Below are 60,948 nucleotides of genomic sequence, written 5' to 3'. Positions count from 1 at the left end.
GTCCTGTAAACCATAACAATCGATGTAAATGATTTGGATTAATCTGAAACGATAAGAGAATCACTCACCTATGTCTCCCAAATGAGTGGTCCCACTACAGAAACCCCACACTCACCTTCCAGTGTCTCACAGCATTTCAAAGTGCAATTTGATGGCAAGTTCAATTGCTTCCTTCAGTTCAGATCTGTCTTGTCACAGACACAGTAGCATCATCCCATTTGTTCCTTGGTGAAATCATGAAACACGGATATTTGTGCTTTAATATTTTCTGAAAAACTGACATTTTACCAGTCATAAATTGGAAAGACAGTTACGCTTTGCAAACTCAGAATTACTACACCCAGCAAAACTGGATGTATTCTGTAATTACTTACTGTAATCCCAAACACGCAGATCAAGATTAACTATTGAAATGCCAGGCATAAGTTATTCATTAACTAAAACCATTCTGTAATTTTATTGATATATTTTGTGGAGTTCACATATTTTTGTACCGCAACATAACACTGTAGGCCACAAGAAGCTGCAGCACTATTGTTTATAGCAGCAAGGTATATTTATAATCAGGGTATGTGGACAATAAATAGTCTGTTTCTTTGGATGTGAATGTTTAAAATGAAGTTCTGCTGCAGCTTCATAATGTGATTGCTATTTTACAGAGCTTATACACAAAAATATATGCAATCTTTTTGTCTATATTTATACAAATACAACAGTAGTTTGTGAATACATTTTAAAGTACATATACATGATAAGCAACTCAATTTCCCATATCACAGGATAGCAAATTTTAAATGCAAGAAACATATACAAATTCAGTCTGGAATGCAGGGTTTCTGTGTTCTTTTTTTTTTTTCTCTCTATTTTTTGACTCAAATTTTTATCATTAAAAACATTTTAGCAAACAAGTCCAAACAATTTTTTCCACTAGCTAAAAATATAATTTCAGCAATCCGACTCAGGTTAGGGTGTGTCATCATTCCCCAATATACTTTTCCCAGTTTTTGTCTAAATCCAAAGGCTTTTAATAATATATAGTATGTTCTTCACTCCACACCATATAAAAAGCCTGCATTTAACATTAACTAGCAGTCACCTATTTTTGTGAACAAGAGCTAGGCTTGTCAGCGTTTAAATTTGCATGTCCAAAATTTTACTTTTGCAAGTGCATATGAATACATTGTGGTGTTGCACAAAGTTCATTAATGACAAATTAAGTCACAGTATAAAAATATATCATACAACTATAGGTCTAGTATAGTCCTCTTTTTCTATGGGTAAAAATACATCTGAATGAGACAGGGAGGTTTGTAGCACCATGAGAGGAGTTGTATCCCAAGTTACATTAGCAGCATGATCCAATATAACAATATTGCAGGAGTGTTTCTGAGGAGATAAACATTCACTCTGGTTCAACTGTACCACTGAAGCTTATACTGAAAAGTGTTTACATATGATTAGCAATAGTTCTGTGTCACTTCCAGGGCTAGATAACTGTTATCAAAAGACACTGCCTTCCAACAAAAGTAAGACACCCTTATTGCATAAAAGCTTTGGGACTACCCAACACATTTTGAACTACTGTGGCATTACTTGTAAGTTGAGCATGATGCTAAGTAAGCTGTGGTTTTAACTGTACACTGGGAGGATGCAGGATGGGCAGCTAAGCCTATACAGTTTACTACATACCAGAGAAGTACATATATTTCAGAGGCTTATCTATAGACTGAGAAGAATACAGGAGAAGCTGCTAAACCAGTGTATGAGACAGACATAACTAAGGATGCAATCCTGCTGCCCTTGACGTTTACGGATGCAGGATCAGGCCCTAAGTTAACTTCAGACAGCAGCATAGCAATGATAGGATATGATAAAAAAAATCTGTATCAAATACTGCATGTTAAACATTTTTGACATAGTTTACCATCCAGAACTCCAGAGGACACAGTTTGCAAACGGAGAGGACAAACTCCTATTTGTTTTTGACTGGTATTCAAAATGGCAGTAGAAGACAGTGTAGTTTGAAACATGTAAACCTAGTAAAAAACCATTGTAAAACCCTTAAGAAAGACACACTGGTTCTGTGCAATATAGCAAATTGATAAGAAAACACTGTAAAAATGTACCTGTTTAAAATTACAATGTCTACCATTTTGTACACAAAGCATTATACCAAAGGCCTACATATATGTAATCTAATGGCACTTGAAACAAATTATAATAAAAGGTTTTATAATAAAAAGCATAACCTGTAAGAAATTTTCTTAAAAGGTTTAGGTTTTCTTTTGAAAGTGCTATATCTTGTAATATGTGTAACATAGAGGTTGACCAAGCTTTATTTAAAAAATATTGGCCTATAATACAAGTTTAGCTCACTAGGCAAATGATCCTGAAAATATGTACTCTTAACATTCATTATTAGCTTAATAAAGCAATCAGCTCTGGCTCATGTTTCAGTCAGTATATGGTTTTTAAAAACCGCTACTGCCAAATTAACAATAAATCACTCTATTCCACAATTTACTACTAAATAAAGCACAAGCAACAAGTACACAAAAATATATATATTAAAAAAAAAACCAAAAAAACAAAAACAAAAACCAAAACCAAAACAACCTTACTAGAAGTTTAGAAGTTGCACAAAGAGTGGTGCATGATCAGCCAGCCCTCCCCCCTCCCACCAAGAATCCATCTGAAATAAAAAAAACGGAGTTTAAAAACTGATGGTTTAGTAGTGGCCAATATTGACTCTGCCTAAGTGATGCTCAAAAGCACTCGGTGGCAGTGGTATTGCTTACAGGGTCAGTCTGCTTCCACATTACCCTACATCCTAGTTCAGCTGCAAACGTGCCAGGTGCATCCACCCACTGAAACCCTGACTGAATGAGGTTCAATATCTTGTCTGAGGTCCCTATTTCTCAAGTGAAATGTACATCTAACTCCAAAGGGAAATGTCAATCCCCTTTCAGGAAGCTAAGGCACAAATGAAGTAGTAGTAGGGTTCTGGCTACACAGTAAGAAACAGGTGTTGGCAAAGTGTCTGTTGGGTTTTGTTTTCTAATGAAGTCTTTTGGCAACTGAGACTGATAAACAGTGGCTACAGACTGGAAATTTGTGAGCCAGAGGCTACCCAGGATGGGCAGTGCTGCCTGGTCGCACTGCTGGGCCAGCTGCAGGATGACAAGCACTTGCAGCTTTCCTCTGCTGCAGGGAGAGTTGCAGATGCTTGGCTCCACATGGGACATAACCCACTGGAGGAATTAAGTCCATTTATCTTCATCTCAGATTGATTAAAAAGATTGAGAATAAACCCGAGTTTTTTCTAGATGCATTATAGTTGCTCATTTAGACTAAAGTTACATTCGGTTGCATTCACTTTGTGCTCTGTTCATGTTTTTTTCTTTCCTTTAGAAAAGTGAAGGGAAAAAAAGCATATTGAACAAATCATTCAATTAAAGATGTAAGTAAGTGAGCAATCTGTTTCACAGAAACCAGAGGAAGCAGTTGTGAAGCAGAGCTAAAAGCCCACTTTGAGATAACATGCTCCTAACCCCAAAATCTAGGAGTAGTTTGCAGAATTTCAAAAGGTATTTTCCTTATTAATACATCCTTATTTTAATGCCTTTGGAACACAAAACACATTTATAAAATGTTATCTTTCAGTAATAAAATTTAAATACACATATGTATAAAATAGTAAAACTACACCTGCATATTGCTCCTAGAATTAAAAAAAAACAGTAGGAGCTACTGATAAACATCCGGAGCATGAGCTCCTTAAAGGGGAGCAACTTTTGTTTCTGTGAAGTATATTTAGTTTAACCACTTAAAACCTTGTACGAATCCTCATTATTGTTTGAGAGATACTAATGTACTTGATTTCTATTTTTTAATTCCTTGTACAAAAATGACAAGGAAAATAATGTTATTGTTGAATTACAGCAAATCTAGTTTGCTCTTATGCATCACAGGGTTGGTTGTTTTTTTAGGTTTTTTTTTTCCTCTTTGGTTATTAGGGGTTGGGGAATAGAATATATTGCATTAGGTAAAGTGGTGTAAGCAATATGCTTTTACTTCACTCCTAAGAGTCCTGTCTTTAAATCTTGGCAACGGGCAAAAGTCCCTAACCAAGTACCCAGGTGTAGAAAGTGTGATTAACATCTAACTTGTTGCTTAGGAGGACATAACACACCATGTAACACAACTGAAAAGATCATTCCGATAAAAAAAAAAAATCCAAAACAAAAACCTGGTAGTTGCAAATTTACATTCACTCTCTGACTGCACACTAGTTTTGAACTGAAAATAGATACACACTTTCTGGCTGGACTTGATCCACCCTTTGGTGGTGGCAGCTGGGAGAAGACTGATGCCTACAAATGTGAATACACTACTGGAAGATTCCTATGCAGTACTCTTTCTATGCTACTAAAGAGAAAAATCAGCAAGTTAAGAATTAAAACAAAAACTGCGACAAAATTTCTGCATTACTACATTACAACACTTTTATATTTCAAGATCAGCCATTAATTTTGCCTGTTTCCCTATACCAGAGTCATAAAAGCACAACAACACAGTTCCAAATTCAACTTGAAACATTGTCAACTAGGCAAGCAGAGATTCTCTGTTGAAATTCTATTCAGCCATAATTTTAGAGAAGTAATTTTTTTTTTCTGTTATCCATAACAGGCCACAAAAATTTAAGCCAGAAAATGGCAAAATTCCTAACAACTTTTATAATGACTTCAATACAAGTCAAAATGCTGTATAAATGTACATGTGTATATATGGACTTCTATATATACACACACAAGTTTTCAGAAAAATCTGAATTCTATATTTATTTAAAAAATTTAGATTTGTCATTATAGAACAGGTCAGATGTGTCACCATTTGGGAGGAGGATTTGTTTGGAAAATGGACTGGAGATTTTTTTTTCCCAAATCTGCAGGAATATTGTGATACATATTTTAACTGGATTATTTGCAAATAGTAAAATATATTAAAAGTTAAACGTGGCAGTTCTACCACTGACATCAACAAAATGGAATAACTGGTATGGTTAAAAAACTTCTAAAAAAAGGGATGAGTGTTGAGAGGTTTGCTTGGATGACTTTCTACTGAACATTTTAAATGTGTAAATTGGCAGTGAATATGAAAACAATACAATGAGACTGTTTAAAAAAAAAAAAACCAAAAACAAAAACCAAAGTAAACACAGCTGAGAATAAACACTTTCAAAACATTTTAAAAAAGTTAATTTAAATTTCTTACTGGCTTCATGAGATTGGTACTGTACAAAAGCAGAGAATTTATAATGTCTTATAGTAGGCACTAAGTTAAAAATGGTCACCTAAGGCATTTCTACAAATAGACAGTAACAAGCCAGCTTTGTACATCCTATTGGAAAGCTTGATGAAATCGTGGTAGGGTGGTGGTTGTGCTTAGACTGCTTGTGAAAGCTGCTGATAATGAGTGCAGAGACCCAAGACCTATACTATTGCTAGGATCTTGTGGATCCTGGGTTTGTGGTGGAAGTTGAGTCATAGAAGAATGTGCCTCTTCTTGCGTATAACTCATTCCGAGGTTTCCCACTGAAACAGAGGGAGTATAGGGAGGGCCATTTACAGGTATGAAGTTGAACAGCTGAGAAAAGTCCAATGATGGGGCGTTTAGAGGTTCACTAATAGGAACAGAGCCCTTGGAAAGGGAAACTTCCCCAGACCCATCATCTAGTGGCCCTACTTGTGGATCCAGCCCTAGTTTTGATGAAGATGCTTGAGAATCCTGGGATGAAGAAGGCATACCACTTTGCAACTCCATTAAGTAACTTTCAATTTCCCCTTTCAATGGCTGTTCTTTTTCAGGCATAGAAATTGCGTATGAGGTAGTACCGAGCGGATATTTCAATGATAGCTGGTGAGAAGGGTGGACAGACTCCATATCTATTGGACAAGGCATTCCCAATGGTAACGATGTGGCAACCATTTGGTGTGCAGATGCAGAACTCTGCATGGACTGAATCTGAGTGTTGTAGAGATTTAATTGCAAAGTGTTTGTAAATGGCTTTGATGTCAGTTCACTGGAAGGTAAAGACATCACTGGAAGCAGCTCATCCTTAATAGGCACAGAAACATTGCAGGTAAAGGGATCTAGAAGGTCCATTGGCTCTGTTTGACCTTCAAAAAGTTCTTGGTTGTGACTTTTCTTCATGTGGCGTGTGAGGTGATCCTTCCGCCCAAATCTCTGTGCACAGTATTGACAGAGGAAGCTCCTTTCTTCCAGTGTGCACTACCATGTGTCTGCGGACATCCTTTCGGGTGTAGAACCGACGATCACAGTGTTCACACTGGTGTTTTTTCTCCTTCACTCCACCCGATGACTTGCCTGCATGAGTTTTTAGGTGCTCCAGCAGCACTCCTGTGCTTTCAAAGTCTGCAAACACTACCTTACAGGTGAGGTCACCACTTGTTGCAGCATGCAAAGCCAGGTGACGTTTGAACCCAAGCTTGGTATTGTAGTTCTTTCCACATTCTTCCACACTTAAAGGCCTCTTTGTTGGGATGTGGTGTATGTAGGTGATTCTTTAGGTGATCTTTTCGGTGAAACATTTTCTCACAATAATTACACTTGTGGGTTTTCTCAGGAGAATGAGTAGCCAATAGGCCTTTAAACACAGATATATTCTGTAAGTAATTATTTTGATCAAAAAAACACGTGCTCATTTTTAATGGCAGCTAAATACTACACTAAGGACTGCTTTGCAACAGAACCTTTTAACTGAAAGCATGACACTACAAAGACATTTCGACAAATTTAAATATAGCAAAACGCGAGCCATTTCTCTTAAATTGACACTTTAGTTTTGGTGGGTTTTAGCTACTGTAACAGGGGTATATGGGCAAGTATGAAAGTACTCGTGTAAAGTCCATAGCCAAAGAACTTTCAGTCCATACTCTTTTTCTTGTGACAATTCCTTATACAAGGAAATTCTACGCTCATTAAAAACAAAACAAAAAACAAAACAAAAACAAACAGAAAACAAAAGCAGAAAACAAATTAAGAAACAAATCAAAGACATTAGCTTGCAAACTTAGGTAATTTAGAATTCTAGAAACATCCAATGGCTACTTTAATTAACACATCCTCTCTGCAATCAGCTGAAGGGCGTACAGAAATATATACTTTTACACGGCTTAACCGGCCAACATAAAATAGATAATATAATCTGAAAGATAAATAGAGTTTAATACCTTAGTAATTTGTACTTAGAAACAAAGGCCTTGGTGCAGTCTTGTTGTGTGCACTTGTAGGGCCTCTCTCCTGTGTGAGAGTATGAGTGAACCTTAATTTCGCAACACTGTTAAAGGCCTTGTCACACAGTTGGCAAGGAAAGTTTTTTCTTGGTTTGGTTTCACCCACGCTTACGTTTCCCTGAAGGGACTTTCTGGGTATCTCTTACTTCTGACAAATCACCAGGAATGACAGTGGCCATCGCAGCCTAAACCAGGCCTTCTTGTTGGACACTTGGAATTGCCCAACTCCACTAAATGATTTAGCTTTAGATGGCTTCTCAAGTTTCATGTGGTCGTAAAAGAAAGCAAAAGGGGACTGGAAAAAAAAAATAAGAAACAACTAGTTTGTAACTAAACTTAGATTTTGAAGTTTACTTGCTATGTGATGCTTCTGAATAAAACTTAAAAATAAAATTAGGTTCAGCTGGTCTAATGTAATACCTGCAGGTTTCTTTATACTATTTGCTGCAACTCTTAAAACGCATTGCTCAGGATGAACAGATCCACATATGCCCTGAAATCACACCTCACCTCTCCCTCAAACACTGATGGAGAACAGCAAAGTTTCTGTCAGATTAAGGGAGGCATGAGGCAAAGAACCTACCTACCCAGGCACCTTTTGGCAGCTTCGGATTTCAAAGGAATAACAGCCGCGCCTGTGGTGTTTGTACAGACATCCGCACGCAGGCACACACCCATGCACGCAGCTATCAAAGTGAAAATCTGTAAGCCTCAAAATATTTGAAAACCTGCACAAAACACAGCAGTACCCATGCTGACAGTATGGGGGACAAAGCTTGTGTTCTTCCTCGGGCATACCTCCCCCCTATGATCACTGACATCTATGCACCCACTCTAGCAAAATGCACGCATTGCCAATGATGGCTAATGCCAGGTGAAATTCTCCTGTTAACTTGCCCTCTGCAAACAGACTTGATGTATTGTCAACAGAAATCCCATGGGTTAGAGATAGATTATCAGCCAGCACTGGAGACCCCCACCCTCCTCATGCTATCCTGCGAGACATGAGGGCTCTAAGTGTTCTGACTCAGGCCAGCTCGGGATGGAAGCTCCTAGTCCTGCCCCCGTGGCATGGCAAACTGTGAACTAAATCAGAGGTTTTCAGTGTCAGGAGGTGCATGACGTGACCTTCGTGTCTGACTTGTGGGTAAACAGCTTTAAATTCATCATCTGGTATCATATAGTGGCAACTGGGCACCTGCCATCACAGGGCACTCAACAGCCCTCCTTTGTCAGCGGTGGCTGACAGCTTTTCCTCATCATCGGAGCACAACTGCTACTACAGATACCAAACCCCAGTGCTACCAGTTGTGGTAAGGGTGGAGCGCGAGGTCTGCAGCAGCAGGGGCAAGGAGGACAGCAGGAGGACAGCACTCAACGCAAGCGTTTGGCAGGGTTGGAAAGCCCCAAAATTTGGCCTCTCTCCCTCAAAAGTGCCACCACCCACCCCCTGGCCCCGGTGTCAGGGCTGGCAGCTGCTGTCCACTCTGGTCTCTGCCGGGGCAGCTGCGCGAGAAGCGGCCGGGCTGGGCGGCACCAGGGCCAGGCCGCAGCCGGGCCAGGGCTCGGCAGCCAGGCACCGCCACAGCTCCCAGCAGCAGGGCTGGGGAAGCCGCAGCTGCTGGGACAGGTGGAGCTGGGCAGCTGGGAGCTGGGCAGGCACCATCAGGCTGCAGCTGCTCCAGCCCAGCGCCACGTCCCTGAAAAAAACCGGGCTCTTCCCTGCTGGCAGCAAGGGAGGATGGATAGCTGGGAGGGAGCCTGGGCCTGGCTTAGCTGTCCTCTCTCCATTGCTGAGGCTCAGCAGAGATGGAGGGAGTCAACTGCTCAAGAGGGGAGTGGAGAGCAGCGCCCAGTTGCACAGGGGCAAAACTACAGAGTCGTTGCAAGAGCCCCAGCGTGGTCCTGGAAGAAAGCGAGAAGGAAGGAGAGCCTGTGTTTTCCTCAATGCATGCCAGGACAGGAAGGCTGAAGGAGCAGGGAGAGGGAGAAGGGGATGTGCCTCTTTAATGTCTGCATTTTATGAAAGCTTCAGACTGAGATCTCCACTGGAAATGTGTGCACAGACTATGTCTTTATCTATGCCTTTTCCTCCCACCTCACTGTAACTTTTCCCTTGTCTTTAGAAGAGGAGAGAAGTACTGGCACACCAAAATGAAAATCTGCTTCCTTTCAACCCTGAAGTCCTTGAATGACAGGTTAAACTATGCTACCTTGTTTAAGCAAGTAGTTTTGTAAAATCACCTTTAATCCCTCAAATTTTATAAGGAAACACTAACCTCTTTAAAGATACCCAGTGACAGAAAAGGTGTTTCTTTAGGGACTCTTATGATTTCAGATTTGTCTTGGACTCATTCCCACTCGTGGGATGAAGTCTGGAGACATCAGTTCCATGAGTGGGAACATGCATAGGTCTTCAAAGTATCAGCTTAATTTTATTTTCTGTCTCATAATCAACCATCTAGTTCATAACTGAAAAAGTGAAACAGTTGTTTGGAGACTTGGCAGCAATAATTTTCTTCAATAAAAGTAAATGAAGATCAGTTGCAAAATACTTCAATAAAGCCACCAATGTAATCAAAAGGAGGCTCTGATTCACATCAAAGTTGTGATATATTTGTGGACTGAAAGATACTTTTTTTTTCAATATAAGCTTTAATTAGAATCTGGTAATAAAATTAATTTTGCTTTTCTGTTAACAAAGACACTGGTTTTTAACATACATTGGCCTGAATGTAGAATGAAATTTTGTTTTAGCCTAATCTCTCCTGACCTATGAAATTCAGGAGGGAGAAAAAAATTCAACTCGATCTCCACGCACACAGGCTTTTTTTATACCACGCAGGCACCTGTATGAGACCCAGCACACAGAGCCAGCACAGCAGCCATGCCCTCACTGCATAGCTAGGGCACTTATAGCCTCAAGAGGGTTAAGAAGGCACTCTGGCTCCATTTGCCTCCCTGCAAAATCCACACCGAGCCTGAGACAGGGCAGTCAGCATTTGCATCAAAGGGCAAGGCAACTGCCTCCACAGGCTGCTGCAGGGGAGCGTGGCTACTTTGACCATGCCAGGTCCAGAACTCAGCAGCAAGTGGACTCTGTGCCCAGCCAGTGACAAGGGAAGCAGGCACAGCAGGCAAGATACAGGCGGGGAGGATGAGCTGCTGCAGGAAGGGACAGTGGTCAGAACCAGGATGGGGCTGTGGGGCTAGGGAGGCACAGGGAATCCTGCACAGGGGTTGGAAATATCTAAGGACATGTGGATAGGGGTGAGCTGGTAATGCTGAGGGCTGGTAAGGAGGAACTTAACGTGCATCAAGCTGGGGAGATGCAGGATATTAGGCCACGCAGAAGGGTGATCTGCAGGGTCTGTTGTGAGGTCAAAAGCAGTGTTTGTTGTGGAACAGCATATTAAGCTTAACTGTTAAAATTAGCAACTGACAACTTCTCACTTCTTTTCTCAATGCAAAGATCACACCTCAGGCTGGAGGCCATCCTATATTCAGGCCAATATAACATTTTGTTTTCTTCTCCAAAACTTCAGGTAACCTAGCTGCTGTACCAGAAGTAAGTCAGAACATTCACAGGGATGAAGAATTTGGTTTTTGTTCCTCTATGATCAAAACTAATTAAGCTGACTTTGAACTGTGTATAAGTGTCCTTAAAAATGCATCATTAGAACAAATATAGTGTGGATCCAATCTTTGACAATGACAGCGTTTTATTAAAAACCACGTACGCACTATTATCTCAGTACCATTTCTCAACAGTTGAAGCAATTAAAAACTTTAGTATTGATCTCTGAATAGCAAATAATCATTTTTTTTTTTGGTGTGGATATACAGACTGAGCAATGGAGATAAAATTTTAAAAAGACTGATCCTCAAATATTAAATTTTTCAAAGACCAGCTGAAAGAATTTTATGAGTAATATTGCCTGTTTGTGCCTCAACATATTATCACTTAAAATCCCCATTCTTACTGGTGCTTTCACAACTGCAGGATGAATGATTATATGCAGTATCAAATAACAAACACATTACACAAAAGCTCATATGTAATACTATTTTTAAATAAGCATATACTTAAAGCAGGATTAAAGCAGCCTCTGTTCAATGCACACCTGATGTTTGCCCACTAAAGTCCTCAGATTTTGCTCTTAACCAGTTCCGCTGACTCTTCTTGGAGGAAACCAGAATCCAGTACTTCCCATTTTTACTGGTCTGAAAAACAAAAGGAAGAATGGACTAGACTCCAGCGAAACCAGTATGTTCATAAAGGCTGGGATGTGGCAAGACCAGGAATTGGAAAGAATCGGAAAGGAAAAGTTAAAAGGGATAGATCCAACCCATGCACAGAACATTATATACTGTTAATTATGAACTGTAGGAATCATTCTCGCATTATCAGTAGCAATTATACACTTCAATTTGCAGTATACTTACATCATTTCAACTAATGCTATGCTGGACAGTGACACATAAAGAGATAAAATTAGACAAAAGCAAAGGAGTTGTTGTCATGAAGTTAAAACAAAACAAAAAATAATCCACAGACCACAAATAATTTAGAAGTAACAGCAAAAACCATAAAATGCTGGGCCCAGACTTGAGTTTCTTACTCAGAAAGGACTGAGTAAGAGAAGATTCTGGATTAGGCCCAACTTTACTAGAACCTAATGCCTTCATTCTGCTTAATTATACAGGAAATAGCAGCTTAAAATGTGACCTGCAAAGGAAAATAAAATTAATTTAAAAAATAATAATAAAACCTCTTAATGATGTACATGCTACAGGTAAATCCCAAGAGAGGGCAAGTCTAGGTATGCCTGAGCAAACCAAGAGGGCTTTTCTGGAATTTCCCTTACATTTCCCTTTTCCCTGCCACCATAATTTTGTAAATTTGCAGCTGGTCTTCCTTTTCTTCCTAGAAGGCCTCCTGAATGACACGGGTATACATGTTCAGTGCTTCATTGTAATGGGGAGGTTTATCCTGTCCAGCTCTTCCAGATATATAAGGGCGAAGCCCTATACAGTGCACGTACCCCACGTGGCATAGCAGGCTGAAGTTATTTGGCAGGAGCCCCAGAGTAATGTAACATTTCCCCACAGACAAGCCATTTTCCCTTCTTGCTTCCCATTCATCCCAGAAAGCATTCTTCCTTTTGATACCAAGTTCAGCTTCGCACAGCCCCAGCCTCCTCTGTTGGTAAGAATGAACATGAGCAAACAGGTGTCCTTGAACACCTATTAATGTCAAAAGGGCTTCAGAGCGGCCAACTGAAGCTCTCTGAGAGCCAAGGAGCATTTATCCAGGGCTTTGCACACACAGGCAAGAGGCAGAAACAGCTCCAGTACCCAAAGAAAAAGTGGAAGTTCTGTTTTCAACTAATAAGCACAACCCTCACCTCCTCTTTTGGGAGTCCCCAAATCACCTTGTTTAAGGGAGAAAATGCTGACCCCTCTCTCTCAGCAAGACCCTTATAAATCAGTTACCCTGCAGTGCCTATCTCAACATCTTCCACTATCACAGCAGAAAGGAAGAGCTTAATTCCCCAGATGTTTCTGCTAATGTAGTTCACAATAAAGAGACAATATTTAAGACAGCCACATAAATGTAATGCACTAGTTCTCATGGAGAACATAATACAAATACACTATTTGTATTTACGGACTATTTCCTATTCAGGGAAAACAACCACAACAAAAAAAACAAAGAAATCCTATCTCAAATATTATAAAACCCTCTCAACAGCATTTAACATTTTCTCTTAAATGCTTATAGTCCTCAATGTTCACCATGCATCTAAAGTTACTCTAGCAAAAAGCACAGGCTCTCAGAAACAGGCCACTAGAGGCATGGAAAGACTATTGAATCACGGGAAACCAAAGCAATTGGAACAAATAATTAAGCAAGATAAACACCAGATGTAGCAAAAATGCTGAAGAGAATGAAGGAGGACAGTCAGGTACTCTTATTTATTACCTTACAAATACAGCAAAATCACAATGCAGAGGATCCAGATGAGAGCACTGCTATACCTACATTAGCTGGGATCTCAACTTCTACAAGACCATTAGTAGGTAAAGAGCTTAACAACATACACATAAAAGGGGATAAGTTTGTATGAATAATGAAAACATTTACTACATTTGACAGGATTAAGTGAAAAGATAACATAATTCCTATGCTTTGCAGCAATAAATATGCTATTGGAGAAAAGATCTTTCCTTATGCACAGAATACAAAAGCTGTCCATGATAATGCTCATTTTTAGACCACCTTTTTCAGAAGCTTTTGGTGTTGCAGGATACTGGACAAAGATGTACGATTCTCCTTGTAACTACTTACAGTCATATTGTTCTAAGCTTCTTCTCAATTAGATGAGGTAGGAAGAATTTTTAATGAATAACAAAACTCAGATTATTCTCCACATGAAGCAGAGAAGCATCACACTCTAAAATGCATTGTCACATGCACATACCCAAAGCTCACTTAGGTACTAGTAGCAAAATATGACTCCCATAATTTGTCAGAATTCTTAGAATTTACCAGAACTTCCAGTATCTGTGAGGCACTAATTTTGCTAACTTTCCAAGCACCCAGATAATTCCAGGTTAGACAATATTTGAATTTCTACCATATAAGGAGTGAAAACAAAAAGCCCCAAAACCCTAATAAAGATAGATCATATAAAATATAAATATAAAATAATTTATTCTTTTTAATAATAAAAAGTAACCTTTTTTCAAAATTCACAGATCATATTTAAAAATCTGAGAAAATAGCTGCACTTGAAAATTTTTTAAAACATTTGATATCTCAGCTAAAAGGATAATGAAGACATTACACAAATATAACCAATAAGCCTCCTCCTAACTTGCATATCATACATAAGAGTGTTCAAGCACAGTAAAGGAAAGCAAGTTTCATGGTTATTTTCTTTCAAAATAAAAGAGCAATAATGAGAACACAGTACTGAGAATGCAGTATCTGTCATTTTGCCTTTTATATAAAACAGAAAATCTAGTTTCAATTCCTGAAATCGATCAGTTTTAAACCAGAGGAAGGATCCTAGAAACATTAGAGTCATAATAATGGTGGAACTCAATAAGGATTTGTTACAGTCATCCCAGGGTTTAAAAATTTCTTTAGGAAACAAAAAGAAAAGCGGTTACTTACCCTATGAAAACTGTGATTCTTTAAGAAGTGCTGTCCGCACAGATCCCAGGTGAGCACGTACTCACATGGACAGGATCAAGTCCTCTGAAGACATTATGTCCATCCAGGCAGTGGTGTAAGGCTAAGGACTCCCCAGCAGTGCCACACACACCATCGCACCCCCCAACGCGCTCTGCAGCAGTGGCAGCTCCCACTCTGCTCTTCACTCACACCATGGGGCAAAAGCCAATCACAGACACCACTGCCATCACTGTGCTGCCTCAGGAAGTGGCAACCTCCCTCTTCTGTGGCTGCTGTAGTCCTGCTGCTCCCAAGCCTGTGCTCCCATCTCAGGGGGTCAGGTGCTGATGGGAATTGAGCTGGCAAGGTTTGTTGTGGCTGATGAAAGGTCACAGGAGAGAAACATGTGGGCAAAAGTTGATATCCTAGTTGGAAGTGTGGTGAGAGGTTTGGAAAGCTGAAACACAGACTGGCATTCCGGTTTAGGAAGAAGGATGAACAAATGGAGCCCAAGACAGCAAGGAGTTGCTGCTGCTCAGGGTAGTAATGGAGCAAACAAAGCTCAGGATGCTCCAGTCTAACCTCGCTCAGGTTTGCCAACAGTAAAGAGTCATTTCAGAGTGAAGGACAATAGATGACTTGTGGTGCCTCTATTGCAAATGTACCTGGAAGAGCCACCATTACTGTAGCGTAAGTAATTTTCCTCTTTTCTGTATCAGGGGACTAATAGTCTAAAGAGTACTGACTAGCAGTTGCCTGACCACAAAAAGTACTGACAGATGACACCCGCTCTGTCTGAGCAGTCAGGGATAGCTGGGGGAGCTGAGTTGGTGAAAGAATCAGCAAGAGACAGCTGATTTAGCCACTTACTGTGGCTCAGAAGAGCCAAAGTGACAGACAGCACCTCCATTTACAGAGTGGCAGACTCTGGAACATGTTGCCCAGAGAATTCAGATGCCCCATCCCTGGGAGTGCTCAAGACCAGGTTGGATGAGGCTTTGAGCAACTAGTGGTCTAGTGGAAGGTGTCCCTGCCTGTGGCATGAAAATTGGAATCAGATGATCTTCAACGTCCCTTCCAACCCAAACCAATCTATGATTCCAACTACAAATCTCATCATGTCTGCCCCCTCAGTCAGGGCTGTTAAAATGGCGCAAATGTTGCCAGAGCTCCTGAAGATGAAGGAATCTAACCTGCTCATGCAACTGAAGGAGGAGCATCATTTAGCCTCCTCTGGCTTTCCCTGTGCTGTGGACTTACACACAAGACTCTCACTAGGCAGTTCCACTCATGGAGATGCAGATTTAATCCTCCTTCCTTCAGACACCTCAGCTGATAAAGCTGTTGGAAGGGGTTGAGGGCATAAGTGGCAAAGTGCCTGCACTGCTCCAGGACAGCGTGCTGGGACCTGCAGCCCTGCAAGGCTCAGACACCCTCCCTGGATCAACAAGGATCAACGTGCCTATTGCACACTTGTACAGACCTCAGAGAGAGAGCAGAAGGTCTGACTGGCTTTGTAGAAAAATACTAGACTTTTTGCAGCAGAAGCTTCACCCCAGAGTAGCTGCAGTTAGCAGAAGATCTAGTTGCCAACCCGTGAGTTTCAGAGGTCCCTCTTACAGAGAATTAACTTTCAGTAAGGGAAGATCTCAAATGGAGAAGCTGATCCTACCAATGGAAACAGTCAAACAGGTAAGAAAAATTTATGCTTAACTGGCAAAGATGTTGAAGCATTGATGACTTCAGGGGTGCCTTTCTCCATGTAGAATTAAAATCAGTCTTCTGGCTGATGCAGGGGTCTACATCACTGTTTTTGCGTGGCAGGCCATTTGATCCACATCTGTTTGAACGGCATGTCACTCTTTAAAGGAGGCAGCCAGGGAAACCTGCTCACCTTTGTCCACGTTTAGAAGAAGAATCCTATCTTTGGTAGGAAGGTGCTGATCCTCCCCTACTTGTTCTTGTCTGGATGGGCCTGGAGAGGGAAGGGGGCAACAAAAGGAGGTGTCCCTCTGTGGCCTGAGTTCTACATCTGTAAGCTCAAGCTGAGACATTGATGCTAGAGGACAGGAAGGAAGAAGAGTGGGCATTGCTGGGGTGAGGCAACCAGAAGGTGGGTTTGATCACAAAGTCTCCCTAGGCCAGGACGGGCTCACACCTACACTTTCACAAAGTGAAATTTAATTTTCCACCTGTTTTATTGTGTAATTTGGAAGAGATCTGAACAGCAAGCACCATGTACCGACGTGTTTCTACCCTAATCAATGAAGACGCCTGTCTATAAACACGGCACTGCCAAATGGCAGGAGGGACAGATCTTATCCCCAGAGCCCCCTGCCCCTTTTGTATGGCAGGCAGGGAGGGGGAGAGAGCTGGCAGGTACTCTACCTGACAGCAGCTGGGAACCAGCCAGGGGTTTACAGCTCCTCTCAGAAGCTGACAGAGAGATGTGAAAAGACAAAGGGGTCCAACATTGAGGCCCCAGGGGGATAAGATGTTACGGAGAGGTGGGTGATGCCACTTGGCCTTCTGCATTTTGAGACAACAGTTATTGTAAATAACCACTCAAAGAGGTAGGCAGTGGCCCTACTGTACAGCAGTGTTTCATGTAAGAACAGATAGTTAGCTGTTTGGGTTTTTAAATACATACAAGGTTGTATTTATCTTATCTTGAACTTCACAACTTCTTATAGCAGGCAGCTGAATTCAGAGAAATTCTGTTCCATGAATTCAAGCTCTAGCCTACAGCATAGAGGGGTGGCTGAGGAAGCGTGGTAGGACAGCAGTGAGAGCATGCACAGGCTGCAGGAAGACACAACCAAATCCAAGCATGCATCAGGAGAACTGCCTGTGAAAGGTGCTGCAGGAAAATGAAATGATGTGGGCAAAACAGTGAAAATATCTCTCCAGCAATCTTAAGTATAAACATAAGAATGACTAGAGATAATAACACATAAGACTTCACCCCTCAGGGAAACAGCCTAACATCTAGAAAACAATGAAATAACATAAGGACTAAAACTAAAACCAGGCAATCTTTGTACTCTACACATCACTAATAACACTGTGTGCAGAGCGATGATTATGCTGCAAAGAATATTATATAGAAGGTAGAAAAATACAAGATCCATCAATACAAAATTTTAATTCTTTGTTTCGTTATTTTAAACATCCACAAAACAGAGAAACCTACTGAAATTGCATAAAGTTGAGCAGGAAAAAAATCCCAATCCTTTCAAATTAGTCTGAAAATTGGGTAGCAATGGAAACAAATGCATAAAATCATTAAACCCATTTCTTTGCTTGTGAGCAGTAAATACACAGATTCCACTAGGAAATGTCTGTTAAATATACATATCTTTTATTAATTAATAAAGCAAACACTTGGAGGAAAAAATACACTAGGTTCCTGTGAGACAGCAACCATCATACAAAAACAGGTATTTCTATAGATTTCACTATTAAGTTCAACATGTTTTTTTTCATGATCATAAGACCATGCAATTCTTGAAATCTGTACAACAGTCATGAAATCTGGACAACCAGCTTTTTAATTTTAGAAAGTAACTAATTCTTATAATAGAATCTTACAGTAGAAAGAGTATTACATAACTTTTTCTTCAGAATATAGAAGAAAAATTCTATCATGCCTGCCTTTTTTTTTTCCTGTTAATTTTCTGGAAAAGTAGAACGTGAACTTACCAGTGTTTATTTTAGCATGACCTAATAGTCTGTAATTTAAAGGAAAAAAAAAATCACAATACCATCTAGCATCTCTTTGTGGGCTTTCCATGTTTCAGATTACTTAGGTCCACTTTAAATCTTGAGAGCTCAGTTTTGGTTACTAAATGTTCCAAAGGATTCCTGGTTAAATACTAAATTGAAGGAAACAAGAACTGTCTAGAGTTAACCCATCTGATGATTGTGGTTTTATGGGCTTTTTAAGAATCTCTATGGCACTGCATTGATGTTTTTCTAAAAGCTTTGGAGAGGCTGTGATACAAATAACATTGTTACTGTAAATACTGTTAGAATTTTTTAAAACCTGCAAAAGTGTTCTCATGTGCTTTGGAATGACACCACGACCCCCACCCCTTCTCAAGAATAATCTGCATCCATTTCTAAAGTGATGATGCTTCCGTGAAAACAAACTTTGGTTACTATTTAATCTGCATATAGGACCATGTCATTTTTATAGTAAAGCCTAGTGAAAAGCAAATCCTACAGATGTACATGTAAGCACAAACACACAACCTTAAGGTGTATATGAGATTATACACCAATATGATCAGGAATTAATTGATGTTTGTAAGTAACAATATTGTCCTTTGTCACAAGACACCTTAAGTAAGACTGGACATGTGGGCTAGATTAGCGGTACATCTCGGCCAGTATTCCGTCTTCAGTAATAGCCAAAAGTTCAGAAGAGGTCAGAGATGTGTGACAATTCTCACTGACACTCTTCTGACCACCAACTACTTTGATGTCAGGAACTTCCTGAACCATATGTTATTTCTGTCAGTTTAGCAACTTTCAGCACATCACCCTTCCAAGCAATAGTCCATGGTTCCCCTGGAAACCGTATCAGTTTATAATATCTACTGCATATGTTTGACAAGTCATCCCACAGGTCTCTCCACTACTGATGTCACGGAGAACCTCTTCTTTTTGAAGGCTCTGAATCTGCCTTTCCTCCTGTGTATGCTTTTGCTTTGAAAGGAAGTTGTCTTCATCTTCCTTCTCTGCAGATCGCCACGATATTGCTCTCAAGTCATTCTTATCCTAGACCAAAGTCCTAGTTTACAGAAATGTTCTTAAATGGAAGCCACTCCATCTAGCTCATCATCATCCTTGCCAACCTTCTCTAAGCCTCTTTTAGTTTTAATAAACCTCTGAAAGCTCCAGAAGTACACACAGCACTCAGAAGGCAACTGGACCATACACTCTCGTAATGACATTCTCAAATTTATTCTGAATTTCTTTACTCTGACATTTGAGTTGTGTTTTAGTGACCAATTAGCTCATGATCTCATAGGATCCCCAATCACAATCCCCAAATCTTACTCCTCAATGGTAATACCCAGCTCAAACTCATAACCTAATATATAATTGGGATTGTTCTGCCTAGTTATCCTTCTCAGTTATCCTCATTTATCTACACTGAATTTTATCACCCATTTTGTTGCACAAACATCCTCAGCACTTTAACATCCTTCCATTGTTCTCCACAATGAACCTGAACACTTTAGCATGTACCATTTAAACAACATAATTAGGTTGCAGAGCACACAGAGGATATGAAGTTCCAAGTTTTGCTTTTTGAGGCAGTCACCTTAGGAGGATCACCCAAGTGACTGGGAAAGATTTAAGGCCTGGAGGGACTTGTACGGGGCCTGAAAGGACTATTGATCCACAGACTTTCTTGTTATTCCCCAGTTTCATACCATGTTCAATGTACCCCCATGTTACTTCCCCTTGGTTTATACTGTTCAGGGCTTGTCTGGACTTGCCCTCACATTTTTCCCGCCAAAAGTTGTTTACTCCGTAGTTCTCCCCTGGTTTTCCCGCTCATCTCTCACTGATTGGCTGATGGATGCCGCAGTGCAGATTGAGCTCCCATTGGTCCTTTCCCCTGCATACTCCTAAATTCCACCCACCTTTTCCTTGTTCTCCTATCGTGTTTCACCCTGAGTTGTTAATCCCATGTTCCACCCCAGTTATCAGACCTCCCCTTACCCAAACCTTATATAAGTCCTTGTTCCCCCTAATAAACTGGCCATTGCACCCTGACCTTCTACTGTGTCAGAACCCTTTGTGCAGTGTCGCGTCCCTATTTCCTTTTCCCTCGGGCCGTGGCAGTCACCTAACTCAAACTGTAATTCAAGATGTTTTTAACAGTTTCAGCTATCAGTCAGGTAAATGGTTTCTGGTGCTCTAGTCCCGCTAGCTAACACAAGCTCAAATAAGAGGGGCAAGGCAGTGGCTGAAAAAAAATCACAATACCACACAGAAGCTGCAAGGACTGTGCTAGGACAAGGCCTTTCATGGGAGATAACTTCCTTCATGACGTTACACTAGATGGTTGGGAACAAAAAGACAACTCGTGAAGGACAGAAATAAAGTGACTGAGAGACAGGGTAGTCTCCCCAGTACATACACTGCATCCTGGCTGTAGGTAGTAGCTATGCAGTAGTCCAAACCCTGCAGCAGAAGCCCAGCCCTGCCCTGAGTCCCACTGCCTGAACAGCATTGCCTGAGTGCAGGGTTTAGCAGTGCTTTTTTCATAACCTCTGATTTTCATTTATTTATTGGAGCTATTAAAATCAAAATGCTGATTCTGGTTGCCCTGTTTCCTCTGCACCTTATCCCAGCCCTCATAAAAAGGCAACAAGTAAGAAAGAGTGTGCCCAATTTCCAAGCAGCCCCTAACTTCCACTACAGCCTAGAGTCAAGCAACTGCTGTTCTACATGAAAAGAAAATACTTCATAGATTATTGTAGCTTTATAGTGAATAGAAAGTGTCACATTTAGCCATGACTGCTTTTGCTACTGCTACAGCTGTGATGTTGGATCAATTGTATCAATGACCTGATGAGCTAAAACACAAAAGCCTTAGGGAAGGATAACTGAAGATGCAGAATATTTAGGATAACAACAAAGCAAATCCCTCTTCAAAGCTGTAATCAATGAGCCTTTCTGAAGCTGCACAGCAGAGACAACGAATGTATTTCTGACTCTTGTTCATGCACCAGCTTTGTCTACACAATGATGTAAGCACACACCTAAAAGTCACTAGAGTGACTTCACAGAGTCCCTCACACCATTTTGCTATGAGAACATCCTTGTGAATGAGGTAAGTGCGTAGCTCTGCATTTGTTCCCATCTCCCATTCAGTATGTTGAACATTCTGCTCCAGAGCACTGTGATGCTACACATGTCATTTTGGGATGCACATTTGAATCTATAAGAATTCTGATATTGATGCCAGATTAGCGAACAGCTAAAAGCAGTCATGCATAACTTAGAGCTACATGACTGAACACAGCAGAGGGAGATAAGCCAGACAGTTAGTATCCAGAATAGTCACCTGGATTACAATATTTGGATTCAGGTGACCGGCAACAACTACTAGATCAGTTTTAGGCAGCAAAGCCAGAACCTGCTAGAAGTCAACGCAGATTCTGCCCTGGAGCTGCACCAATGTAAAACCATTTTAGGCGCTCCTGCCAGCCTGATGAAATGTCATAACTGTGGTCACCAAACAACTCCAGTATTAAATCACAAGGTAATCACCTCATTACTGGCAGGGCAACACATCCAGGAAGGCTGACAGTAGCACATGGGGGTTTCTGAATGTCATGTCAAGGCACAGCAATAGGGTTCCCTGTTCCCACAGGTTGTGAAACACATACCTGTTGCACTACTCTATCCCAGCTCCATCTCCCAAATGTACAGGCTTAAGACTTTGTCAACACACTGTCATATTCCTACACATCTTGCTGGACACAGTTTACCACATTAAGCATTCACCAATACTAATAATGCACGATCTACGACAAAAGACCCATGTCCTGAAAAGCAATTTTTATTCTCCACAGACACCAGGACACTTATGAGCCCTCCTCTTTTTTTTAAAGCAACTTAATAGACTCTGCTTCCCTGATTTTCAATCCTACATTAGGTAATGGGAGAAAAACAAATGCAAGATGTTGCCTTAAACAGCTGCAGACTGCCAGTGCGACAGGCTTCCAGAAAGGTGGAAGGAAGATGGCGACAAAAAAGATGGAATAAAAATAGTCTTATGATGTATGGTATGCATCAATGTTTCATGCACGTTATGGGAAGAAATCCTGGAGGGCAGATGGAAACATGAAACAAAAACGCTTTTGTGAATCCTGTAGAATGTGTTCCTCTGAAAGTGCTCTCCAACAAGATGCTTGAGCTCCTTTCACGCTGTGGGAAAGTAGCTGTAGGCTAGCAAAAAATTTGCAATGGAAAAGATATGTTTAGTTTAATTTTATTTTTAAAAAGTTGTGAGGAGATGAGTTTTACAATAGCCATGTGTTCCATTTATTTTTCAGACGGGTGTTTAGTAAAATTGATTTATTTACTGATTTAGCTGACAGTGAATTTTTTTCAATGAAAAATAATGACCTTAAAAACAAAGCAGGTCATGCACAGAGTGCTCCTCTAGGTGATGTACACAAGAATCAGAAGAGTCAGGAAGCACTTCAGTTCAACTGACATAGTGGTCTCAATATGGAACATCTTCTATGTTTTGCAGGGTGTTGGAGACAAAATGCTTGAACTGTGTTTTGTTACAACTGTTTATGTTTAGCACCTTTGTATTGCCTGTTTCTTGTCCCCTTCCAGAAATGCATAATCCATCACAATCTTCTGGGTATTCTCCAGGAAACCCTCCTTTCACCACTCTGCCTTTGCTGAGCTGACAATTTCAAGGTTCAGATCCACCTTTCATTTATCTTCAGAAATCTGATGGCTATCTTTTAGCTACTAATTCCCCTCTTCATATGGGCTGCAGCTTTTTTTATGTGCTAAGAGAAATCAGAAAAAAAAATAAAGATGTTACTACTCAACCCACTCATTACAAACTCCATTTTAATACTGCTAACTAGTTTCTTCCCTCATGACCACATTCAGATTCTTTTCTCCCAACTTTTCTTTTCACCGTGTGCCCTTCAAAACTGCAGGATGCCTTCCAAATTACTTCCACATATTACATATGCTGTTGTAGGTTTTTCTGGGACACACATAATGGGGTAAGTTGGTTGCTATTGTTTCAAAAATTGAAATGTCAGACACTGTTGGATAGGCATTTGAGTATGAAGGGTTCTGCTTTTGGTTTTTTTGTTTTGTTTTGTTTTTTAAAGAAAAAACTAGTAGGCATTACATATTTAATTGCATACATGCGTAACTAGCTGTCCTTATCCTAGAGGATATTACTCCCTAGAAAATTCCTGAGAGACTTAAGGATCTCATTTATAAAGACAACAGGCAAACTTGTGATAATGCACTGCAGGGTTACCTATTGACAAGCTCATCCAGCAGCGCTAGCAGAGCATTTTTTTAAAGGGAAAAGAAACCCCAACAACCCAACACCTCCTTTACCTGCACTTTTTGCATCAAACCTCCCTCCCACACACTTTTTCATGCTTTTTATGGCTCCTAAAAATTACACAAAGCTAAGAAAATTCTGTAGACGTTGTCAGATCTACACAAGCTCACTCTATTAAATAAAAGTTTTAGAACAGCAACACAGTTCAAAATTCTTTGTGTACTTCACCCTGAGTGAAGATTGAGCACACTAATGAAACTCCATGACAGCACAGCTTTATACTTGAGACTGCATTAAGATGTATAAACACACTGAGCATGACTAAGGTCTGGAGCAGGGGGGCAGCATAACCAAAGCTGGGGAAGGCTGTGATTAGTGAGGAGGAAATGAGAGGAGATCAAATCAGCTGCGAAAGGAGGTAGAAAAGTGCAACTCATGTTTAGGACTTGGCACAGCAAAGAAATATATCATTAAAGCTTTAAAGACTGATGAGAAGATGATATTTCAGTGAGGGGAACGAGAGCAAAGAAAAAAAATGCAAAGGCATCAAAAAGTGTGATCAAGAGCTCTTGTATTTGTAGAGTCGGGTATTGGAGAAACTGAAGGATGTCACCTGGGCAGGGGTGTAGGCAGTGGCAGGAAGAAACACAGTCCCATGTAACAACACCCACTCTCTATGTCTGTGCATGCCTTCGTACACATCGTTCCCTCCAGCCTTCAAACTATTTCTCCTTGCACCTACATGAGGAGCAGAGCTCCAGGGAGCGTGGACGTGAGCCATGCCATGGCTTCAGCTCAGCTAACACAGGCAGCTCCTTGCTGTGTCTAGCTGGGCTGGGCTGCTTCATGCCTTCCCCACAGCCCCAGGGACCCCCCAAAGGCAGGGAGCAAGCAGTGTGCTCCATGGTGACATCAGCACCAAGAGCAGGGTCACCGCTCTCCTCCTGGAGATTTCCAGCCAGGGCAAGGCAGGTACGGGACAGAGTTGCAAAGATCTGGACAGTGAAAACGACTGATTTGGGCAGAGGAGATAACTTGATGCTATTCCTCATGGAATGGGTCTTTTAAATTGAGGGTAGAGAGCACAGAGAATGAGGGGAAGGACAAGACATGGAGGTGCCAGGTAGCTGACAGTGTAAAGTTTCTGAAAAGTCCTTCAGTACAGCTGCACTGATACGCAGGCAAGATTAGCTGAGCAAAGACCAGGGACAGGGGTGGGGATACTAACAGTAAAAGTTGATACTCTGGGTGAGAGCGTAAGAGAAATGACAGGATGGAGGGACAGTAGCTGGAGTGCAGAAGTTTGGAGGTGGCCAGTGATGCACATAGTGCATCTGTGTGGATGAGGAGTCCACAGAAAATAAATAAAGCAGGAGTCTGATCTGAGAACAGCTAAGTTAAATGTCCAGGGAAAGTCTGCTACCTGAGCATCAGAGCTCCACTCCAGAAAAAGTAGTTTAAACCCTCCTGTCAAGTTACTGTGCAATTGGGCATGCAATACTTACCAGATTAGTTTCCTCCTCCAGCCTCTGCAGGATCCTGTAGCCGTTTCTTGGGTATTGTTCACAGCTGATGAAACACAGAGCTTTGCAGCAGGCCCAGGCCCAGACAGACACTATGGTACGGGTGAGGTTATTGACCTTTTCTTGCCGGGTTTTTACCCAGTTACCTCAGGCTGTGGCATTGTGCACCATCCGAGAGAAAAAAAATAAATTGATGGTGGATTTGGTGGCAATGTCACTTGCAAAACCACAGCCCAGAGCACATATGAAGGCATTGATCAAGAATATCAAGAATCCTGTTGTGTCTCTTTGTCTTCTGCTACATCTTTTGTGGTCCCTTCTGCTGATTCATCCCCAAGACCAGGTCCAGGTGTGCTTTCTCTCTTTCACTTATGTGGGGAGTGACCTGTACCTGTCTATCCCATAACAATTCATATCTGAGTAGGGTCAGTCATATATGAACTGGAGGCCACCCAGAGCCTTGGCATACTCTTCAAAACTAATTGATTATTCCAAGCAACTTGCTTGCAACCTCCACCACAAAGAGCAGCCACTCTTGCCTACCTGTCAAAATGTGTGGAGCATCCCCTCAGGATGATTCTGGAGTAAAGAAGGACATGGGTAGTGAGCCAAGTAGGAATACAAACTCCAAATACAAACTCCAGTAAGCAATTAACCCAAAGAAATCTTAAAGTGGAAACTAACTCACCACAACAAGCATTTACTAAAGTAAATAGTCCTTCGTGATGCAACATTGAGAATTAAGTTCAGCATGGACACATGATGCTGTAAAGGACCTGAAGTGTGTTCAAGGTAACATCCTACTGTGGACTAAGCCATAGTACATTGGTTTTACTAATTATTTCCCAGTAATCATCAGCCTAGACATTCTTTCTCACTTCACCTATTTTAAAGTTCACAAAGGGACAATTCTACCTATTGTCTGCTTGAGTGAATCCTATGTTTCCATACTTCGAAAAACAAAATAGAAGTAAAGAACAGAAAGTGAAGTAAATTTTGCATGCACTTTCTGTTTGTTAGGGAGAATCTCTTTTTCAACGTACAGAAAGAATATCATGCCTAATGTAAAGAAAAAAATTCCCCACAATAGGTTATTCCTTATCCTCTACCTTTAAGAGACTACTGCAGTAAATAATACAAACTGGTTCGTAGTAACTGTTTTCAAGCAGATCATCTCTAAGCCACTAAGATACCAAAAGAATGGGTCAGATGGATATATATATTTCAAATCTGCTAAGTCCTGGTCCCATCTCTCTCACATACCCCTCTGCAATTTTGAGCAAAAGCAGCTCACATCTAAGGCATCATATCAACATACACATTTTTATCAACTTCCAAACTTTGCTTAAAAAAAGAAACAAAACTACTTAACCAAACCCAGCCTACCTCTCTGTCAAGTCTGCCATCCCTTGCAACCTGACCCAACCACCCCTAGTTTCTAGAGTGCAGCCCTAGCCACTGGTCTTGCAGAGCCTCCACTGGCCATGAGCAGTTGCAGAGCCACACTCCTGCTTCCAAGGCTTCACTGCTCTAATGGTAAAACCTGAGGAATCACTTTGGCTCCTCGGTGAAAAAGCCTGTAGGTCACTGTGCACCACGAATCAAGTGTTGGAGCTTTCTGTTAGATACACAGGCTGTTCGTTATTTACAAAGGCCTGGATGTTAAGAAGACACCACTACAAACAGGAGCAGTATTTATTTACAGATATCATTAGCAATTTACAAGAAAATATAATAAATGGGTCACACAGGAACAGCTGAAGCACTGGATCTTAACTTCAGTATTGCATCAAATGCTGTAAGAGAGCGACAGATCACTAATGCCAAGTTAGTAATTTTCAGTAACAGTTCTCATGGAATTTTTTCCTTCTAAATAATCAAAACAATTGGTCATTGGTCCTTATAAGGAAAAATGCCATACCAAACAGAATTTCATAAAATACAGCTGTTTTAACTTTACGGTTCCTTCCAGTTGTATCTGCAGCACCTGAATTTTGGGGTTGCATTTTTATGTTTGATTGTTTGGGGTTTTTTTTTCTTAACAAGATAACAAGATAAAATTATTGACGTTATTGGCAGTAGAATTAACTTGCTCAGATGGTTTCATCTGTTCTTACGGCAGAGAGAGATACTCAATAAAACCACAGCATAGCAAATTTTAAACTAATAAACACCAAAACTTTATTTTTAAACAGCAAAGTATTAGCCAGTTGCTGCCAGAAGATAGCACATAATTAGACAGACAAGATTTACATAAATAACTGGATCATCCAGAATTAATACGATTTCAAGATGGCTTCAGGAAAAAATAATGCCAACCCTCTTTTTCCAGGGCAAAATACAAACCAGCACAGAGTTAAAAAAGAGAGGATCTTTTCCTTTGTATCTTACGGTTATACCACCCCTTGAAGCATCTAATAGCACCTCATATTAAGACAAAATACAGGACTAGACAGAACAGTAGTCAGAATTCCTGAGTTGTATCAGATCTAGAGAGGATAACACTTTTGTGAACTCCAAACAGCAGCCTCCCATCTCTCCAGAGCATCTTTTGAAACATGCAGTTGAGCTTGCCTCGAGTATAGCAAAGTATATGTTTTAAGACCTCAGGCACTGGGATACCTGCCAAGTCACAACAAATATGTACACATAATCTAATCTACTTATATTTTGAGTGGAAACTCTGTGCCCTTCAGGTATATCCCTCAAGGCTACGAATAGTATGCTTGTCAGACAGGATGAAGTTTCCCTGTGTAAGTAATAACTGAGCTATTCTGGCATCTAACCACTCCTCCTGGCTTCATCCAAACCAAAGATCAGGGAGGGAGGAGTCATGAAGATGAGGGAGAGGAAGTTTGGAGATAGGGGCAAAATGAGATTAAGTAAGAAGAAACAGAGACAAATTAGAGGCCGATTAGGAACAACAAGGTTCTCTTAATAAAACAGGTATAAGAAAGCACTCTTTTCCATTCATCCCTCCCTTTATCTGGCAGATGACAAGTTGGTAAAAAATTCCTCTAAACAGAGACTGCCGTGAAGAGGAGAAGGAGGCCTAAAGAGTGAAATGAAGCCAAGCAGAGGCAAATCAGCAGTGTTAACAAATTACAAGGCAATGCTCGGGAAAGGATTTTTCACACCCTTGGTATGGTTGCTGTTTAGGAAAAAGTGGGTAGGAAGCAAGCCAGTTAAATCCTTGGGACCCTATAAGGGCTTCTACAACTAAGAACAAAATTAAAAAACAAAAAAACAGTTTAGAGTACAAACAAATATAAACAAACGGTCATATGTTGACAACAAAAAGCACTTACTGCATTATTTTCTGAAATTATGGAATATTATTATTTTTCTTTAAAAGCAGGTGACTATTGATCTTGAAATTTCATATCACACTCGTTTCTATGGCCTATGAACCTTCTGTTAAGAAAAGCTAAACAACTGGATAAATTTTAATAACAGATCTTTCCCATTTGGACTCTAAAAAAAAAAAAATTCACTGGCAGCCTTACTTCCTACCACTAATCAATCTCTCAAAATATAATATTTATTAATCCTTTAAAACACTTGGTCTAATTGCACACAATAGTGGTCAGGTTCATCTGAAGCAATCTAGCATTTTCTAGTTGTTCTAGTATGTTCTACACTACTGATTTTAGCAGGTGGGTTTTTTTTCTTCTTCTTTACTTCTAACAGATAATGTTACAATTGCAAATTTCAAACCACAACTGCCCTGATTACCTAAATCTGATTATCAGAGGGAGAGAAGAGAGACGCAGAGACTCATGCCCATGCCGTTTGTGTGTAACTGCACAAATGAGCAGCCTTTAAGAAAAAAGAAATACGTGCAAATACGAAGTGCAGATTCATAACCAGCTAACGCTGACAGCAGCCTGACAGCACAGCACCCACCCCAGCTTTCTATCATTAAGAACACGTGAAAGTGTAACACACAGGAATTTGGCTGTAGAAGTTACATTTCTTTCGTGCTTCCTATCATATCTCAGAAATCTGCCAGAGTAAAGGAAGGTATGTATCCCCTTCTGCAGGAAGGGCTGGGAGCTCATCTTACTAAACCACACTTGTTACATATTATCAACTGCACACAATACACTTATTTATGACCTGTGGCGATGACAACCTTCCATCCCTCTCCCCTGACACACCCAGCCCTGTCACTGTGCACAAGCTGCCACCATGACTAGTGCGGAGGGGAAGCATCTTCTAACGAAAAGGGAACAAAATGGTTGAAAAGAGTTAGGGCTATGCAAACAAATGGCTAAGAAAAAAGACAGACTATAAAAACAGGTACAATGGCCTGATGATTTCAACATGCTCGTTTTTGAAATCACTTGTTTCCTTACCAAAGCAGAGGTTGCTTTTGGAGGAGCCTCTATCCCGAATAAGAACACGAGAATGTATCAGACACTTACATTTTAATTTCTCATTGTTACCATAGTTGTCACCAAAACGTCAAGGTTTGTATGCAAAAGGCTGTACTTTGCTGTACTTGCCAAGAGGAGGGCTGGTATTTCCCTTGAATTACACACAAACTAGCACTGTGAGACATCACCTTTTCAAAACAAAACAGAACACAAAACAAAACACAGAAGAATCACTCAGTATATAGCTATGGTACAGATAATTGCTGTCAGTTAACCTCAAGGCCTGATCCTTCATCAGATTTGATATCTGCCTTGGCAAGCAACTTCAGCAGTTACCTTCTCATCTCTGGATCCAATCCCAAAAGCAAAGCAGCTATCTCCAGAACTAGATAATTCCACCCAAGCAAGCACTTTGTTTACTGGGTCAGCCACAGGCAGACGTGACCATACTCAGCCAACAACCCAAGCTGGCCAGACACAAGCCACCTTCTTGATGGAGGCCAGGCTGTGTGGCAAAAGCATCCACGAGCAGCTCAGAGGCAGGGGTTACAGATCTGGTACAGTGTCTTGGCTAATGCTTTAGGATTGGAGATGGACACATCTGTCCAGCTGTCATGCTGAAGAGAACACATGAGAGCACTCTGTTAGCACGTCCAGAACTTAGTTATTTTCAGCATGCCCCCACGCTGAAACAGTTCAAGGTACAGTGCTTCTTCCTCCCTCCCTTTCCTTCTCACACCGGTGCTTGTCTGACCACACAGTATACCAGCCCAGAGACCTAAAACATTCATGTTAACCCTGAAGAGCTAAAACAGTCAATTAACCCTACAGAAAAAATGTTAACCATTTCTGTGTAGTCTAAGTCTTTGGAGTGGCTTAGTGCCAGCACAAGAGGAGGCAGAGAAGAGCCACCTCATGAACACGGATGAGCAGTTTGGGATTCCCACGTGCCTAGCCCTCCCTGCACTCACAGATTTCCCATGGTCTCTTGGTACTAACTGTATTGAGTAGCCATTCAGAGTCAGGAATACCAGAAATTTCAGCATCCTTCTAGACAAGGGGATTTGGCACCATCTCTGCCTTGCAGACCCAACATCCAAGAAGAATCAACCTGGCAGAACTGAGCACAACAGACTAATGCAGTATCATGACACTGTGAGAGGCTCTCACCTTAGCCAGGGTGATGAAAGGTACTAAGCGACTAAGTTAATATTATTGGTGAGATGTCTCCTTGAATAAACTTGGTTCAAACTAAGCCTGCCAAACATCTACAATCACAACAGAGAAAGCACTGGGCAACTGTTAGAAATCACTATTCCTAGTAGAGTGAAAATAATGTAAAATTTTACAGTCCTCTGCACCAGAGATGGATGTCAACCACAGACAGTAACACAGGAGCTTCTGAAAGGCGAATTTAAAAAAAAATATATAATCTTTCTTATTGAAATACTATCTTCTGATCTCACAGTAAGCAAGGCTGCGATGATATGGAAGTCTCTCAGAACAGCATCAAATCCAAGTACAAATTGCCTCATTTCAATATTGAGGAAAGGTGGAGAAAAGTTATCTGGACATGCAATTAATGATGACAGCATAGCCTCTTGCTTGGAGCATGCTTTCAGAGAAAGAATGAAAACACAAAGGTAAAGAGAAAAAGTAAATAAAATGTTTCATGATTCTTAAAAGCTGAACCACATCAAACACTCAACTTTTCTTCACCATTACAAATAGTCTTTATAAAAAGAAGCACAACAGCTCTAGTCTCACTCAGTAAGAAATCTGCTGTACTACCACCTGAGCAGTAGTTTGTTGAGCTGAGAAGAAAGGGGTTAGTTCAAGAATAGTATGGCAGGAAAAGCAGCAGATCAAGAGGAGACAACAACAGATTTCTTTCAGAAAAAGGTGGAAGGATTTTAGTTATGGACTTCTGCCAAGACTGGTCTTCAGTATTTTTTGATTCAACATTTTCATTTAGAATTTTTTGGATGTCTTTAAGTGAGCACTACTAAAATGCATAGAAAATATGAAACTAGAAGGTGGCAGAAGTACAGTGCAGACTGAAACAACACACAAGAAATATGGTAACAAATCTTAAGGACAGAAATAGGATGAAAAGTAACAGCAAAGAACAGAGTAACACACTTAGAGACTACTAGTTTCTGCTGAGAAGTGATGAACTGTTAGTTGGAAGCAGCAGAAAAGGAAAAGAATTGTGTATAACCTTCCTATAAGCAGATAGTAAAAATCACTAAAACAAGCTGGTTCAGAAGAAAGAAAATATAATGACTGAAAAAAGCTATATTTTCAGAGCAGAAAGGGACATACAGATGCTACTACCAAGATCTTGCTGGGAACACCATGTATAAATTTAGTAATACAAATTCACAAAAAATTTAACTGGGATAGCACAACAAAACATCTGACTGAAAAGAAAAAAAAAAGCCTACAGTTCTTAATAAGTACACCAAAGAGACAATCCACAGGGCTGGAGCAAATAGTAAGTGTAAGCTTATAAAAAGTAAGTTTAGGCTGGAAATTAAAAGGTTTTCTAGACAACAAAACACTGGCTTTAAGTTTACATGGAAAAAACTTCACTAGTTCGCAAGTGGTTCTCTATAGGTTCACAGAGACAGACATGGTTTCTGTGACAGCAAGGCATCTGGCTCAGCCAGAGTGATTTGTTACAGTTCTGGGTGATTTGTTCCGGTTCGGGGTCCCTGAATATTCATCAAAACACAACGATGGTCCTAGTGGGCCAGAGCAAAAGTCCATCCAGCCCAGTAGCCTTGCTCCAATAACAGGCAACAGCAGATCATGAGGAAGACAAGTATGTAGTATTTTCAGGAATTTCACCATTTGTGATTTAGCGACTTACTGAGCTAGATAGATTTAATACCCCTCTTTCCCACTATTTTGGCAGCCCTCTCTTGTGCTCATGTAAGCCTTTGTACTGACAACATCCCATGGCAAGGAGTTCCACAGCTTAATTTCACATTTTATTAACAACTGCTTTCTTTTAGCTCGTTCTGAACCCATTTCCCACCATTTCTCTTTTCTCTTAGCTAATGATTTTGCTCCCCTTCATCCCATCAATGCCATTCATGGTTCCTTTATGATTCTGCCTATGATACGAAATCTCTATTTTCAGTACTCTCCTTTTTGTAGTCTCATTCCAGGCTGAAAAGTCTAAGCCAACTTAGGCCTTCCTTTTTCACATTCATCACCTTGTCCTGTATTTTTGCCATGCTACATATCTTTTGTACAGCATTGAGGAGACAGACACACCACAGATTGCTGCCTTTTTGGTTTCTTTCCTAACAATTAATACCCCAAATCCATCAAAGTACTACAGTAAGCTTGATGTCTACGCCAGGCAAATCAGGATAAACTTGAATAACAACTGGGGGGTGGGAGGATACATGAACAAATACAACATATTGGTGAAGAGGCAACACAACTTAGAAAAAGAAGTCAAGCTCCACGAAGCAAGGGAGCTCTCTGAAGGAATCAATACACAGGTATGCCTGCACTGAAGTGGCTGGATAGAGACAAAGCTGAACAGACTGGTAGCTACTGCTTCTTCCAATAAAAGGGCTAGAGATATGAAATTAAATTAAAGGACACAGGCTTGAGAAGGAAATGTACCTGCTTTTCACACATTTCTGCTCCATAACTCCTTGCAACAGGGTCTCTAGACACTTTACAATTTACAAAGGCTCAAGAGGTCACAGGAAAAAGTCCAGTAAGGGTTGGTAAATACAAACCCATCGTGTTTGGCTCAGGAAGCCTTTGACAAGGGGATAATTGAAGGTCAGGATAATACTCTGGGAAAGCCATCCCTACTCCTGTAACTTTCACACCACCTTTGGTTTTGCCAGTGTCAGAAACAGGCTTTGATATACACACAAGTATAATTATTCTTCCTAAATAAAATGCAAACATAGAATTTGATCAGCATTTATCAGGTTAAATAAAAGTGCTATCATCTCAGGCCTTGATGGGACTGCAAAGGCCCGTGGTAACAGTTCTCTTACAACTCTTGATTTAATAGCAGGACAATTCCTCTGTTAATGTACACAGGAACTGACATTGCTTTCACTAGGTACAAATATGAACTGAAATCCAGCATATTTTACTACTGGCAGAATTAGTAGGGTCACATTTCACCATGCTGCCAAACACTTGCCATTATAAGACAAACTCCTCTATATAAGACAACTTTGCCAAACTGCCATTGTTTTGGCTGAAATTTTACAAATTAGTCTGCTACCCTGTTCTGTTTCTTCACTTTTTATTCATTTAAAACGGTGCAGCCATTTCAAAAACAAAGGTTAATATAAAATAGTTTTGTCTGGGTCAAAAGATTCTGGCAGACTTCTCCTACTTTTCCTTTTCCTAGTGTTTTGAACCCCTGTCCTTTGCGATGGAGACTTGAAATTAGACAGGGAGAGTGGTAGAGCTGTCATTCCTGAGAACTCTACCCAAATTTAACCAATTTTTGATTACTTATTCCACAAGCCCTTAAGTATTCAGAAATCAATGTTTTGAGTCAGAAAGCTGTCCTAGAAGGACTCTGATTCTATTAGAAATCTCTGTGTCATTTAAACTAAATGCTACAGAGAAGGTCATTAATTTTCTCGGTCCTTAGCGTGACTCTACAAGGAGTGATTTGCAGAAATACTTAGTGCCTGAAGCTGCATTGGGAGGCAGTGAAAGCTGCATTCTAAACAGATTATGAAGACAATGGTTTTGAAAAACTCAGCCTAGTAATCTCAGAACAGGTTCTTTCAAAAAATGCCAAAAAGTTTGAGTCTTAAAAAAACAAGTCTAAGAAAAAAAGCCACAAGAGTAATTTACTTTATTCTCACTCTGCATTTTATCCTGTGCATGCAACACAGGCTCTCCTCCTTTGGTATCAAGGTGCTTTACAGTACAAGTATCATGATGCAGGTTGGGCAAGAGGCGTCTCTCTATCACAAGAGGCAGAAACAACATACAAGCAGCTCAGTGTTTCACCAGGGTATGGACTGTGGCTGTAGGGCAGGTTTTCTGGCTGTAGGGCAGGTTTTCTCACAGTATCCAGAGCCTGAAGCAAAACATCAAACGTGCTAGAGAGCATACCAGAACTCTGTATAAATATGTTCCATTGTCAAAATCCATGCATAAGTTTCCAGCCAGAAAACTGGCTTATGAACTCCCATCTGCAGGATACATACAGCTCTGAGAACTAGCACCCCACTGGATATTTGCCTTCAGTGATTCAGGGCCTATAAAACAGGATAGCATAGGAGTGCCCATGGCAATGACTGAGAGGAACATAGTTTGGCTTTGTGTAAATGAGGGACAGCTGAATTTACTATTTGATTTAAAAACAGTAGTGTCAGCCACTGTTGTTAAATTAACACACAAAATTAAACAGGGTGCATACATGCAACCACAAGTACTCAAACTGCATTTTTCCCTTTCTTTTCCACATGTCTTAGTTCTCCTCCTTCAAGTAACACTGTAAGCTTGTCAGGGGAAGGACAGATGCCTGCTGTGTTTTGTTTTACAGCCTCTAGTACACTGAATCCTAAAAATGGATGTTACTTTTCTTTTTTCTAAGACATGAACAAAGCAACACAACTCCTAAAGCCTCCTTTAGTTCCATTTATTCTTACCCGGTCATCAGTGCTTAGAAACAAACATTCTTCCTGTCCACTGCTCTCCTGTGAAAGACCACAGTATCTATAGTTACTGGAGAGGAGTGCTTCAGTTATCTAGGCTCCAATCCTTCCCATGCTTCACTTTTCAGCTTGTCCCAGAAGGATCCTCTGCTTTCCTCTGCTTTCTCAGAGGATACCAGAACCAAGATTTCTCTCGTTCCAACAGCAGCTACTGAAATTCACTCTCATCACCAAGAAGCTCATCAATCTCTAAGAGAATCAAATACGAGGATCACATCTGAAACTGAAGAGCTGAAGAGTCACTTCTGATCAGCTTACAACTTCCAGAACCTTGCCAGGCATTCCCCAGTACAAGGAAAGAGGTGAGACTGCAACTCTAGCCCTAAGAAATGCTATCAAAGAACACAGGTTGAGCTTTTTTTTTTAAAAAAAAAAAAAAAAAAAAAAAAAAGAGTTACTAACTTCCCCCAAACCATTTTTCTTCTTATTTGTAGGCCTTCCTGCCAAAGGAAAGCATACTGGGCAGGTGGCACACAGAGTTGACACTGTGAAACTCTCACCGGAAGGATACAAATAGTATCAGAAGCACCATCCCAACTTCCTTCAAAATATCCACGATTTTCTAACAGCCCTGAGAAGCAAATACCATGATAATTTCCTATCCTAAGAATGGAATAACATGAGGGAGCAGGAGAAGAAGGGTTGTACGAAGAAAGAATCTATCCCACTCCTTTCTTAAGCCATGACTGCTTACAGGAGGCAATCTCACACAAATACAAGATATTTTTGTCTGATCTTGCTCAGCTGTTTCTCCTTGGACATTTGGATACCAAATTTATTAAAGACAATTCTGTATTTTTGGTTAAAGGCAGACTAAGAGCTTCCTCCTTAGAATCCATGAGAATTCCTCTTCAGTTCAGTGGAGCAGCACAAACTTGCGGCTAAGAGATTTCGGGCGTTAATTCTGAAAGGTACAAACAAACAAGCCGACGTCCAAGTTCACGCAAATATCCTCGCAGGGCAGCTGTTTATTTTATATGATTCTTCCAGCTGTGCAAAAGGTGCTCTTAAAAAGCAGAGCACATTGCAGAAGGCGGCGCAGTAGCTCAATACAACCCGCAGTATGGCAGAGTTCTTCCCTGGGGAGGAGACGGGGCACGGGCAAGAAGTCCAAGCCCAAGAAGCTGCTGTGGCACAGAACACAGAGCAGCAAGACCCAGGACCTGAAACCCTGCTGGCAGATGGACATTTCAGATAGTTCATCTCAAGGAATGTGTTAAGAATCGCACACAAGTATCCACTGAAGCATTCAAGTAGTCAGAGGATCGATATGTTTTGCAGGTATGTATATCCTTGGTCACAATGTGCTAGTGCTTTATCTACAAATTACTTGTCAATACATAAATAATACTCTGTCTCCTAGTGATGCTATGTCACAGAGCACCACTGGAACAAGTGGTGCAGAAATAAGCACACAAACATCTTTCTTTTGCAACTGATGAGTAATATGGGACTGAAAAATGATGAAAGCAGAATAGAAAAGCAACGTGGTACAGAAAAACAGTACATTAAAAAAAGGAGTAACGAAGCATTCAGGAAAGAATGAATCAAAACAAAACCCAAACAACTTTTCCTTTAAATCAAACATTTCAAAATACTGAACAATGAGATACTTGATTATGAAAAATCTTAACCTGCAAAAATAAAAGGGTCAGATCAACAAGGTGTTTTGAAGTATTATTAAAATGATGGTCCACCTGGAGAAGGTAGTTTCCAGATGCACTGACTACTCTGGACAATCTTATTTTATGCTCTCCATGTTTTCTTGGAGATATAAATGAAAACCACTGTTGAAGAAAGCTGCTGAAACTTGGAATAAACATGAAAGAGTAACAAGATGAGAAAAGCCATTACTAGACAGGAAAAGACAGAAAGCAGAAACCTGGAAAACCTGAAGCAAAATAACAAACAAACAGTTTAACCTTGTTGAGGACAGTGGGACATGGATAACTAGGAACACATACTCTCCTGGTCCTCTTTTACTATAAGGAATTTATCCCAGGTTTGACCTCTTGTCTGACTTGGCTTTTTAAATATAAAAGCTCCCCTTCGGTAAATACATTCTCATCTTTAAAACATAATTATCGTCTGAAAGTTGACACTAAAAATAGCATGAAGGAGCTTCATATTCACGTCTTCTTGATTTCTGTATCAATTTACTTGATTGCAACAGTCAAGCATATGTCCTCTGGTCCTCAAGACTCAAAGGAGTTCTGAACGTTAGTCCTAAAGCAATGTTTAACAGCGTGATGCTTTTCAGTTTAAATCCATGAATAATAGTTGAAATTCAACGTGTAACTGTAAACACATTAGGTATAAAGAACAAAGCAGTCAAAAATGTTTACTAACTTTCTTAAGAAAAGCAAGTATCTGAGCAAAAAAAAAACCCCAAATTAGGGAAACACAAAAAAAATAAAAAGAATACATATTCCACTAATCCATACTGGCATGCCAGGAAAACTTAAAGACAATTTGGAACAAACTTCACAAATTCTTACAATTAGGAAATACATGAGGAATAACATCATGAATAAGTCTTCAAATTAGCAAGTGACCAAGAAGTATACACTTTGCCAATTTCAGTTCAAATCAAAATACTTCATGATACAAGCATATTTTTAGTACTTTTACAAATAAATGAGTTCTTTGGAAAAAGATTCTTAACTCATTAACATTCCCATTTTTTCCCCTGCAGTGTCAGAAACAGCCATTTCAAGATGACTTTTACAAATCTGTAAATTGAAAGGAACACTTAACATGTAATCTCATATGAAGTTAGTCTGAAAAAAAAGGTCAAAAATCTTTTAAATACGAATCTTGGAAAAGTTAGGGTTCTTTTTTTCCTTTACTTTAACGACTGTCTGAACTAACTACTGCACTAACCTGATGACACACTTATTTATTATATTTTCTTATGCCTGTTATTCACTTGTTGGCAGTAATACAATTTCATTTAGCAATAGCTTGGACCCCTCAGTAAGGGAATGTGTACATAGTAGCGCTCTAATCTTGCTGCCCAGCTGCTAAGACAGTCACATGAGTCACTTGCTGCCTTTAGAGCAACACACACCACTTGCTGAATTTAGAGACATTCTCTGTTTCTGCACTGACCATACATGTCAACTGAGTAATACCCAATCCTAACCACACACAAAACTCACTAGGTGTTTGTTGTTGGGTTTTTTATATTTAAATCGGTGAGTCAAAGAGTGTATTTCTTACTAATGCAGTTAACTACCCAGCTCCACAAAGTGATTTATGTACCACTTTCCAGCATTATCATTCTCACACCAGTTAGGTTAACTTCAGGAATCATTTCAAATGTAGGTAACCTCATCTAATTGTTCAGTGAAAATCCAGTCCCGGAAGAATGAAGAACTCTGTCTGCCAGGACGATTCAGTATACAGTTCTGGAACAAAACACTTTACAACAATTCCTGCCTTATCAGGATTTTAAACTGCGACTGTTTGGAACACCACCTTATTCAACAGTCTATTTAAAAAACAATTTACATAAAGACTGTCAAAACTACTTCCACATAGCACTTCAGTCTACTAATACATATAACTCCTTGTGGAAAATACTCTATTTATTAACATAATCTATAGGTGTTACGTAGGAAGTGCTATCTCATACTGTTTGGTACGCTGCCTTACAGCAAAACACTGTGAGGAGACAGTTCTTTGGGCTGTCGCTGCATCCCCAGTGTAGGCCTGAGGATGTTTCATTTTACTCTGTATCACGTAATATCCTCTTTCCCACTTCCCACCAAACCCGAGGAGCCTTTTAGATTATACGAAACACACTTCTACAGTCCAAAAATACGCTGGCACAAATTCCAAAAGATGTTTCAGTCGGCCTGAAGAAGAAAGCAGTGTATCAAACCTTACCTAACTCTGTTTCAATTACGGCCAAGCTTGCCTTGAAACAATCCTTACAGATTTCTTGCCAGTAGGAAATCACAGTAGGCAATGTCCCAGCTTGCCAGTCAAGCAGCAGCACATTTTCAAGTTAAATACTCTAATCTGTCAGATAACATTAAATAGAGCTCCATAACTAGCCAGAGTAGAGTATCAAGTAATAACAACTAACTAAACTTTTCATTCATGTTGTATCAATCTGAATTAACATTTTAAAAAATAAACTAAAAGGATTATTTCTACGCTGTTTCAGCAAACTTTGCACTGTAATTTAACTAAATACAAGCAAATTCCTTGTATTGGCATTTATTACCTAAAAAATTCTAGTCACTGAGGTACACACTGCCAGTCAACCTCCAGTCAAATTTCAGATTAACACCCATATATATATACTGTTCTTACAAGCAACATCTAAGATTTCTGAAGTCAAAAGATAGGGCAGAATTATTTTTTTTGTTGTATTTTTGCACTTTACAGAATTTTCTGCCAAGTCAGTATTGCGGTTTCCCACGTCTCTGAGACTCTTTACTCAGCAACAGTATACTATTACAAACATTGAAAAGACAACTTCAGAAAACAAAGTGGCAGAGGGACATGGGGCAAGATTAGCAATTGAAACAACTAATCCAGACGAATCTCAGTGTCTCCAATCCAGCTGGCATAGATTCGCACACCCCTTTATCTTTCCCCTAATCGGTATAGCATTCTATTCAGGTATTTCACTATCACAACATAATAATCTACATCAGAATTAGGAATTGCTACCCCCTCACGCTGTGAAAAAGTTTTGGCATATGCCAGTTTTAATCATCAATTTGTCTTGAATAGCCAGAATGCCTTAAAGCAGGCCAAAACATGCTGACGTATAAAACAATTCTTGGAAAAAAGTCTGCACTTTGATAATGAACGTATTACACAGTCTATTAAAGAAGTTTCTCTGCTTAAGAATTCAACTTCATGGGCGTATTTCTGGGACGTCCTGAAACCTTTCAGATGGGCTCTAGTAAGAGGTAGCTGCTTGGGATAAAAACGTTGCCTACAGAATGATGTATGATGGCTTAGTGGATTAGCACGTTAAAAGTATAATCTCTTTTGACACAGCTATTTTTAAGGGTTCCTAAAAAAGAGTATAAAATGTTAATTCTGTTTTCCAGTAAACATAACTTTTGATCTGCTGAGTCAGAGGTGTTATGCATAATAATCACAGCAGGAGTACAATGCTATTTGTATTTTTTTGCAGGAAAAAGAATGAGCACAATTCTGTGCAAATAACAAGAAAAAAAATAATCACAGAGCAGAATTCAGTTAAGGGCAAATACACCAGAGGAAAACTGTAGTTCTGGCAAAACAAAACAATTGTTTTCCTAGGTAAAATCCACACTTCTACAGAGTCAACTCCAGAGCCATATAACATTCATATACAGGTTTTATAATATGCACTTTCAACACTTGACTAAAATACTGTGTGCTACTAAGTCAGCACAGTATCACTTTTCTATGCATCACTTTTAATTCTGAATTCAGACCCACAAAACCAACAAACTCACTAACCTTAGAAAGCACTTTATCATGCACTATCTGAATGTAGCAGAAGAGCTTTGTGTTTGTACAGCTCCCAAAAATCATCATGGAAGATTCTGAATACCTATGCATGTCTAGGTACCTAACCTTTTCATCTCAAAAGAATAAGCTATGGATGTACATGGACACAATGTAATTTTTTCTTTGGTCAAGTTTTGAAGGTTTTGTTATTGAAAAGTACATTCTTCTAAATGTACATAATATATTATTTTAATAAATATACTCATATAGCACACATTCCCTTATTGAGGGATCCAAGCTATTGCTCAGTGCATCTTTTATGACATCTAAGTATTATTTACTTTGTTGAAAAATATCACCAGGTGAGTATAGTAGTTATTTTTCTTTGCTTTCAAGACAGTTAGATATTTTTCAAACACTCTAACTTCATATGTGGTTACATTAATTGCCCTTTCAAGTTAAGAGACTTGTAAAATCATCCTGAAGTGTCCATTTCTGATACTGTAGGAAAAAATCAAAATGACAGTGAGCGAAGGAAGGATCTTATTCCAAATAATTAATTTATTTGTAAAAGCCAGAGTAAAGCAGTTCCCTGCTCACACTCTAGAAAGCAACGAGTCCTTCACTGCTGGTCTGCTCCTTCCACATTTAGGACACTGCAGTTCCATAATTAAGCAGCATCCCCTGCCGAGAAGCACATGACTCTACTGTTCCATGATGTACCCTCAATGACCACCAATTTCTGAATGAACCTGAAAAAAATACTGGTTTTAACCTGTAAAAAAACCTGTTGAACAGCTTGATTCTGGGCAACCTTAAAGATCACCCCTTTTTGTGAGTGCTACCTGAAACAACCTCAAATGCACATCGCAATATTAAAAAAAAAGAAAAGTTCATGGGGAAATACCACTCGCTCCCTGAGCAGCACTTCAGCTTTAACACAGATCTCTCATTCTAAGACAGGTTTAATATGTTAGCACTACAGACCATACAGTTACTACTGTATAGTTACTAATGACCTACCTAGAATTTGATAGATGGAAATGGTGACATTTGGAAAGCATGAAATAGAAGCTTCACATCTTGAAGGTCACAAAGAATTGTTAGCATCCAACTGGATTTTGATAAGCTTTGTCAGAGGAACCTGGGACACGCATTTTTATTGACAGCTTGTTCAATTTAATTTGTTTTCATTTATAGCAAAGCACCGTTGAAAAGGCAAAGGAGACTTTCAAATAATCTGGTCAAGATCAGACAGGAAAAAATTTCCCTCTTCCACCAAAAAATTCTGTAGTTCATATCATTTAATAACTTTGCCAGCCACTGCAACACACTAAAAAAAATACCAAGAAACAGACTTCCTAAGCAACTGACAAATGCAATAAGTTGAGGTGAGAAAAACCAAAGGATTAATTTTTTACCTCCACATAACCAGTCTAAAAATACCCAAAGCAAGAGGATAGAACACTTGCTCTTCAGGCCAGAATTCTGCCATGCATTGGGAGGGGAGCTGAAGTAATTTTGATAACATTTGCTCTCAGATGCACCCCCAAACACAAAATCACATCACAAAATAACTAAACTGTTAAGTAACAGTTAATTCATTAGAGGGATACAAATGCAATATGATCTTTGTCCAGCAGAGACCTTACAACCTTCCTACAAAGGCCTAAGTTACAAAAAATTTGGATATATTACAGAATTGTAGAATGGTTTGGGTTGGAAGGGACCTTAAAATCATCCAGTTCCAATCCCCCTGCCATGGGCAGGGACACCTTCCACTAGACCAGGTTGCTCAAAGGCCTTGAACACTTCCAGGGATAGGGCACCCACAACACATCTGTGGGCAATGCGTTTCAGTGCCTCATCACCCTCAAAAGTAAAGAATTTCTTCCTAAAATCAAATCCAGTCCTCTGTCAGTTTTACCTCTTGTCATATCACTACATGCCCTTATTAAAAAATCCCTCTCCAGAGGCTGTTGTCAGCCAAAGTGGTGGCAAATTTAACATGTATTTGGGAAGGAAGAATTAACAAATCAGTTATGCTCTGTCTTCTTCAAACTATGAGTCTCACTATCCCAATGTAAGAAATGGGATTTAAGTACTGCTTCACAGAACAGTTACAGAGCACTTGCAACCTGACAACATATTTCTGCCTGCCTTTTTGCTTTTTTGTTAAGCTACCTACATAAAACTTTTATGCTAAAACTACCTTCAAATACCAAACTACCTCCTTTATGATGAAGATCTTAGCAGAATGGATTATTTGACCTTCAATCACAATTTAACAACTAAAACTATGACAAGAATAGGAGACATCCTTTAAGTCTTAAGTCCATTAAGTTTAGGGCATCCATTAAATCTTTGAGGGTTTGCTCAGAGTTGAGAGACTTTCTATTGCTTGGTTCCTATTAAAAACCAGATACAATACTCAAGTACTTATTCAGACATAACCTTTAGGAAATTTAATCTGCCTAATGAAGAATTACAGAGTTCATCTCAAGATAACTGAACATATTATCAGTTTCAAGGTTGCAACATTACTGCGTAACTGATATCACAAATAAAGGACTGAGAGGCAGTGATTTAAGTTGCCAGAGCCCCTTCTTGATCACACCTCCCTTATCATTCAAGGTTTGAAGAAAAATTCAGTCTCGTTTTATGTTCAGTATTTTTATTAGTCAAACTATAGAAAAAATAAAAATAATAACACATATTCAACCTCCCCAAACTAAAGCACCTTGCTACTCCAATTAAATGGATGAGCAATCAATGCAGCTAAAAACTGCTTAAATGAACTTTCCTTTCAGTACAAATATTGAAGTATAATGAAAAGCAAGAAGTTTGTTTTACATAATACAGAGATAAAAACTGTACTAGAAACCAAAATGTATTACTCAAGATGAACTTAACTTACTTGTTCTCAAATATTCTGAAGTGGTCAAGTTTTCAAAGGTGATATAATATTATACTGCAGGGGAGACCTCTAAAACTATTTTTTGTTCCAGGAAACTCATCTCATCATTTAACAATACTGAAAGTATAATCTAGACTTCTGTTTGCCTTCTACAGCAATTCATACTAGGAGTGTGTTTGAGTAATTCTTATGAGAAATAGATATAGTACATATTTGACTAATGCTACAAGGCTACAAAAACTGACATCTTTTCCTCATAAGTTAGTTTAACATTCGTCCAGTTGGGGTCTATTCCCATCATCCAAACATCATTATGACTAAGTTTCCTGTGTTACTCTACACACAATTTTTATACTTGTAGCATCACCAGCTCAAGTTAATGACACAGTACTCCTCAGCACAATTTTTGTAGTACTAAAATTATCAATATCAAAACTTAATGAGACACAAATTCATTCCAAGAGAATAAAAGAGCTTTAAGTAAGTGAAATTACTGCTGGGTTCAGAAAAGAGTGTATCCAGATGAAAAGATACTCTCATGCAGCTAAGACAAAACCCCTTTAAAATTATAACTGGGAAAACATTACATTTTACAAGTAATGAGAAATTAAACGAGTTTGATATAAATATTTCATATACACTTTTTAAAGTAATTTCAACACATATTAAAACCAGCCTGAATAATTAGGATAATTAACATATTAGGATTCTGGGTTAACTTTTTAAGTAAAAAATAATGTAACTTTGTTGTTTAGGAATAGAGCTGATTTCATTGTACTGGTATGCTTATAACTGTACTTAAACACCATTTAAAATAGCATGTAGCAACACCGTCCTTTGACAGACGCAATAATATTTTTATTACTTTTTCTGAAACTGATTAAAATATAGCCATAAGCTATATGTTTGTGCTGGGGCACAATTAGAAGTGGTTTAGTCTAAACACAGTCCCAGTATTCAAAAGAATAAAAGAAAACTGTCAAGTCACAGAGGAAAAAAAAAATCCAAATATTTAAATTAACTGGCATCTATTGTGATCAGCTATGTCTAAGTTCTTCTCTAAGCTACGCAGTTCACCGTTTCCTAGTGTCCTAGATGAAACAAATTATGCGAGTATCGACCACAGTAACTTCCAGTGAACAAAATAAGCTTGAACAATGTCTATGTTTAGCTTTTAAACAGAGCATGAAACCCTGGCAGGATTTTCTATTTGTTTTATTTTAGTTTAATACTCACTCTTCTTAAAGTACTTGTGAGGAGAAGAGCACCAGTAACTGATAGCAGGTAGCTAACACCATAAATTTACACCTTTGTAGTGTATCGTCTTATGAAAACATAAGAACAGCTGCAGGCAATTTCTACTTTTACATATTTATATTGTATCTATACTTGCATGTGATAAATGCAGTACTACTAAGCCTTGCATGTAGGCAGCTGCAGTAAATGCACAACTAGTATAAATGAAAATTCCACACATGACAGTAAGAGTTTGAAGAAACTTAACATTTACAAACTTGTAAATGTTTTATTACTAACTATACTGGCTTGATTGAAATTTAATAGCAAGCTGCCAGAATCTCTCTTTTTGCCTTTTCTTCAAAAAGGTCTCTTTTAAAAAAATATTCCTATATCACAACTGATTCAAAAGACATTACATTCTATCTGAACAGCCAGATGTTTCCTTAAAATGTGTCTGTGTATCTATTACATATAAATGTAACATTCATGACAAATACATATACCACACAGTAAAGAGCTTTATTAGAAGTGACAAGCACTTGGGACAGTAAAATCTGATTTGCATACACAGGGTCTTTCTGCTGTTCAAACACTTAGTGTAATGAGACCTCATTAATTCAGAATCAGGTGATTTGCAGGGCTTTTTAGAAAACTCATGCACTAGCAAATCTGATACCCTGTAGTACACAAATACATACTCAATACATGAAGAGGGAAGGTAAGTTTTCTGACATTCTCCTTCCTTTCTGATTACTTGGCAATTCACAGTAAATGTGCATAAGGCAAAATCAACCATCTACATCTTATTTCATATGAAATACTTCATGCTTTGCAGACTGCCAAATCTGATGTGACTCACAACCATAAAGAAAAGCTCTTATGGTTAGTAACACAGTGTCAGGCTACTAGGTAAATTACCTGTACAATACATAAGTAAATCTATGCGCAATCTGCAAAGTTAAATGATATCAAATAAAGTATTATTATAGCAATATGGAAGAGATTATTATTAGTTATCCTAACTTTAGTGAAAAAACAACTTTGACAAATAATTCCCTTTAAACACCTTCTAATCTGATTTCTAGGGATATTCTCCTTGAGAGAGGAATTTAGCACATTAAGTGCAAAAGAAGATTATAGCAATTCAGTTTACTGTAACAGACACTTTTTGCATTTTTCCAAGTTCCTTTACATAGTTATTTCTTAATTACTTCTGATGGCAATTCTTAGGTTTTACTTTGCTCATTCCCACTTGACTTTCTCAAATCTGATTTGAGCTGTTTTACTTGAGAGTTTTAAGTTACTGTTCTGTGTATTATAGCCACACTTGTCTATATTCGTTGTATCTATCTCACTTTTTGGTTTTATACCAGTTCAGACCTGTTTTTTCTTTTCCTCTCTTTCCTTTCCTCTAAACAAATAAAATAAAGTTATGCACACTGGGCCACATGCTACTCTCCCCATGCCATCTTGCAAGTCTATCAAAACCACAAGGGCTGAGCATGAAAAAATAGCCCATCGCTCTGGACAGGTATTTCAATGCATTTAACAAGGTATTTTTACAGTCTGGAAAGACAATGAACTAGGAAGGGGACAGAAGTTATTACAGAGAAGGCTATAACAGAAACTAATTTATTCCTTCAACATGAGAATAACCACATATTCTTTTCCACTCCTCACTGTCCAGTATGTACTTAGTCAGTCACCTCAAAACTCTTTTATGTACGGGGGTTAATTTTAATGCCATGATCCTACAGTAACTGCTTACTAGACATGCAGGGTCCATTTAAATATTAATAATTTTAATATATTCTATGAGAAGGCCCCATACTTTAAAACTGTTAGCACAAAGCTACTTTAATAAGCATTTTATATCTTGTCAAAAATTTAAAAAAAAACCCTCTCATTCTGTTTATTTTTGCTATTCGTCTTAAGATGATACAATAACAGGTGAACACTGATACTGAAGCAGATAAAAAACACTTTAACGAGCCAATCTAAATAAAAGTAAAGCTGAACCTGCAGCAATGGTGACCAGTTCTGCTAAATATTACATTTTCTATAGTTGCATACAATTAGAATTTCCTGCATTTGATATTTGGTGGAAAACTGTTCATTTAAAAGGCATTAATAACTGCAATCTATGTAATTTCAGATAAATATTTCTTGAAAAATTAAAACATATATAAGCATCTGTATAAGTGATTATATTGAGAGTTAATCAATGTTTTACATTCAAGTTACAAGATCGCACAATTTAAAAATCAATATAAATTAAATTAAATTCTAGATGTGGGGGTTTTTTTTGATTAGCAGGAAAAATACACAATTCTCTACTATCAAAATGCTCAGATAAATGCAAAAAAACCCCTACACTTCAAAAATTTAAACATTTTATATTTGATCAATACAAATGTTACTTTGGTCTAATATTTGAATTATTTTTAAATAGTTTTTTAAGGCTACCTAAACATTTGGTAATTGGTTAAAGATGCTTAGAAGTTCAGTGGATAAATACTGCTCATTTTTTTCAAAAGCTCTGTAAGCTAAATCTTTTCTAGTAGCAGATATTTGGAGAATATCTCCATGAAAGCAAGTGCTCTATCACTTAGTGGTGATGACTGCTAGCTCCTTTTAACTCTACACTGATTTGAGAACGGTCTAAGTGCTCTAACATATTTCATGTTTTCCAGAATATCTCCCCTTGGTAAACAGATAAAGTTGTTCAAGAACCCTCCCAAAAAGCATTTGTTCACAAAATCTAGTTTTAACAACATAAGAAGTTATAAACAATTTTATAAAAAATTTTTAAAACTTATGTTTTAGACTCTGAAGCAAAACATCCATTTTAACAAAATAACCTTGAACAGTTGCAAACAGTGGTTTATTTAGAACATGAGCAGTACCCTCTTTAACCCATTAATTTTAAAACACATGTAATACCCTGAAAGGAGGAGACTTAAGGGCACCATTTTGACTAACTAGCTGCAGAGATGGACAACCATTAGAAGTGTCTGTGCTTAGTATGTAGTGCTTTTTGAAATTACACAAACTTTTTAAAGGTTTCTTAATTTAAATCTCAAAAGTTCTATGCTGGGAAACTAATTTTTTCAGAATAATTACTAAATTAAAAGTACACACCAAGAGACACATTTGAACTAAGCATTCAAGGAAAGCTGAATGCATATCAATTTAGATTCGTGTATTTGCTTGTACTGCTGTAGAATACTGCAGTTATTAACTTTTAAACAGTATTGAACAGGAATGATAAGTATCTAAGAAGGATTTTAACACATTTACAGCTCTCCAGTTTACCTACAAAAAGTAGGGTAACTTTACCAACAATAGCCCATAGCATTTGTTTCTTCAGGTGTTTTAATTTTAGAAAATCTTGAAAAAATCATACTGTATCATGTATAGAATCAAACCAACTCATAATACAGGAGATTATCTTAACTCTTAGAACTAAGGAAGCTTTGAAAGTTACTTTCTATTTTTATTAAAAAAACACTTCATCACTGTAAGAAAAATTCAGTTTTCTACGAAAGAGAGTAAGTTCGTAAAAAAAAATCCTAAACAACATTTATTTTCTGCTATTATTATCACCATCTGGACTATACCTTAAATTAAACCTAGTTTAGAACAGCATCAAATTCTGTGAGAACACCCTTTCCTCTTTCTCCTCCCTATGTCCTGAATTTTGAACTACGGTTGGATACACCGAATTTAATTTGTAATACATAGCTGTAAGTCAAGAAAGATACTGCACTACATGTGCTTCTTTCATGTTGTTATTACCAGTGCCTATACCTATTTTCAGCGTTACAATATTAATGAATAAGAAGTTCTTAATTAGGTAAAAACATAGTAACATATTAAACACTTCATACTGATGGTCACAGATACAGCATTTGAAGAGTTCTTAAACACTGTTCTCAGTACCATTAAATAGTTTATTTAAGTTAGTTCTGCACATCTACTAGTATTTGTCTATCTACCCTGGTACATTAAAATCACCAACACATAGTGTACTGCTATTGATTTATCAAATTTCTATGCATTCCAGGGTAATGTTACTTCAGTCAATAAAAATAATAGATCAGGTTAAGAAATATTCAGAAAGGAACTTTTAAGTCTGAATCTCTAAACCATAAAAGGCAGTTTTGGAAAAATGTTAAAGTTCATTCCTTTACACAAACTGATTAATCTTTCTTCCTTAATGAGCCTTTTTTTCTAGCCCAAAAGTAGTTAATGTGATTTAATTTTCACAACTGTGAGTCACTGGAGAACTTTGAGATTTCTTCCCAAATTTTTAACCACCAGGCTATCTAGACAACAAGCTTCTTTGGTCACCCTTGTAGCAAAGGTACAGATCATTTGTGAGCACATGCTATTGAACACAGAGGGCTATCACAACTGATACTCAACTTCCACAAATTCAAAGAAAACATTTGCTGAAACAGCCTGCCTACAAGTTCAGTACTTCAGCTTTGCTCTCAAGAACCACATACCTGTATTCAACTTTCAATCCAGAATTAAATACAAAGACTAAAAAAACCAAAGCAAATGTAAAGGAAACATTGTAACTCTCATAAAGATATAAAATTATCATGTTAAGAGGCGATGTTAATTTTTTTAAATAGGATATTTCACTGAAAATTAAAATACATAGGAAATAATAGGGATAGGCAGAGCATTTCACATCATTACAGTTAAACATTTGCAAGTTAAAAATCAAGCATAAAACTGTATCAGCCAGAACCCATGCTAAAAGCATGCATGCACACACATATGCACACATATACATGAAACTAGACCACAGTTAGGATGATTTTTGTTTCTTTAAACAATGCCTGAGGCAATTCTTCCAAGTGATGCTATGACTACACAGCTAAGGTGTACTTATAAAGAGCCCCTACTTTGGCCAATTAAAACCCACAGCTACTTTCACTATTTTCAAAACCTTTGGGGACTGTTCAGGAGATTCAAGTACAGAACAAGCTTTTCAACAAACTCAGGTGTTCCCAACAAAACTGAATGTATTCAAAGTAAAAATAATGCACTTCACAACTTTTACAAAATGTCTATGAAATTGCCCTACACTCATAGGGAATTCATCTCCTCCCAGGGAATTCACAGCTAGCAGAACAGCACTAGGTCTTAATATTAAACAACCTGAGACTATTTTATTTCTGCAACATGCATTCCAAAAAATGCTCTCCAAAACACAGCATCTCAATTAATACACCAAGAAAACTCCCCTAAAGACCTGCTACACACAAAAGAATTGCTTTGATCCCAACGAATCTGCACGTTTTTCCGTGTTATCCTGCCTTAATTTATCAGACCAGGGCCGATTTGATAGCTTTCCATTAAAAAAAAACCAACAACGAACCATCCCTCTGCTAAAGGCAGAGGTGCTGCAGAGGTGATGATAACCCTAGGAAAAGAGAAGCTGTCTCTTTAAAATGTCCTGCTATGTCCCTGATCCCACGTGGAACCAACATCAGCAGCACTTTCGCATTAACTTCAATGTGAGGTGAGATGAGGCATCATTATTTTATATAAATAAAACGAGGAGACTGCAGATACATTCTTTGTAGGAGACAAACAGGTGAACTGAACGTGCCAGGGAAATCAGCAACCATCCGCAGAAGAGGTGCCCTGCCCCTGAGCCCTCTCTTCTTTCCCTATGGAGCATTACCTCAACCCCACACTACTCTGAAGAATCCAGTTTAAATAGAGGAGGGAGCTACCAGGAAAACTTGAAATTCAAAGACAACGAAAATGCACTTTATAAACCGGAAAGGTTTACTCTTTGCCTCACACATCCTAATTAGATCAGGAAAGTGACACTACAAAGGCATTACATTCCGGTCCGAAAAAAAAAAAAAAAGGGAAAGAAAAAGACAGAGGCAAAGAAAGGAGCCCCCATCTCCCGAAACCCCCCCAAACATACCGAAAAAGCATTAAAAAAGGAAGTTATAAAGCAGCACATAAAGCATTTATCTTATCTAGGATCACTCCACATTACCCCCAAGTTACACACTTTCTGCACCATCATCTCCCCCTACCTCTCTCTCCTGAAAGGGATTTTCACGTTTTCTCATTGTCGGTGGCGAGTTATAAGAGGCTTTTGCCTTTCCAAAGAATTCATCAACAAAAAAAAATAATAAATATTAACTCCTTGCTCCCTGAAACCTTAAAACGGTCTCGGGAAGCCACGGGTTTTATTCTGTTACCTTGAGGAAGAAAAGGGGGAGCAGCTCCGATTTTTAGGTATTTTTTGGCATTTTTTTCTGATTTTTATTTTGTTATATGCCTCAGTTCTCCCTCCATTTTGGTTGTTTATGATACTGACAACAAGCTGTCCCTGCTCTCTCTCTCTCTCTCTCCGGATCTCTCCTGCTTTCAGTTAGCAAAACCCCCCTCCCCAATGAAACACGACTCAGCACTTACTTGGGTTCACACTTTTCTCTAAACACATACCGATGGGGAAGGGAAAAGCTCCTGGGCCACTCGGAGGGAGAGAGCAGGCAAATTCGTTTCTTTATTACGAAAAAAAAAACTTTTGTCCAAAAAACGACGGGAAAGGGGGGTCGAGTGCCCCAAAGTCACTCCGGATCCCCCCAAAGCCGCAGCCGCCAGGTCCGGGGGACACCCCACGGGTAGCCGGGTCCACGGGGGAAATTTCTGTGCGAAATTTGTCCGGTTTGAGGCGGTGGGCGAATTTATATTAATTTTTTCCCTCATTTTTCGGCACCGCGGTCTCTAATGTCTTCCGCTCCCTCTCTCGCCGCTCTCGCCGCTGTCACTGCATTCACAGCACAGGCTCCGGAGAGGCGAGGAGGGGAGGGGGCGGCCGCGCAGCTCCTGCCCCTGCCCCTGCCCCGCGGCCCCGGCCCCGGCCCGGCGCGGGGGTCGGCGGCGGGCACCCCGCGCCCTCCTGTCGTCCCCCGGGCAGCCCCGCCGCCTCGCCCGCTCGCTCGCGAACCAACATAGCGCCGCGGGGAGGGAGGGGAGGAGTGGAGGAAACTCCTGAGAGAGGTTTTTCTGAAAATCATCTCTTTCTCCCCGCGAGGGAGGGGAAGGGGGGGGCACCTCTCGCCTCGCCTCCCCTCCCCTGCTTTTCCCCTCGTGGGGGGGGGGGGGGGTCCGACGCGGGGCGGCGGGGGGCTGCGGGAGATGGCGGGGAGAGGGATGGAAGGGAGGGATGGTTAACACAAACTTTTCCTCACTGCTCGCTGCTCCTCTCTCCTCTCCCCCCTCCTTCTCCTCCTCCCCCTTCATAATTTAAATAACCCTGATATTTCCCTGCTAAACCCCGGCGCCTGCCCCCCAAACCCGCAGCAGACTCACCGCGGGAGCCTCAGCATCCCCTCTGCGCCCCGTTTCCACCCTTTACAGTGTTCTCCGATTTTTCTGTAATTTTTTCCCCATATTTCGGGCTGGACGCGGCGGGCCTGGAAATTGTTTGCTTTCCCGTCTTTCCAGCAGCCATTGTAGTGTATGCGCTGCGGTGCAGCCCAGCCTGCCGCACACGCCGCGCCCACACCGCCCGCCGCCCACACGCACCGCGGGTTGGACGCCTCCCCCAGTCAGTCAGGGCCGCGGCCGCGCCCCGCCGCCGGCGCCTGCGGGCCGCGCCGCCCGCCCCGTTGGTGGAAGGAGGCGCCGCTCACGGCCGGGGCGGGCGCGACGCCGCCGCCATTGGCGGCTCGGCCGTGCCACTCAGCACCGCCGGGGCGTGGGCGGCGGCGGCGCGGGGCCGGGGGGAGCCGCGGGGCCGGGAGCGGGGTAGGCTGCGCCCGTACTTAAGCGCGCTGCCCGAGCCGCTGACGTCTTTCGAATTGGAGACGGGCTGTCCCCCTCCCGCCCCGCGCTCCCGCGGACACGGCCGGGGACGGAGAGGTGAGTGCCGCCGGCGGCGACCCGCGCTGTGCCTGCTGCCGCTTCCCCTTCCCGGCCAGCGGAGGGGAGGCTCTCTCGCCCTTCGCCTCCCGCGGGCCGGGCCAGCTCCGCTCGGGCCCGGTGGCGGCGCGGCCCGGGCACCGCTCCCTGGCGGCAGGTGGTGCCGGGGGGTGGCAGCGGGACCGACCACGGGCACCGACCCGGACCGGGGGAAGGTGGCGCCGGGAGCCTCAGGCCGCTCCGCCGGGGGCGGGGGACGGCAGGGGCCGGGCAGTGGGCACCTGGATGGGCCCCGGCCCCCCTGGGAGGCCGAGTTCGGCCGGGCGGCAGCTCGGCGGGGCCGTGCGCCCGGGTCCGCAGGCTGCCGCCTCCCGCCCCCCTCCGCCGCAACAGCGGTAAAAGCCGTAGGGTTTTTAATACGGCCTTGGCTTCAGGGTTTAAAGTTTAATAAGCTAGTCTGTATTGCGGCATAATTAGCGATTTTGCATGCGTATATATGCATTTAGAACAGACCAAGCGCTTTTCAATGGGAGGGAGCCTGTAGAGAAGTGCCCTGATGGGTTTATGAACTGAAAAAGCCCACGGGCTAAAGAGTGCCAGCAACAGCCCTGGTTCTCTGTGGTACAGTTAGCAACTGTTAATGTGTTAAAACATAATTATAAACTGCGGAATAGACAGGTCTTTGGTTGTGGTTGGGTTCTGACCTGTGATCTGAAAGCAGGAAGGGAAGCCTGTGCATATGCAAAACCTGGGAGGAGGGGGAAGCTCGCTTCCTGCCCAACTGCTCATGCAGTCACACAGCAGCATTTCGGCGTGACCCGCCTGCCCTTCCAGCTGATAATGTTTCAGGTCCTGAAGTACTTCGGAGAGGGGGAGAGAGGAACACGCGCAGGAGCTATCAGACCTTTTCGGTAGTACTAAGAATGTTTAAGCACATGTCTGCTCTGAGCTGAGCAGCTTCGTGAGAACCTCAACTGCCTGTTCGTTAGTAGGTATTTAGTGCATTGTGCGCATTGTTCCTTAAACCAGGCAAGGTAGCAGACTCTGGTAGTGTAATCATACTGAAAGCGTTAAGTACAGTTTGTACAATGAGCGCTGATTATGACAACGGATCCTATGAGTCACAAACACTCTTTCAGAGAGTAAGTCTGAAGTCAAGCTAATACTGTACACCTTAAGGCATGTCTGCTTAGGTGGTAATATCAATGAAATGCAGAATTATAACACAGACACAAACGAACATCTAAAAATGTTGTGTCTTTTATGCTGACTTAAGTGAGGCATTGTGATGTGCTGCTTTTGCTTTCTGCTGCTTTTCCTCTCCCTCCTCCTTTCTTGAAGTCTGGGCTGATACTAGTATACCTGCTTGTGTTTCCATTTGAGTTGGAAGTGCTGGATCAAAAATACTCTTGCACTCACAAAAAAGGCAAACATTTGCCTAGCTTGTAAAGTTAATTTAAGCAAGGGATAGTTCTCAAAGGCAGGTTGAAGGGTTTCCCGATGCTGTTCGTTAAAAGGCCCATTTGCAGAAGACTATCCTATGGAATGCAGAGAGAGTATACATGCACAGGATGTAAAATCTAGGGCTTGTTTGCCGAGAATGGCTTACTTTTACCCAAAGAAGAAACCCCATCTAAAACACTGTTTTCTGTCTGTGAGTTACAAAGAACAGTATTTGATTTTTGTTTGCTGATATTAAGCAAAACTGGCTTTTTACTGCAGACTTGCAATATCTTTCCCTAATGTGAACAGAAACAAGTTTAAGTTTAGAACTTTTAGAGAAAATAAAAAAATGAAAGATGCAGCTCAGTTTCCTTCATCAGCAGTATTTGCGTCCTGAGTCCTGTTCCTGCTTGCATTGCCTCAAACAGTCATCTGGTCAACATTAATTTATTTTTTGTTAGATTTAGTATTTGTTTGGAACAAATACCTGCACGGCCATATGTGTGCCAGAGGCAATGTATAGGAAGTTGTAAAGGGAAAGGGAGTCTGCTCTTCATCTTGATGTCATCATCTTGGATCAGTGTAGGTTCTTGGCACTGAATTCTGTGTCTCTTAAGCTTACAGTTCCTAGAGTCAGTGTCAAACTACTAAAGTGTTGAAAAATGTGATTCAAGCTGTCACGCAATTGTAAGTGTATCTGGTCCCACCTTGTGGGGAAACCATTTCTCTTTCTATTAAATATTTGGTACAGCATCACAGGAAGTAGTTGGGCACTTGTTGTACCTGGGAAAGCTCAGTGAAGATACAGATGTAATTGAGCTAAGGAGTAGGCACAAATCTAGAAAAGTTTACTTGCACATTCCTCCCACACGCTGTTAATTGAAGTGCCTACAGTGTGTTGGCTGTGAACAGTTTCTATGGAGTTGTTTCTCCTAAACGCAGTCACTTCCTTTGTGATATCATGGGCTAGTGTGAGAGTTACTGCACTGACTCCATTCTCTGCAGAAATTCATCAGGGAGTAAGCAGTCTCGGTGATGGGCTAAACTTGCCTGAGTTTTCTTGCTGTTACTGCTTTTGAAATAACATTTTTGCAAAAGAAGTTTGGTAGTGGTTTGGCTTTTGCTTGTTTGTTTTTTTTTTTTTTTTTAAAGACAACCAAACTCTGTGTGTTATTACAAGGCCTTTATAACATGTTGAAGTTCAGACTTAATCCTGAGTTACTAATAAAAGTAGATTGTTAACTTGTTTATTTTCTGTTTCTATCCAAGGTACAAGTGTCTGTCTAGATGTCCAGGCATGCACAAAAGCTTAGAGATCACGATATAAATCCATGTGTAGCGGTAAGATGATCAAATTGAGATTTCTCTTTTTATGTTTTGATGTTAAATAATGCAGTTTCTAGAGGCCTTTTTCAGGAATACCACTCTTACATTATAGCATTTTCCATAAAGAGTTTCTTAAGACTCTGAAGATGGAAGAGCTGAAGATCATCCATTATAGTAAGCGTGAAATAATGAGTAATTCCCAATAAATAGGAGTGATACAACTGATAGCAGTCTCTTTTAATTTTCTGTCCTTAGAGCCTGAAATCCTGGTTAGACCAGCTTGGTTGTTTTTTTAAAGTCTTTTATGAGTTATACTAAGCATCATTGTAAACAATTATTCTGTGGACTCTATCCTTACTGTTTAAAGAGTACTAATGTCTGTTACCTCCAAGTGAAGTCACTACTTGGAAGTACTGATTATCCTTTGTGATAGATGTTCCTTTGCTCTCTTTGATAGTATTCTTTCATCTGAGAAGCTGCCTCCTATCTTCATAGATATTCTGGGACTTGTTGAAATATTTAAACACTGATTACAGTAACTTCCCTCAGCTCTGAAGTATATTTTCCCCTATTAAAGGAAACAGATGCCACTACAAAATGTCTGGATGAAAACAACTATAAGAAGGATATGTGTACTGCTTATTTTTTGAAGTACAAAAACTGCAGAAAATTCTGGGTAAGCACAGTAGACTTTCTAATTTTTACTCCCTGTTTTGCTTTAAGTACGTTACTTCTGACACACTGGTTTCTGAACCCTTCAGACTTAGCTAATGCTGACTGCTGCTGTTTTTATGGTAACTTACAGGTCCAAGTAGTCTCAGTATGTGTTGCTGGAAGACTTAAGCAGATGCACATCAAAGCACTTCACTCAATTCTTCTAAGTTTACCCTCTTAGGTTGTGTGTTCTGCAGTACCTGATGTTTCCCTCTCAATTTGAGTCAGATATTTCTGGTAATAAGTTTTCTTTTAAACGTAGGCAATGAAAAAGTTCTGAGGTAAGGTAAGGTTATCTGGTTTTCCATTCTTTTGGATCATGTTTGCTTTAACTTAGGATAAAGCTTAGGAAGAGATCATTCTTATTTGGTGGTTCATTCTTAGGAAGAGTTCATTCTTATTGCCTTGTCTCTTGTGGTAAAGAAGTATAATGAGGAACTACGTGTTTTTGCTGTTTTCTTTCCTTATGCCATAGCAGTAAAGAGTTTTTAGCTTAGCCTTTAAATACTTGGCAAACTGCAAAAAACCTATTTACAGACAGCTGTGCGTTAGTCTGACAGAGTGTAACGGGAATATGGATTTCACCGTCTTCTGAAGCAGCAGGGTAAATACTTAATCTTCAATTAAGTACTAGTAAGCTTAGTTATAGAGTATCTGGTTCTTGATATATTGGAAGTTTTTCTGTTAAAGAATCTTGTTCGTTTGGAGCTCCGAAGCAGAGATTCTGAGAAATCTGTTCTCATGGTCATTTTATTCTATTTTCAGCATGCCATTATGATGCAAAGGAGAAGAAATGGTGTGAAACCAGAGATGCCCTCAGCAGACGAGAGAAAGAAAATCTTGGAATCAATGGGGAAGCCCTACTGACTAGAAACTTGAATTGACTGTTTTCTCTGTACATATGAAGACTTACCAGCAGCAAGTTACTGTTTTATGAACTGAACTCTACAGTTGTCATATCTTGGATTAAAATAAGATCTTAAGTTTTGAAATGTGTGAGCTTTCTAGGATAGAGCTTCCTGGTTTGATTCATACTTCCTGTCATGGGAACTTGGCCTTTTACTGGAAGACATGAGTATCAACGCAAGTTATGTCTAGATACTTTTGGAAGTAGAAACTAACTTGCTGTGAAATGCTAAATATAAAATTAATGGGACCTGCAGAAAGTCTGAGTAAAAAGAGAGGGTGATAAGTGTTGCAGTGTGATTCTAAGACTGGAGCAGGTTGAGAAGCTGGTACATGCAACGTGTTTCATGCACCTGGCTATTCTGCCCAACAGTATGGATTTACCATGTGTGGTCTTATCACTCTTTCCACATGTGTCGAATTCTGTGTCCCGAGTTTAAATAAGACTGTTCATAAACTAAAATCCTAAATGCAGCAAGCTTGTTGTTAGGTCTGCCACTGTACTTGTCAGTGACAGCAAAAGCTTGCAATAAATCAGATCTGTAAGCTTTGCTTGTTACAAGGTTAGAGAGGTTGATGAAGATAGTTCAGACCTGAGGAATTCAGTTCTGAATAGTACTTTCTGTGGATAGTAAATAGATACTTTGCTGGTGGGCAGGCGGGGGGGGGGGACTTGCAGACATGTAAACATATACTCTGAGTGACATGGCAGGTTTAACTATAGTACATCTATCTAAGACTCTGGACAGCTGAAGCTCTGGGTTTAGAAATGCTTACTCATACAAGGCTACAAGCTCAGTTTGAACAGGTACTGTAATCTTAAGTAGGATTGATTCCTTAACTAAACGGAACAACTAATAAGTGTAAACAGGTTGCTGTCTAGTGGAAATAGTGTCTTCTTACCTTTTGCCTTCTGATGTCGTGGCTTAAAAGCTTGAACCCTGTGGCAAAACAGAAAAACTACTATCATGAGCTCAGGTTCCATGTGAAATCCTTTAGTACTTACTGGGATCAAGTTGGCAGAACTCTGGCTGACCTCATGGAGGATAGTGTAAAAGTGTTGTCTCTATTTAGACTGTTTGGAAAGTCTTCATGGCTTCCTGTTTCCCCTGTCTGGCTTGCCTTGTTTCTTTCCACTGGAGGCCTATTTCTATGCTTGCTGGGATTTTTATGTTGTTTCCACCTGCCCCCTTATTTGATCTGACTAATAACTATACAAAATCTGCTTTTGCTCTTCCTTTCTGTTCTCTATCTACATCTGAGTTTTGAAAGGATTGATCCTACCCTTTCTGTTATTGGAATAAGTGTGTAACTCTATGCCTTTTGAGCATGCAATTCTCTGAGCATAGCTGTGCAGCCTCTAAGCCATGTCACAAGTTTTCTTGTCAGTTCCTGGCAAGGAAAATGGACTTTCTTCAATCAAGATCATAAGATTCTTAATTTCAAAGTACTTTCTCTGCACTTAAATGCAAACTTTGACATTTTACTTTTTTTTCCTAGTGTGGAACAGAGAAGAAATTTTCATTCTAGATTCAAGGGATTGCTTTTGTCCACTGCTTCCTTGCCACCTTCTTCCAATGCCCTCCTACATACCAGTCTTTTTTTTTTTTTTTTCCCCATTTGGCACCAATTCATTTTTTTACTGATTTGAGTGTTTTGGTCTGTTCTTATTCCATCTTTTTTCTAGCACCTTTGTTCTGTCTCTGATCTAATGACGTAGTGTTGCAATAATGTTCTAATACATCTCCTTTTGAAGGTCTTGTGCTCTGTTCTTGTCATAGTGAAAGAACTCCTTGCTTTCATTAGTCAGACTTAGCCATAGTACCTCCTCATTGGCCATGCCTCTCTCAGCTGCAATTTTGGTGGAGCTATTGTCCACTTTTCCTTAGGGTTGTGTCTCTCTGGACTCCTAGTTTTGCTGCCTTGCTTGCCTAAGGGCACCTTCTCTCCTACTTGGCACGAGTTTGTCATTTGGCACCTCTGCCGTATCTTTGGGCATGTTCTTTGCTCCTATGGCTTTAGCTACTATTCTAGTGCTTGCTGTTTTTCTGCTGCTGTGCTCTTACACTCTGGGCTCACAGTAATTAAAACATATATTAGATATTATACAAAAGAACTTATCCTAAGTTTTCCTTTCAGGTTTTTTTTCAAGTATGGAAATTCTTTTTCCTAGGTAAACTGTTGCATTTACTTTTTTTTTTTCCTGCCAGTATTTGCTTGGAAAGTTTCCACTAGTGTTCTTTTCTTTTGAAGGTTGACTGACTTATCTTTAGACTTTGATAGGTACTCTGTACTGCTTTGTAAAGAACCAGTGCTGGACTTCAGAAAGTCAGAAAAGGAGGTGCATTCTCTGCTTTCAAGTATCATTACAAGAATGTGGGATCACAGGTTAGGCTAAGGCACATGTAATGAAAGAACAGTAGTCTAATATTAGACTTCCTGATCATCAGTGGACACACATGGTGAGCTGTCTGTGGGTGTTACAACAAAAATGAGTTTAGTGTAGAACTGAGAGCAATTTAAGCAGGGAACTTGTAGATTTAATTCAGGTGATCAGTCATCTGTTGTAGGGAATGCCACTTATTTCCATTGCATATGCCTTATAGTTACTGTTAAGTAACACAAGTTTACGAAAAATCGTGGAGAGCAAGAAGTTTTCTTCCTTGTGTTATAATGTCTCAAGAGTGATCTGTTAGTTGAGTATGACTTTTCATCATTTTTTTTCCCTCACTGGAGGTTGCTGTTCTTGCTTTCATTACTGAAGCTCAAGTGGTAAATTATGATAGCTAAAACATAGGCTCTTATGTATGAAATGGTTGAGTTTTTTCCATTAATTTCTGTAGTATGATTAACTGTCTTTGGTTGTGAGCCAAAGATAATGGTCTTTTCCTCATACCTGAGAGCTTATATTCCACACTTCACTGAAACACCGAGGTAAGCTGTAGCCTGCCAGTCTTACTGGGCAGAAGTAAACTGGGCTGAATTCTTAGCTTGCTAAAGCACACTTTTGTGTACTAACACAGAAAACACAATGGATCAATATAATTAATTCAGAAGCAAGGAAGGACCTGTGAGTTGGTTGTGGGTTTTATTTTGGTTTTTAAAGGTTTTTTGGTTTGGGGTTGTTTGGTTTTTTTTGTTTTGGTTTTTTGTTTGTTTGTTGGTTTGGTTTGGTTTTGGGGTTTTTTGCCTTTTTTTGTTGTTGTTGTGTTTTGGTTTTGGGGTTTTTTTGTTGTTTGTTTTGGGGTTTTTTTAATAAGTATAATTATTCATTTTGTTTGTGGTACAAGGACCAAATCTGGATAGCAGCATGAACATTTGATAACTTTTTTGTTTGACAGCTGGATGGTGCTGTTGCACAACAGACTGAAAACAGCAGCACTCCACCTACTACTGTCTCTTTCAAGCTCTTTTGGCCTCTTCCCACAGAGGTAGCAGAATTCATACAGGAGAAAGGAAAGATTGGTGCTGTCTCTACCCTGTAAACAGAAGAAGACAAGAGTCTAAATCACTGCTGGAAAACATGAGGTTTCTGTGCAGCCTGGAAAGCTTTGAAATAGGGTCTTTGAAAGAATATTTTTTTTTTTTCCCCACAGTGGTCATTTGATCACAGCTGGGCACAGAGCAGCAGCTACAGGCTCTCTCCCAGGCCTAGGTGAATATCCAGACTCACATCTGTACACTTTTACCATCTCATTTTTTCCATTACCCTACAGTGCAAGGTCTTTGTCTGGCTCTGGGAGTTAGCTGCTGCCACAGTTGGAATGAGTCTGCTCTTGAAGATGTTAGAAGTAAGTTATCTAGCTCTAGAGTCCTGAACATTTCT

The 60,948-nt window shown here is 39.9% G+C and overlaps 2 protein-coding genes across 7 annotated transcripts; one reads left to right on the top strand and one right to left on the bottom strand.

Annotated features, from left to right (window-relative positions):
• Positions 1-857: 857 nt before the first annotated feature.
• Positions 858-52,379, bottom strand: PLAG1 (PLAG1 zinc finger). Its single transcript, XM_032679502.1, is given in 8 exon segments — positions 858-6,270; positions 6,272-6,538; positions 6,540-6,662; positions 7,250-7,350; positions 7,353-7,419; positions 7,421-7,611; positions 11,441-11,540; positions 52,182-52,379. Coding segments are annotated over 6 exon segments (1,503 nt in total). The 5' UTR covers positions 7,496-7,611; positions 11,441-11,540; positions 52,182-52,379; the 3' UTR covers positions 858-5,400.
• Positions 52,380-52,589: 210 nt separating this feature from the next.
• CHCHD7 (coiled-coil-helix-coiled-coil-helix domain containing 7) lies at positions 52,590-57,539 on the top strand. Of its 6 annotated transcripts, XM_032679470.1 has the most exons (5): positions 52,616-52,733; positions 53,455-53,644; positions 55,446-55,517; positions 56,080-56,178; positions 56,982-57,539. In XM_032679470.1, exons 3-5 carry the CDS (start codon positions 55,464-55,466, stop codon positions 57,081-57,083), a joined length of 255 nt encoding a protein of 84 aa, XP_032535361.1. In that variant the 5' UTR covers positions 52,616-52,733; positions 53,455-53,644; positions 55,446-55,463; the 3' UTR covers positions 57,084-57,539. The 6 variants fall into 6 exon arrangements, with proteins under 6 accessions (XP_032535384.1, XP_032535345.1, XP_032535361.1 ...); XM_032679493.1 differs by lacking the exons at positions 53,455-53,644; positions 56,982-57,539 and adding an exon at positions 56,308-56,975 and having other exon boundaries at positions 52,590-52,733; XM_032679454.1 differs by lacking the exon at positions 53,455-53,644 and having other exon boundaries at positions 52,604-52,733.
• Positions 57,540-60,948: the final 3,409 nt, after the last annotated feature.

Source organism: Chiroxiphia lanceolata, chromosome 1, assembly GCF_009829145.1.
Source record: "Chiroxiphia lanceolata isolate bChiLan1 chromosome 1, bChiLan1.pri, whole genome shotgun sequence".
In the NCBI taxonomy this organism is placed as follows: Eukaryota; Metazoa; Chordata; class Aves; order Passeriformes; family Pipridae; genus Chiroxiphia; species Chiroxiphia lanceolata.
Note: the sequence above shows the minus strand (reverse complement) of the source record. Positions and strands in the feature narration are given on the sequence as shown.

What these genes read in the sequence shown, in the direction of transcription:
- CHCHD7 (XM_032679454.1), top strand. Translation starts at nt 55,464, where the DNA reads ATGTCCAGGCATGCACAAAAGCTTAGAGATCACGATATAAATCCATGT. An exon ending in ATATAAATCCATGTGTAGCG is followed by an intron (nt 55,518 to 56,079) that starts GTAAGATGATCA and finishes CCCCTATTAAAG; the next exon opens with GAAACAGATGCCACTACAAA. An exon ending in AAAACTGCAGAAAATTCTGG is followed by an intron (nt 56,179 to 56,981) that starts GTAAGCACAGTA and finishes TTCTATTTTCAG; the next exon opens with CATGCCATTATGATGCAAAG.